The sequence below is a fragment of the Callospermophilus lateralis genome, unplaced genomic scaffold, assembly GCF_048772815.1.
Source record: "Callospermophilus lateralis isolate mCalLat2 unplaced genomic scaffold, mCalLat2.hap1 Scaffold_89, whole genome shotgun sequence".
In the NCBI taxonomy this organism is placed as follows: Eukaryota; Metazoa; Chordata; class Mammalia; order Rodentia; family Sciuridae; genus Callospermophilus; species Callospermophilus lateralis.
The window spans coordinates 1,530,971-1,603,059 of record NW_027517018.1 but is presented as its reverse complement, the minus strand read 5'-3'; the positions used below and the strand labels follow the sequence as shown (position 1 = coordinate 1,603,059).

Below are 72,089 nucleotides of genomic sequence, written 5' to 3'. Positions count from 1 at the left end.
TAATCTCCTTGCCAGCTTACTCCCAAGTTGTCTAGTGGAAGGACTTCTGAAAGGTGACCTTGCTCAATGACCAGGGCGGTTTAGCATAATAGGAGATTAGGGTGTTCCCCCTTTAGAATAGGGCAGTTTAGCATAATAGGAGATTAGGGTGTTCCCCCTTTAGAATAGGGCGTATCCTGCTGCTGAGTTCCTCTTGAGTTCTTAGGGTCAGACAGTATATTTTGGGAGACAGAAGCCCATGTGGAGTGAATTTGGGCAGAGTAGTGGATTTGGGCAGAAGTGGATTTGGGCAGAGAACGTGGATTCCCCCAGAACGTGTTTGTAGACAGCCGGTGTGAGTTCGGGAATAAAGAATTGCTGTTTGAATCTACAAGCTGTGTGGAGACTCCTGATTTGTGCCCAGCCAGAGACTGCGGCAAGTTAGGTTTGTTCATGTGTCTGCAGCCAGGAGGAAATTGGCTGGGCACAGATTATATTGGGTGAGCTTACTTGCCCATGTCACAATTGGTTGGCTGCTAACTGGGATAGCAGGGCTGATGGTTATGAGGGTCTTTAAAAGCACTATTCGGAAATTTCATTATTTTCACAATTTTAAAGGTGAAGAAAATTGACATTCAGGTATGTTAATAATAACTAATATTTATTTGACACATAAATTTGAGCATCATGACGATTAGGTAAATTAGGCCTTATTAAGTAAATGATTAGCATGTCATCTATGAGACTAGCCTGGTCATTTCCATGTGGAGAATTTGCAGGGTTTCAAGAAGAGAGCAAAAGCACACTAGAGTTCACTGTCTTCTCTTGGTCACAACACTTAACTGGCACCCCCAGAGCTTTAGATGCAAGATGCAGGGGTGAAGATGGAGACTCTGCCTTTATTTTATTTTCTCCCCCAGACAGGGTCTTACTGTGTGTACAGGCTGGCTTGCTGGCTTTCAACTCCTAGGCCCCAGTGATTCTCTTACTTTAGCTTCCTGAGTAACTGGGTCTGCAGATGAGCATGTGCTCATCTTAGGACTATTGATGCTATTGATGGCAACAGTTGCAAAACTGTATTGCAAGGGCCTGGATACAGAGAGGGGAAAAATTTGTTACCACTTTGAAACTAGACCACCTGTGGCTATTTTCAGTTACCAATGAATGAATGAGTCCAGTTAACCAAGGGGGATTTTCTGTTGTTTGGTTGATTTTTGCTTTAATTAAACAAGATTTTGCCTTTCTTTTCTGACGAACAATTATAACAACAACAACAAAAATCTTACAGTTCTAAATTTTTCCTAATAATACCACACATCATGGACCAAATTTTCACAGATTCTGCTGGGTCCTCACAGCCACAGTGTGAGAATGTTATTGTTTTCACAGTTTTAAAGGTAAAGACTTATGAATAATAACTAGTAAATGGCATTAATTCAACTTATAATTTTTAGCATCAAGAGAATGAGGCAAAGTGGGCCTTAAAAAGTAAATGAATAAAACAGTAAATGAATAAAACTAAATCATACTTAGTTTTGCCAGTTCCAGAAGTGGCTTGCTGGAAAGACTTCATTGTTTTTTTTTTTCATTAATATTCAGATGGCTGTTGCTTATTTTTGATTTTTTTTCATACCTCACGTAACTTGTTTGCCTACTTAATTCCTTACTCTCTGTTCTCCCTCTTCTACGTAGGATGGCACCAAAACAGTAATTAAAATACTCCATATTTTTAGTTATTTCACTTTAAATAGTGTGCACACTTCCATTAAATACTTTTTAAACTTTTTTTAAAAAAAAATTTGTTGCGGATGGACCTTTATTTCATTTATTTGGTTTTATATATAGTGCTGAGAATCAAACCCAGTACCTCAAACATCCTAGGCAAGCGCTCTACCACTGAGCCACAACCCCAGTCCACCTTTCTTAACTTTTTGTTCCTATCTTTCTCTCTCTTGTGTTTATCTTTGTTGTTGTTGTTGCTCTATTTTCTTTTCGCTATCTTTCCCCTACGATTTCTTTTTCAGTGTGATGTCTGAGTTAATTGTTTGGATCTAGAAACCATCTCATTATTTTTTGACCAGCTAGCTAGTAATAGAACTTGAACTTTTAAAAGATGAGATTAAATGAAGTGTTAATATTTTAAAATACATTGGTAGGAGATGAGTTAAGTAGGTGCTTAAGTATTGAAACAAAACCATTCGTTTGGAACAAATTCCCAGTATAAGAAAACTCTTGCTCCACAACGTAATAAGCAACCTGTTACAAAAACCTAGAATGCCTTTGTCTTTATCTTCTGCTAGAAGCTGGAAGCAGCTATTATAATTATTGCTGAATGTCTTTCTTTTTGATAGAAGTTCAGTAAAAGATTGTCTTTGGTGTATTTTGAATGAATGATTCAAGGCAACAGAGTGGATGTTTTCCTGGGAATTAGCAGATTTTGGTTTTATTTCTTTTTTAAAAAAAATAATATCATTTTAGTCATCATCTTTGTATGTTCTAATAATATTTTCAATGGTCTGATTATACTTCTATACTTTGAACAGTATATTTGCAAAGACCAGTATCAAAGAATAAGAACTCATTTGTTCAGGTTTTATTTTTTTAATTTTTAAAATTCTAATTTGTTATATATGACAGCAGAACACATTATAATTCATATTACATATATACAGTACAATTTTTTATATATCTACTTGTATACAAAGAATATTCACACTATTCGTGTCTTCTTCATACATGTAGTTAGGATAGTAATGTCCATCTCATTCCACCATCTTTTATTTATACCCCCTTGCCCCTCCCTCCCCTTTGCCCTATTTACAGTTTGTCTATTCCTCCCATGCTTACCCCCCAACCCCTCTATGAATTAGCCTCCTCATATCAGAGAAAACATTTGGCATTTGTTTTTTTGGGATTGGCTAACTTCAATTAGGATTATATTCTCCAAAACCATCCATTTACCTGCAAATGCCATGATTTTATTCTCTTTTTCTTTGTTTATGATATTGTTTCTTCCCCATACAAGAATAAAACTGAGCACCTACTCAGTATCAGGCACTGCTCTATTCTGGAGAAAGGGGAATCACAATGATAAGTCTACCCAATTTCACTTTAAGCATTTAAATTATTTTAATCTCATTTATTTTTATTGCAGACCTAAGAAGTAAGAATGAAGCCAATTTTACATATAGGGACCCATGTCCCAAGAACATGTGCTTTAAAGTGGGTAGTGATATAGAGATTATGTGCATCTAAAACCCATGAGCATAACCCACAGGATACACCACTTCCTCTGGCCTTGGTGTAGTGATGATCCTCTGGAGGACATATATATGCAAATGGACTTTCTGAATGCTATGTGGTCAGCCAGGGATGCCCCAGGTGTGTGGTGACAAAAGAAGTTCAAGGTGTTTCATAGAGGGGAAGTTTCACATAGGGAGACAAAATGTTCTAGTATTTCAATGAGTTTCAATAGTTCAGGGAGTTGAATTTTGAAGAAAGACTTAATGTTTGCTAGATGGAGAGGAGAGGACAGGGTGGAGAGGACAGGGCAGCCTGTTGCCAGAGGAAACCTAGTGAGAAAATATGGGCTGTAAAGTGCATTTAATAAGTATATTTGATGTTGAAGAATGTTGGGCAGCACTTTGTGACTCAGAGGACAGATCTGTGCACCCCCTGTTTTGGCAGCTTTCAGATCCATTGTTGAAGTAGGACAAAAGAAGTTGGACACCTGAGGAATTTTCAGGAAGCAGCTTTATTGACTGCAGTGTTCAGAGGTAGCTCTTGCCTAAGAATTCTTACTCTGAAGGAAGATTTTGGAAATTCTTTGAACTTTTTACCCAGCTGGAAGAGGGGCCTAGAGATTTACATAATTTTTTTTTCTTTCATTGAGTTCTCATGGCCAGTATCCAAACTTGGACTTCTTTATACCTCAAGTATATTGGTACAATGTTTGATTCCCGTGGGGCATTCAGGGTTAAACATTTGATTTAATGAATGAATATAGCTTTCACAGGGCAGATAGAGTTATCAACTTTTTTGCATATTGGCAAGGCTAGTGAACATTAATTGAAATCAGTTCCAATTCAGTAATAAGGTTGAGTGAAATTTCAATTTGGCTTAACTACATGTGGGGAGTAGAATAAACATCTATATATTCTTTTTAACATTAAAAAAGCTTGAGAATTTCTTCTCAAACACAATTTAGTGATAATTATTTCTACTCATGGCCAAGTTATTAAACCTGGGGATCTCTACTAAAGCTCACAATGGAACCAGAGTGCTCCTTCTCAAGACTCAGGCTTCCTACTCTTGATATCATAAATTATCTTTCAAATTATATTTTATTAAGTTATTTTCAAGTTATAAGAGACAACATTTCTGCAAAGCTTCTGAAATAGTTTTAAAATCTCACTCAGAATTTCTGCTCTAGTATATGACAACTGAAAAGTAAGAATGTAAAAAGAAGAGCTAGGGAAATTTTTACTTCTGTGGTTTCTTAGATCTCAGTACTCTAGCTACACATTTGAACTAATAAGCTATATGAATTTCCTTCCTAAGTCCAACCAAATCCAGAGATTTTAGGAACACAAAGGATTAATTAATACATTTCCATTTTATTTATTTATTATCTCCTTTAGTTTGTAATTTCCATTTACTCATTTTGTAAGCATTTATTGAATACCTACTCTTTGTTAGAAATTGTACCCAAAGAAATAGGCATTTGTTTTTTTTTTAGATAATTGAGAATTCGAAAATACTAATTCCTAGTTTAGACATTTTTGCATTTTTACCTGAAAAACACTCTTTCCCACTTTTTCCTTGGTAGCAAGGAACACATGGTTTAGAACCACTTAAGGGAAATGTCTAACATATGTTGGTTGCATTAGGAAGGTGAATCATATGGAACTGCCGTATTCAACCATTTTGATCCCCAATGCAACAAGTTCATATAGCTCAAGCTACTAAAGGAATATTTTTAATGGTTAATGTATTTCTAATAAAAATTTCTGGAATGTTACTCTAAAATATCTAGGTATTACTAATGATGAGACTGAATAAAATTCACAGCAGATACATTATGTGTACACATACTTTTCATGGTTATTAAAAGCAGATGTTCAGTGTTCTTGGTAAGCATCTTAAAATTATGTCTCTTTGTCAATAATTCAAGAACTTAACACTGAGTAAGGCACTATTTATCTCAGTTATACACAAATATTGACAATGCTTCTTTGTTCAAGAAGGTGCTATAAGCCCTTGAAATATTCAATATACTTTTGGGAGATTATTTTTCCCTGTGTTTTTTTTTTTTCTACTATGTGTGATTTTTCAACATGCAAAATGTTTGGCTTGATGTTTATACAGGTTGTATATATGTGTTTACCCATAGACACAAATTCTGGATACGTTTCTTTTCATTTGAAAGAAAACTAGCTCAAGAATGGCAATTTATAGAGCAGACATACCATCAAATGGGTCACCCAACAATGTAGTCAAATGCAGGAAAAGACTTCTATATCTAAGATATAAGTGTATATATGTGTGTGTATCTTGGAGTAAAAATCAGTTCATGGTAAAACTGTAAATCTGTCACTTTTGTCAAACAAATGTAAGAATTTGTCTCCTATATATCTGACCATATTTGTAACTGATGTAACTCCTATCTATTTGACCATATTTGTAACTAACTGGATTCAGGAGATACAGATTTTCTTATTAATATGAATAATTGAACAGCAAATAATCTTTGCTCATCTCCATTATGCATTAATATTAGGATAGATTTAGTAGATAATTTTAAACAATATTAATAACATCATATTTCACTTGTCAGCATAAACTAAAAAATTAGTCATTGAGTCTTCAATTGAGGCAAATTGTGTCCCACAGGTAAAGAAAATATAGATAAATGAGCCCTATTTTTTCTTATATTTTATAAAACAATTTAATGATTTCAGGATAAAGTCACAATATAAATTGTATAAAGCAATTTTAATATTCCTAACTTTTTTGGTGTTTAAAATTTTCCAAAAATTATATTTGGTAAAATGTGTGTGCTCATTAATAGAGTCCAAATTCAGTTTTCCCGTGGCATGAGTTTGATGGAAAGATGTAATACCAGTAGACAGGTGTGATCGTGCTTGCCTGTAAATCCCAGCTACTCAAGAATCTGAGGCAGGAGATTGGCAAGTTCAAGGCCAGCCTGAGGAACTTAATGAGAACTTAATGAGACCCTGTCTCAAAATAAAAACAATACAAAAGGATGGGGATGTAGCTCAGTGGTAGAGTGCTTCTGAGTTCAATCCCCAGTACAGGGCAAAAAAGATGAAATACCCGTCAATGCAAAGTAGATGCTTAATATATTCATTTTCTCCATCTATGACATTTTTTTCAAAGCTGTTGTTGTGTTCTTTTAATTCACAGTCAGTCAGACACAGCTCCAGAGAGACATTTTTTTCTGCCAAAGTCTAGTGACCACTTTCTGCCAAAGTCGAGTGCTCAGGGCAGCCTTAAACCAGATGTTTGAAAATAGCAAGGAAAATGAGATGAAAACATGGGAAGCCAGCAGAAGGTGGCTGGACCAGATAGCAAATGCTGGTGTTCTCTTTCACTTTCAGTCACTTCTTTCACCAGACTTGGTAAGGAATCACACGACTCTGGTTGTCTATATTAACTGTAAGCTACATTACTGCATGTTCCCAAATATGAAGTGGTTAGTCATTTCCCACTCATTCTCTCCTTTGTAAGTACCTCAGCTGCCATTAGCTATTTTATATAAAGTCACATTTTTCCATGGTCATTCAAATTTTAATAAGTATGTAAAAATATATTCCTTTTTTCCTGATTTTTAAATCTCTTTTCTGAGGCTGCTGAAAGCTGAGAAAGCCTCCATGTGCTACAGCTTCTTCTGTCCCTAAGCACTGACTAAAAATGGTCATCAGGAAAAAAAGAGGTTCTTTCTACTATAATTCCCTTATCCAGCCCACTGTGAAATCTGAATTTCCATTAAGATTGATAATCAGGAGAGTATTTCATAGAGGAGCTCAGACAACTTACATGCATGTGTGCTGTCTGACGATATGTTTAGAATTTGCATGTGTTAAAAGAAATTGTGGTTTTTCTTTATCACATTTGTCCTGTTGAATCTAGGAGCACTGTGCTAACTGCAATAGAATTAGCCATGTTTGTTCATCCACACTGGATATGAAGAGAGCATTTTGAAATATTTGAAAAATAAAACCGTGCTAAATTTGGAGGGTTTTTTTTTCCACATGTACTTTCTGTGATTGTGATAGTGGTCATGATATTTAGAGGCATAGATGTTCACTTTTACATATGAATCTCAGGTGTGTGTTAAAAGGGATTGTGATTTTTAGTAGGAAATCCTATTTCATTCATTCAAGCATACATAGAAAATGTAGCTACTAAGTGATAAGGTTGAGTTTTTAAATAAATATGTATGAAGTTATACATAAAAAATAATGCTTTGAGTGATGCTGAGGGTAACAAGGTGATTGCTGACTGCACAGCTATAGGAAATTCTGGAAAAATGGGGAAAGAAGTCCATTTCAGGGTACTTCAAAGTAACTACACAGATTCTCTGAAAAGAATCTGTGCACTCCATGTGGGTAATTTATTTTTACTTATTTGTAGTACTGGAGGACTGAACCTAGGACCTTTTGCCTGCTAGGTATCTATTCTTTACTGAGATAGATTCCCAGCCATTTTATTTTATTTTGAGATAATTTCACTAAGTTGCTCAGGCTGGCCTCAAACTTGCAATCCTTATGTCTAAGCCTCCCAACTAGGTAGATTACAGGTGATTGATATTTTTATTTGGTTAATTTGAAATAAAATACTTTTGGAAAAGTGTTTAAAAACAAAATAAAAATTAGTCATTGTTTGTCAAATGAAAATTAGTTTCTGATAGGAAGCTCACTTCCTATCACATTAAATATTTGCTAATGAATGAGTAAATGAATGAGATTTATCATTCTCTTTACTTTAAAACTGTCATAATCTAATTAGATGTTGCTACTTTTAAAGCAAAAAATTTTACTTGCATTTTCGAGGATTAGGAGAAAATTTTACAATCATATAACTAAGCAATGACCTAGTCTACAATACATGAAGAACCCTTATAACTCAACAGTAAAAAGACAAATGACCCAGTTTAAAATTGGGCAAAGGATTTGAAATGGCAATAAGAACATGAAAAGATGATCTTCATCATTAGCCATTGGGGAAATGCAACTAAATCTATGAAGAAAGATTACATCACCTGTGCTATGGATACAGTTGTAATCCATAAGACAGATAACAACAAGTGTTGGTGAGGATATGGACAGACTGTGATCCTCATAAATTGGCCATGAGAATATGAAATAGCACAAATATTGGGAACACAGTTTGCCAGTTCCTCAAAATGGTAAACATAGACTTTCTGAATTATTCAGAAATTCTACCCCTAGGTAATAATCAAGATTGCAAAGATGACAATTTTCTCAACTATTTGCATCTGTATTGTACTTTTTTGAAATCTGGGGTTGCCTTACTGATTGTTTTTCATACAATGAAAATTTCTTATCACCTCCTTTACCCTCTACAAATATTGTACCAAAATATGGTAAGAGCTTATACTAACATATTAAACTGTTGCTTAAAACATGTTGTGCTGGTTGTTTAAAAGGTACATATACATCATTAGGGAACTTTTAAAAGTTGTGTGTAGTAAGGTTAATTATATTTTCATTATGAGACTATTAAAAGACCCTATAGAGAATGCATTAAACTGCTAATAGGAAGGCGAAAATCTGATAGCATGGTGATATTGCTAAGAGTCACACTGATATAATAAGTATATCTGGCCGTACATGCCAAAGCTTGAAAATTATAAGTTGTAAGAATGAGACAAATAGCTAAAAGGAATTGGATCAGATATTCACAAGATTCTAGACTAAATTTCCATGAAGACAGTTAAGTGAAATTATTCTTGCCCCCAAACTCTCTGCAAGAAAAATATATATACATATGTGGAAATTGCTTTTATCACAGTCCTAGTAAATAGCAAATTGAACAGTGAATAAATTATCCCATTATAAAATAGGGTAGCTGTTATATAATGTGGTTTTAAAATAAAATTTTACTTTTGCTTGTCAGCTGTTATTTTTATGAGACTTTACAAACTAAGAGTCAAATGTCATTCTCTATGAAATTATTTGTAAATGAAATCAACATGATTACAGTCTAGCTACAAAATAGGCTGAAAAAATGTGTGTATAACCATTAAATAACAGAGAAAATGAAAAATACAAAATCATAAAAGGAATGTGTAACTTTCTGGAACTTGTCAATTTCATTTTGGTCAGGAAGGTCTTAAGGATGGATTGATATATTTTGCATATAAATGAAGCACAAATTAAGCTATGTTTCATCCAGATTTACATTATGTCATGGCATCTTACATTACATTGCATTCAATTTTGTCATATTGTTTTTCTTTCTTTGTATACCGATGAACAAGCCATGCTAGAAGATACACTGGTTGCACTATTTGATTTGGAAAAGGATTAATTTTACTTTAAACCATCAGAAAAGGAACCACTGGTTGCAAGTAAGTAACTATGTGTTTGTAGAATTTCTTCAGCTCCAGACAATAGCATATGCTATAATTTTGATATTAATATCATGTATAGTTACTTTATGAATTGAAGGATTGAAAATCCCCCTTTTGGTTTATCAATTTTCTATCACTAAACCTGACAAAAGCAGTAATTTAGAAGTTATACATTCAGAAAAGTAGCAATACCTACAGTTTAATGTTCACATTTTCTAGTTTTTGCAAGTCATGATCATTCATATATTATTTCTACATTGTCATGAATTGGTTTAAAATGGATTTATCAGTTCAAGGAATCTTCCATAGTTTGCTGATTTTTTATGTGTGTCTCCTTATTTTTTTCATTAAGTGTGAGGATCCCCCATCCCAATGTTATGATAAAGATGTAAGCTTCTTCAGGCTGGAAGAGGTCATTTTTCACCTTTTTTAAAGATCTAGTACAATAAATAGAGACTCAGTAGAGGCTCACTGAATCCATGATCTTATTTAGAAATGATAATTATTATTTCATTTGTTCCTCACAAGTTTCTTGAATGCCTACTTCTTGCCAAGAATTTTCTAGGTATTAGACTCAAGAGAGAACTAAGTTATTGTAGCTCATTGGATTTATGTTCAAGTGGAGAAAGACAATAAGTCAAATGAACAAGTTGATTTTATAATGAAGTAGAAGACAATAATAAAAGAAAATAAAGGAAAAAGATGAATGGATAGATGAGAAGTCACAAAGAATAGGGCAGTGAGTGAAGTCTCATTAAGGAGAACAGAGCCCTGAAAGGGTGGAGGGTACAAGTCATGCAGATGTTGGGAGCGGGGTATCCCCACAGATTAGACTCTGAGGTGGGAATGTATGTGGCACGCTCTCAGATGAGCAAGCAGGCCTGTGTGGGTATAGGAGAGCAAATGAGAGGAACAGAGAGGGAGAGAACAGTCCATGCAGCACTCATCAGCCCCCTGGGAAGAGGTTTTCCTTTCCATCCAAGCCATTGAGAACAACAGGATTTGGCTTTACTTAGTAAAAGGCTGCCTCTGGCTGCTGTGTTGAATAGACCATTCCCTGGACTAGGACAGAAGCCCAGGGAAGAGTTAGCTACCCACTGAATGACTAGGGTGAGAGATCATGGTGACTTAGCCTCAAAGATACTGTAGAGATGGTAAAAAAAACATGTCAGTGCTGTTTATATTATTTTTAAAAAGTAGAGAGAAAACAAAAGTAAAGTTTTATTTCCAATAGTGGACAAGAGAACCAGAACATGATGTATAAAGTTGGAAATGCAGGTTATATACAATAGACAATATGGCAAGGGGCATTATTTGATGAGGGTAATATTTGAAGCAATTGTGTGATCTGTGAATACATATATAGAGAGAACAGGCGGTATTTTTGTTTACTTTAGTAGCATAGGCACAATTTTGCTGAAGGCAGAGATGACTATGATTTTTGATCTTATGTTTTTAAAGTTTTGCCTGAATAACTATAAGCTCACAGAAGTACTGTTTTCTGTGATTCTAATATGACTTTATTGGCAAGGGGTCTGTGGAGCCATGGAAGAATGAATATCATATGCTTGATAAAACACTTACTTGTTATAAACCCATGGTAAGAGCTTTAAAACTGGCACATTGGAACACATGCTAAATATTAAAGGTAACCAGGACCATAGAAGTAATGGTAGTACATGAATGTAGCTGTACCTGTAACAAGCTTTGCGATACATATTCAGCAGTATATTTTTGTGAATTTCCTCAAAGCACAATCTTGACTTCTGAAAATGGTTCTCTAAGGAAGAGCTAGTTTCAATACTACATGAGTAAATTTACCAAACAAATATTAAAAAAGTGATGATAAGAACGTAGTTCTCATTTTATGTTGGCTCAGGAAAGTAGAGAATTATTCAAAACCCAGGGGTCATCAAGTCTTATGTAAGTGTATAAAGAAACTAGAGTTTTATCATTCATCACACAGTTTCACATTTATATACATGTAGAAACAAAGGAGTTAGATGGACTAATAAATTCTGCATCATGCAAATGGGTAGTAATGGACTGCTTGTCTGTGAAGGGAGTAGTGGGTGTAGAAAAGAGGAAGCATAAAGGTATAAAGAAACAATTGACTTTGAACTTGGGTAACCTGAGTTGAAATCCTGGCTCCATTTTTATCTTCAAACATGAGAACATTAGCTTCCCCTAACTCACAGTGTTGAGAGGCTTAAATAAGATAGTATTTCAAATCCTCTAGCATTATATGTAGCTCAATATAGTACTCAGTTAGGTGTTTATACTTTATTTCCCTGACTTTTTTTCCCCAAAAGCTATATTTATAGCTTCACCAATAGTTTTATTTATGTATTAGAGAATTGTAAAATTTAGAAGAATTATGGCTTGCCAAGCATTATGCCAAGAATTACGGCATCTCCAAGAAGTCTAGATTGAAGTCATCTTATTTTTATTGAGGAGATAATTTTTATACACATACACACACACACACACACACACACACACACACAACCACCACCACTACCACCACCATCATCACCACTACCACCAAGTGCTGCACTAAGTTCTAGGAATATAATGATAATAAAACAAGTCCTTATTGGCCTGGAGCTTAGAGACTAGTGAAAGACACGAAGGAATAAATGGGCACTTTGCCACTTCAGTGATAAGGAAAGTACAAGGTACTGCCCATGAAACATAGTGAAGGGGGAATATACTAGCCAAATGATTAGATTGTATAGAATTAAATTTATTTTGTGGAAAGTCTGAATTTTTTAAAAGAAATACTGATAGCAGTTCTCCTTTTCAATGGTGAAGCAGATAATTTTATAATAATTAATTTCTAGGTGTTTTAGTCAACTTTCCATCTCTGTGATGAATATACCCTAGGAGAACAACTTGGAGGAGGAAGTTTACTTTGGCTCAAAGTTTCAGAGGTCTCAATCCATGGTCTATCAACTCCATAGTTCTGGGCTCAAGATGAGGCAGAACATCATGGTGGAAGGGTGTGGTGGAGGAAGGAAGCTCAGGGCATGACAGCAAGAAAGCAGTGAAGAAGAGACCTCTGCTCACCAGGGACAAAATGTATACCCTAAAGCCACATTTCTAGTGACCTATTTCTTCCAGCCATACCCTATCTACCTACAGTTATTGCTCAACTTATCCATATTAGTGGTAATCCACTGATGATGTTATAGCTCTAATATCTAACAATTTAGCCTCTAAACATGCTTACATTGTCTTACTATGAGCTTTTGGAGCACATCTCCTATCCAAACCATTACACTAGGAGAAATAATATTTTTGAGCCCTTACTATGCCTGTATGGGCCAACCACCATGCCTGGAGGTGTAGATATGATGAATTTTTAGACATGGTCCCCTTCTTCATAATATGACTACTTTATGTTATCCGTTAGGTGACAGCCTAGTTGGGAGACATGAATAATATATCAACTACAAAGATAGGACTTTGATAAATCCTATGAAGGAAATAGCATATATATAAAGAAAAAAAAATGAGATAGGGTGAGGTGGCCCTTTAAATGGTGACCAGAGAAGGCTATCTACAGAAGTAGTTATAAAACTGAGATCTGTAGGTTGAAAAAGATCCAAAGCTGCAAAGGGTTAGGAAAGGGAATCCAGTCAGAGGGAGCTAATAACTTCAAAGTCAAAGAATTATCAAACTGACTGGCACACTCAGTGGTTGGGTACCAGGTTTATGGAGATGGGATGGTACTGTTTGTTGAAACTCATCTAAGAGTCATTTCCTCCATAGATCTGACCACAGAATTTTTCCTTATAAAAACATGTTTTGAATCTTTTAACATTAATCCTAATGACAGAGTTTGTTTTTCACCATAGATAAATTGCCACAAGTAAAACTCAATAATTTTCAAAAAGTGCTTTTGAAATGTTTTTGTTTTGAGTTTTGTAAATTCTTTGTATATTTTGGATGACAGTCCTTTATCAAATGTGTCTTTTGAAATATTTTCTCCTAGTCTGTTGCTTCTCATTCTTTGACATTATTTTTAGATATTATTTTTACAAAACAGAAGTTTTAAAGTTTAATGAAGGTCCCTTTTCAGTTCTTTTATTGATTATTCTATTGGTTTTGTTTAAAATGAAATTTCCATACACAGGATCATCTAGATGTTCTCCTATACCAACTTCTAGGATTTATGTAGTTCTGCATTTTTACTTTTAGATTTGTGATCCATTTTGAGTTAATTTTGTGAAGGCATTAAGCTCAATGTATAGATTCTTCAAATAGATGTTTAGTTGTTCCAGAACCATTTTTTTTTTAAAAAAGACTATGTTCATTTCATCATTTTACTTTTGGTCTTGTCTTCAAAGATAATTGACTGTGTTTACATGACTCTGTTTTAGGGCTTTCTGTTTCTGGGTTTCATTGATCTGTTTTTCTATTCTTTGTCAATATCACACTATCTTGATTTCTGTAGCTTTATAGAAATCCTGATTCCAGGTAGTGTCTGTCTTCCAATTCTATTCTTAAATAATGTGTTGGCTACTCTGGGTCTTTTGCTCCTCCTTTTAACCTTTAAAATCATTTTGTCAGTTTCCATGAAAGAACATAGAATTTGTATCATGTATTGCATTAAAGCAATAAATCAATTTGGAAAGAAATGATATCTTGACATTATTAAGTCTTCTAACCATGGACATGGGGTAGTTCATATATATATAATTTTAGCTTTCTGATTTGTTATACATGATGGCAGAATGCAGTTCATTTCATATTACACATATAGAGCACATGTTTTCAAGACACTGATTGTACACAAAGTATTTTCACACCATTCATGTCTTATACATGCACTTAGAGTATTAATATCAAACTCATTCCACCATCATTCATACCCCCCTACTCCCTCTCTTTCCATCCCTCCCTTTTGCCCTAACTAAAGTTCCTCCATTCCTTCCATGCTCCTCCTAACCCCCATTGCCATTATGGGTCAGTGTTAATGTTGATATCAGTGGGTATATATATGAAATTTAACCTATATATGACACTGTATGAAAGGAGAGCTGGAAGATACAAATATTTAATATGTATATAAACAAGTGTTTTCTTCAGTGTCCATACATCATTTATTCTTTATTTTAGAAACCTGGAAAAAAAAGAAAAGATTTCCCCAATCATTAAAATGCTATTCATTTGAAACCCCTTCACCAAGAAACTTTCTGTCTTTCCAAAATTTATGCCTTTCTATCTTTCTTTTTTTAAAAAAGTAACAAAAATACAATGTTCATTATTATGTGGCATAATAAATATAAAGATTCATGTAATATTTTCTTTATTGATAAGAAGAAACAAATAGATAAATTTAATAAGTAGTTTGGAATCTGTGATCATAGAGGCCATTTGATCTTGAACTCTAGTTTCATTTCATTCATATTTCAAGAAGCAGGTTAGAAGTAACAAATTTTGAATTAACAACATGTATTAGATGCCTATTACGTTTTGCCCTTAATTTCTAATAAGATAGTTTGACTATTCTAGCTTTTTCAGAAGATTTTTACATTGTTTTATAATGAGGTGTAAATATTTGTCATGGATAAGATCATAAAATGAAGAGGAATTATGATAGCATTGTTAAAACTTATAGCATTTCAACTTTTCAAATAGTTGAATCTTTAAATAATTAAATTTAGGATCTTTGAAAGTAGCTACTATTTGGTCAGATAATTTCTAATGACTGTAGGGCATCAATAGAGGATGATTTATTTTTGATCTGGTAATCAGGGAATGGAGCTGAAAAAACCCATGCTACTTTTGTTAATGCTTGCTATGTACTCAATTCCTTGCATACTACTTAAGAAATATACCCCAAGGACTCATTTTGTCTCAAATATGAATGAGGCAGCTGCCCTGGGAGATTTTGAATCCAAACCATGTGTAGCTAAACTCCTCATTTAGTTAAGTGAGACATCTGGTATGTTGAAGTATAATGAAGTTTCCTATTACAAATTTTTATATGTGGTACAGTCATAAGTTGGTTGTTTTAGCTAATGAGAATCTGATTCAATACATTTTTACTGAACAGTATTTTATGTCTAACCTGAACTTGATACACGTGAACACTTTTAAATGTATTGCTTACTAGTAATTATCAGGATTCTTTGTAAAGGTTAAAAATACCTGCCTTAAATAATCCAAATATCCTATATAACATATTTTGAGTTTAGGAAGTAATATAACATTCATTGTCCTTTCAGATGTTCTTCTTACATATCAAATGGAAGGAAGCTGGCAAGCCCTGAAGGTTTACTTCTACATTGATAGTTACCATTTTGAACAACTGCCCCAAAGGTTGAAAAATGGCGGAGGGTTTAAAATTCATTCTGTTCTTTTTGCACAAGGTAAACTTTTCCCTTATATGCTTCACAGACTAAATTATTTTCTGTTTATCAATTTTTAAAATTAATTTTAACAATCAAGATTTTATTCATTAATTTGACAATTCTTACAGTATTTAGGAAATATATTTTCTTCAGGGAATTCTTACTGTGGGAAGGAATCATCTGTGATTTAAATATTTATCAAATACGATTATAGCATTACTTACAAGGGAGAAATAAGACAAGCTATTCAAACAAATAATGGTAAGTCTAATAAGGTTAAATAAATGTTCTTAAATAAGTGGAACTATGGTAAAGTCATTAAAATTGTATCTTTAGAATATATTATGAGAGAAGATGTTTGATAATATAATGCATGCAGATTATTTTTATATACATATTTTAATCTCAAATCTTTGATTTATGTATGTTTAAAGGCAACATGTATGCTAAGTGTTTTCTCATCTTTGGGTAATCTAATTCATACTTTTTTGAAAGTCATTATGTCACTTCTTTTATAAAAAAAAAGTATTCCTGACTTTTTAAAAAATATTTTTTTAGTTGTTGATACACTTTTATTTATTTATATGCGGTGCTGAGAATCGAACCCAGTTCCTCACACATGCCAAGCAAATGTGCTACCGCTGAGCCACAGTCCCAGCCACAGTATTCCTGACTTTTCTTTTTAAATAAACATTGATATCAACGGTGGTAGAAGAAGTCAAGAGTAGCATGAGTAAGATTCTTGCCACAGACTAGGTCCCTGGAGAAGATCCTGAATCTGTCTTTTATGATGCCCCAAAACAATCAGAAATCCAAATTATTATCTTTTAGTTTAGGATCCACACCACCCTCTAAAATATGCATATAGTTGTCACAAGATTATATCAACCTCTCTGATTGATATCATAGGAAATTTTACTCATTTTAAATTTTTAAGTGCTGCATTGGTTTTGCTGTGGAATTTTAATATTCTTATAAAAAATTAGAAGAGGAGAAAAATAGAATCAATCTATATGATTAAAGAATAGACATGTGTGTTAAATCTAAATTCACTACCAAGTGAAAGTTTTGTTTTGTGCTACATACATGTTATTTTAAACTTCAAATACTAAATTATAGATTACCCTTCCTTTAGTTGTTATAGTTTGCAACTGCAACTGACTTAGATCCTTGGAAAGAATACATTTATGTAGAAGACATTCTCAATGAAGTTGTTAGGAAGTATTTTCATTTCTGTTCAGAGGACCATGATTTATTGGCAGACTCTGTGAGTGTAATAAAGATTCTGGAATGAAAAAGAATATAAAAAAAAGAAACAATGGACAAAAAGACCCTTGGAGATATGTTAGAATAATTTAACCTTAAATATTAAAAAAAAAAACCCTTACAAGGATAGATAATTTAAGAAGACAGTGTTCTGAAATATTAATTTTTTAAAGGTTTAATTAGGGCTTGCAGTTGTTAATGATTCTTCATGTATTTTTCTCTTTTTAAAAATTTTGTCTTTAAAATAATTATTGATATGACAGATGGCACTAAGCATATTTTTTTCAAAAATCTTGCATTTGTGACACATCCTCCTTAAATAACTGAATAATCATACCCAACATCAAATGTACAAAGGAAAATGATTATTTTGCAAGCAGCCACTGTTTTACAATTTTGGCAAGAGCCAATTTAAAAATAATCCCTAAATATTTAGTATTTGATGAATTTAATATCACTTTAAAAATGTAACTTAAGTAAAAACTATAATTTGAAAAAAGGTTTGAATAAGCAATACAGGAAACAATTCATGTAGGTGAGATTATGGATAGGTAAAGATGACTGAAAAACAATTTGTGTCATTGAAAATCTGCTAGTGATAAGGCAGGTGTGGTGGCACATACTTGTAATCATAGCTACTAGGGAGGATGAGGCTGGAACATCACAAGTTTAAGGCCATCTTCTGCAGCTGAGACCCTGCCTCATAATAAAATAAAAAGGCTGGAGATTTGGCTCAGTAATGGAGCAATTCTCTATCATGTACAAGGCCCTGGGTTCCATCCTCAGCATCTAAAAAAGAAATCTGCCAGTGATGAAGTTTTTTTTTAAATTTTTTTTATTGTTGGTTGTTCAAAACATTACATAGTTCTTGATATATCATATTTCACACTTTGATTCAAGTGGGTTATGAACTCCCATTTTTACCCCGTATACAGATTGCAGAATCACATCCGTTACACTTCCATTGATTTATATATTGCCATACTAGTGTCTGTTGTATTCTGCTGCCTTTCCTATCCTTTACTATCCCCCCTCCCCTCCCCTCTTCTCTCTCTACCCCCTCTACTGTAATTCATTTCTCCCCCTTGTATTATTTTTCCCTTTCCCCTCACTTCCTCTTGTATGTAATTTTGTATAACCCTGAGGGTCTCCTTCCATTTCCATGCAATTTCCCTTCTCTCTCCCTTTCCCTCCCACCTCTCATCCCTGTTTAATGTTAATCTTCTTTTCATGCTCTTCGTCCCTACTCTGTTCTTAGTTACTCTCCTTATATCAAAGAAGAGATTTGGCATTTTTATTTTAGGGATTGGCTGGCTTCACTTAGAATAATCTACTCTAATGCCATCCATTTCCCTCCAAATTCTATGATTTTGTCATTTTTTAATGCAGAGTAATACTCCATTGTGTATAAATGCCACATTTTTTTTTATCCATTCGTCTATTGAAGGGCATCTAGGTTGGTTCCACGGTCTTGCTATTGTGAATTGTGCTGCTATGAACATCAATGTAGCAGTGTCCCTGTAGCATGCTCTTTTTAGGTCTTTAGGGAATAGACGGAGAAGGGGAATAGCTGGGTCAAATGGTGGTTCCATTCCCAGCTTTCCAAGAAATCTCCATACTGCTTTCCAGATTGGCAGCACCAATTTGCAGTCCCACCAACAATGAACAAGTGTACCATTTTCCCCACATCCTCGCCAGCACTTGTTGTTGTTTGACTTCATAATGGCTGCCAATCTTACTGGAGTGAGATGGTATCTTAGTGATGAAGTTTTTATTTAAAAGGAAAGCAAAATTTATTCCTCCATCATAAAACTCACATAATAAATCTTCAGTAGCTCTCAGTATTTGCATTCAGGAGCTGCATAGGAAATCCAGACCTAATTTGAGTAAGTGAAGTCTGGTAATTGAAAGTAGTGATAAGTGGAAGAAATTCTAAATGGAGCCTATTCCTGGATTGAAAGTTTATTTGAAGTGGTTCAGTTGTGTTTTTGTTGTTGTTTCAGTTAGATATACATGACAGCAGATTGCATTTTGACTCGTTGTACACAAATGGAGCACAGCTTTTCATTTCTTTTCATTTCATTTCATTTCTTTTCATTTTTCTTTTCATTTCTCTTATACTTTATGCAGAGTCACACCATTTATACAATCATACATGTACATAGAATTATAATGTGCGGCTCATTCCACCATCTTTCTCACCCAGGGGTTTAGTTTTGTATATGTATATACACATGATTCTTCCCTAATGAAAAAAAGACAGTCAGATGAATGTGAAAATTTCCTTGGAAATTTATTAAAGAAAGCTTGCCTAAAGTTGTCTCTTGCCACCCACATCCTGTGTGGAAGTGAAGGCTCCTCTTTGGTGGAGTAGGGTAACTGCAAAATAACGCTAAGAAAGAGAAAACAGTGAAGAAACCACAGGACACAGGAAGTAATTTTAGAAAGCAAGGCCAAGACAGCTCTTTGACCTTAGGGGTCAAGCTTCCACATTGGAAAGAGAGAGAGTGAGAGCCAGCATTTGTTTTATTTATATAGGGGAAACATCAAAGGTTTTCTTTAGAATGTTCTTCACTAATTAAGGTAGGAGGTGGGCTGTCCAGGTTCCAATGGGTTACACTCAACAAAAGTGGTCTTACTAGCCTAGTGAAGACATAGGTGCATTGCATAACCCATTGAGTGGGAGGGGCCACAAAATAGTTTGCAATGCCAAATCTAAATTTTTCTGGCTCAAGACCAATTGAAGATGCTCAAATAAAATCAAATAATTTATGGGGGGAATCCCATAGTCTTTGGTACCACAAACTTGGTGCAGAAGCAGCAAATGTATCATCTTCCTCCATTTTTCTTGCCTCCATAGAGGATTGGAAGGAGGTGGACACTGTAGTTCATGGTGGATCTTGAGATGGAATTAACTGTAAGATAAGAAATTTCAGGGTTAGAAGTGAGCAGGGTTGAAGGTGAATGTATACTGCTGAGGAAAACAGGAATCCAAGACAGATGAAAGTAATACATATTTTGAATGAAAGGCACATAGAGACAAGCAGACTGGAAAATGAGCTCAATGCATATCCAAAATGCTAAAATATGAAGGTCATATTAAAATCTCCCACCTAATATTTATACAGGCCTCCTACAGTTTAGGGAATTAATGCTGTTGGCATCCATGAGCCTTTACTGGAATAAAGCACATCATTACAACTGAATGAATGAAATTAAACCTGTCTCTCTCCCTATGCACAAAACTCAACTCAAAATGAATCAAGAAACTAGGAATTAAACCAGAGACCTTGTGCCTAATGGAAGAAAAAGTAGGCATTGATCTCCATCGTGTCAGATTAGGCCCCAATTTACTTAATCAGACTCCTATAGAGTAAGAATTAAAACCAAGAATCAATAAATGGGATGGATTCAAACTAAAAAGCTTCTCAGCAAAAGAAACAATCAGTGAGGTGAATAGAGAGAGTACAGAATGGAAGCAAATGTTTACCACATGCACATCAGATACAGCACTAATCTCTAGGATATATAAAGCACTGAAAAATCTTTGTAAAAAATAAAATAACCCAATCAATAAATGGGCCAAGAAACTGAACAGATACCTCTCAGAAGAGGATATACAATCAATCGACAAACATATGACAAAATATTCAACATCTCTAGGAATTAGAGAAATGCAAATCAAAACTATTCTAAAATTTCACCTCACTCCAGTCAGAATAGCAGCTATCAAGAATACAAACAACAATAAGTTTTGGTAAGGATGTGGGGTAAAAGGCACACTCATACATTGCTGTTGGGACTGCAAATTTGTGCAGCCAATATGGAAAGCTATATTGTGATTCCTTAGTAAACTTGGAATGGAACCACCATTTGACCCAGTTATCCCACTCCTCGGTGTATACCCAAAGGATATACTACAGGGACTCAGCCACATTAATGTTTGTAGTAGCACAGTTCACAGTAGCTAAACTGTGAAACCAACACAGACGCCCTTCAGTAGATGAATGGATAGGGAAACTTTGGTATATATACACAATGGAACATTATTCAGCAATAAAAGAGAATAAAACTATGGCATTTTCAGGTAAATAGATGGAGTTGGAAAATATAATATTAAGTGAAGTAAGCCAATCCCAAAAAACTAAGTGCTAAATGTCTTCTCTGATATAAGGATGTTGATTCATAATGGAGATGTGGGAGCATGGGAGGAATAGATGAACTTTAGATAGGGAAAGGGAAGGAAGAGGAATGGAGGGATCAAGGGGGTAGGAATGATGGTGGAATGAGTTCTACATCATTACCCTAAGTACATGTATGAAGACATGAATGGTGTGTAAATACTTTGTGTATAATTAGTGACTTGAAAAAACGTGCTCTATATGTGTAATATGAAATGAATTGCATTCTTCCACATGTATAACAAATTAGAATAAATAAATAACTTAATAAAGAAAAAAAGAAATAGGAGCACAAAAAGGGGGCGTATTTGGGTCCCTTCTTTCACCCACTTCCCACTAACTTATTTGCATTGTCAGTTTTTCTTGACACTAGCTGCACCTTAATCATCTTGGAAAGGTTTTAGAAAATACCCATATTCAGCCTCACCTCAAATGAATTAAGACAGAATAGCTAGGAGGTGAGATGCAAATATCAGGCTATTTTAGCAGCTTTTCAGGTAATTCTGAAGTTCACCAGGATGAGAAACCAAGGATCTGTGTGGATTAGGAAAAACTGTGCAATTATGCAGTTAATCTTTGTTTATTTAGACTAATTCATTTCACAAATGTTCAATTTATCTAGATTCTGGGGAGCTGAGGCAAGGAGGGTTGGGGCATTGTAAAAGAATCTTATATTCTAAGTTCACGAGGATGCAGGATGGCCCTAGGAGGAGTGACCTTGAATGGAACAATTTTCTTTAGCAAAGGCTAAGAGGCTCTGCAGAATGAGCAGCTGATGGATGTCTTTTCCCCGACCACAGCAGCTGGGCACTAGCTGGGCCTGTTTTTCTGAATGGGGATCTGAGGTGGCAGTTCTTGATCTGACTCCATGCCTTGCACCTGTCAGATTCTTGTCTTTGTGTAAGGTCCAGTAGAGGCTCCTTCAGGATTCAAATGGGCCTCCTTTTCTGGGATAGGGATAATTTAGGAGATAATTTAGGGATAATAAGGATAATTTACTAGGACAAGCCATTGCCCGTGTTGCTGTGTCTGATGTTTTGACCTCAATAGATTCTCCCCTCTTCTCACAGGGCCACATCATCATTTTTTTTCTGATAGAGACACCCAATCATTGGATCAGAGCCTTCTCTAATTGTAGTTTAGCCCTACTTTTAGCCTGAACCTCTACTGGTCTTGTTCGTTAACCTGTGGCATGACCAAGACATTCATCCCTAAGGGACTTGATCTCCTGGTTGCTGTGCCCTTCTCAGGCTAAGGTAGTTGTTCATTTACCATGATATTCAGGTAAAAGAATTGCAGGAGAAGGTCCTCAGTAGATTATCTGGATTCTTCCCCATCATATAACAATAGCCCTATCTCCCTGTGATGATCAGGGTCCTCTAGCCTTGCCACAGTGGGGATTGCCCTTCTTGATTGCTGGTGCCCTGGCAGAAGAATTTAAGGTGGCCAGGTGGCAATTATAGCCTACATTTAAATGGGACCCCTGCTTTGTCTCCCCAGAGTATCTCCTTTGGGGATCAGGACCTTTAAACCTACAGAACCACAGAATACAACAGTTACTATTATGGTATTATGTAAAAATGTGGATGTGTAACCGATGTGATTCTGCAATCTTTGTAATGTTTTGAATAACCAATAAAAAAATTAAAAAAAAAACCTACAGAACCAAATTTTCAGGTTTAGAAAGCACAAATGTCACTGGGATCTCTATTGTATTAGTTTTTCAGGGCCACCCTAACAAACTACTTCAAACTGGGTGGCTTAAAGCAATATTTATTCTATCCAAAATCTGAAATGCTTTAAGTCTGAAATCAAGGTGACTTCAGATTATGTTCCCTCCAAAGTTCCGAGGGAAGAAGACTTCTCTGCCTCTTCTAGCTTCTGGTGGCTGCCAGCAGTCCTTGGTTTGTGACAGTATAACTACAATCTCCACCTCCATCTTCACATGACCTCTCTGTGTACCTGTTTCTGTGTCTTTGTAGAAATTTTTTTCTCTTTTTTATAAGAGCACCAGTAATTGGTTTGGGACCTTCCCTAATCTATTATGATCTCAGTTTAATTTGAGGACATCTTCAAAGGCCATATTTCAAAATAAATTCAAATGTACAGGTACCAGAGGCTTCAAATTTTTCATATTTTTTTAGGGATGCAATTCAACCCTCTACAGATATTTTCATCCTTGGTTTCTGGAATTGGTAATTCTACCTCTTGGATACATGGTATCATAAAGATGTCTTTGATTTAAAATATACAGTGTCCTTAAAGTATGCTATGTCTTTCCTGAAAAGTGCTGTTAAATAACTGGTTCTTGGGTTTCTGGATGGTGGTTTTCCTTAAACTAAATGGGGCATGGAATCCTGACTTTTTCTCTACCAGCATTTTTGATTTCTTACCTTCTATGAGGGGAGAAAAAAAGCAGGCACCAGAAATTCTTCTTGAACACTTACCTTTTAAAAGTTGTCTTTCTTGTTCAAAGAATAATTAAAATTTTCCAGGCTATTGAGTGCTTTCTCTTGTAAACAGAAGGGAGCATTTTTGTTATAAACTTCATCATTTTGTGAGTTATCTTCATTCCTTTTTTTGCTCCCCAAACCTCTTCTGAAAGTTTATTAGAAAATTAAGCTTTAAGTTTTCCTTTTGATTTTATGCTACATTAATAATTGAAGCAATAAATAGCCTTTTTAAAATGAAGTAACTATTCTCAGGACTGAGATTTCTAAATGTTGAGTTTGCATTTTAATGTATAAACCTAATTCTCTGTCAGAATGCAATCAACAAAATTTGCTATCCTAAATAATTGTGACCAATTTGGAGGAATTTTGACCAGAAGTGACCATATGTGGGGAATTGAAACAGTGAAGGTACAGTGTCTTACTATCACTGGAGAAGAGATGTCTCCCAAGAAAGGTCCAAGAAGTTCCTGGGGAGAAGGAGGGACTCAAACCAGGATCAATGAGGCTCTTGACAGAAAAGAATTTCAGCACGTGCCAGTCAGAGGCATAGCCAATTTTATTTGGGAAAGTAGGCACATATTCAAGGAAGAATAGAGATAGACTCAAGAGAGACAACTTTGCAAGAAAAGCAAGATACGCTTTCAAGCCATCTCAATTGAGAGACACAACTTTTGAGTTTTCCTGGCTCTTCTTTTAAAGGAAACTTGTTGAGAGTTGCATATGGGAAAGTATGTAGGAATGACCTTAGTTTATTATCTCAAGGAGGGTTCCGGTGGTCCTGTCAGTCTCAGGATCCTCAGGCAGATGTAGCCTCCATTGTTTGTTCAATAGATAATGCTGGGTAGACTTCTAAATTAAAGGATCCTCAGGATATCATATCTTTCCTCATTTAATTGATTTGTTAGGAGATTAATTAACAATGCACAGATAGACTTACAGATCACCCAGGAATTTGGGAGTAACAGCTTAGGGGATGACAGGCTTAGAAAACTATCAAAACTTCTGAATCAAAATCTTATTTTCTTATTCTTCCTTTATGCCTCCTTTCTAACTAATTTTTATTCCTTCTATTCTAATTTTTTTTTACCTCAGTTCTAGAGATTGAACCTAGGGGCGCTTAACCAGTGAGCACATCCCAGCCCTTTTATTTCTTTCTTTCAGATAGGGTCTCTCTAAATTGCTTAGGGCTGGTTATGAACTTGCTACCCTCCTGCCTTAGCCTCCCAAGCCTCTGAGATTATAGATGTGTGCACTATGCCCAGCTGTACCTCATTTTTTTTAACCAATAAGGTGTCACTGAGCTATCACAAGAAAGTGTTAGATGATTGAAACTATTTTTCATTGTTTTATTTGTTCTTTACAGTTATATATGTTAGTATAATTCATTTTTATATAATAATACAAGCAAGGAATATATCTTATTGTGCTTAGGACCCCATTTGTATGAATGCTCATGATGGTGGGATACACTATGGTGTATTCATATAAGTACATAGAAAAATTATTTCAAATTCATTCCACTGTCTTTCTTCTTTCTATCACCTCTTGCTTCCCTTCATTCCCCTTTGATTAATATACTTCTTCCTCTCTCCCTCCTTATTGTGGGTTAGCTTCCACATATCAGCAAAAACATTTAATCTTTCAGTTTTTGGGACTGGCTTATTTCACTTGGCAAAATAGTCTTCAGGTCTATCCATTACTTGCAAATGTCATAAGTCTTTCTTCTTTATAGTTGAATAATACTCCATTTTTACATAAATCAATTTCTTTATCCATTCATCTGTTGAATGGCACCTAGGTTGGTTCCATAGTTTAACTATTGTGAAGTGAGCTATAAACATTGATGTGGAAAGTGTTATTGTAGTATGCTGATTTTAAGTCCTTTGGAAATAAACTAAGGAATGGGATAGTTTGGTCAAATGGTGGTTCCATTCCTCATTTTGTGAGGAGTCTCAATATTGCTTTCCAGAGTTGTTGCACCCATTTGTAGTCCCACCAGCCAGTATGAGTGAACCTTTTCCCCCACATCCTTGCCAATATTTATTATTACATCTACTCTTGATAATTGACATTCTGACTGGAGTGAGATGAAATCTCATTGTGGTTTTAATTTACATTTCTCTAATTGCTAGAGATGTTGAACATTTTTAATATATTTGATGACCATTTGGATTTCTTCAGAGACACTGTTTTACTTGATTAATTGTTTTGTTTGTTTGTTTTGGTTTTTGGTGGAAAGAGGAAAAAAAAAACTTTGAGTTGTTTTTTGAGTGGAAACTTAGCTCACTTTCTATTCTAGAAAAATTTCACTTCTAATATTCTCTTAACATTTATTAGATTTTTCTTTTTTGATAACACCTAAGTTTAATAGAATGTGTTCCCTCCTCTAATTCAAAAGTGATATATGTAAACAAAACACTTGTTATATTTCAAATACTAATTTAACTTCATACTGCTAAGTAAATATTTAGTCTGCATTACTTTTGTGAAATATGTATTATGAATGAAAAGTAAGGAAACAAGAAAAGCATGCTAAGGAGACACCAAGGTTTAAAGTTTCATGACAATTATTTTATATTTAACCTATAGTTAGAGAATATTGAGAATAGAAATTAATTTGGCAGAATGTCATTCTGTTGTCTTTCTTCAAAATACATAACAATAAATAAGCATCCTATTTACACAAGCTAAACAACAACAACAAAAAAAACATATTCACAAGGGAAAACAAAAATTTTACATATCATTAAGTAGAATTTAAAGAGAAAAGAAAAACTTAATTTAAAAAAATGCTAGCAAAGAAAGGAAATCTGTGTTAACCAAATGACATTCTTGGTGATATAAATTTTAATTTTTAAATACAGAACTCATCTTTTCTTGTTCCTTCCCCACAACCCTATTATGTACCATAAAATTCTTGCTAAACCTCTTGGCAAAATTGGTAAGATGCTTTTTCTACTTTTTTATAAATTTTGAGAAATTGTGAATTTTAATTGCCTTGTTAATTTGACAGTATTATCAAAAGATGTGATGAAAAGAGGAATTTATGGGAATGCAAAAGCATTCATTAATATTATATTCAATTATGTTCATATAATTTCTCTTATACTGTTATAAACTTTTGGAGCAGAGCTGGCCATCCTGGACAAAGTTGAACCATCAAGATCTTTGTGAAAATTAGCTCAGATGGATACACAGTTCTACTACTGCTCCTCCCTGTGTTCTTCTTCCAATTTCTCTGATCTTAAGTCACAAATTTAAGTGTCCTTGCATGCACCTTTGGTTCCCAAGACATTCTGTTTAGCTAAGCACAATCATGCATAATCTATATCGCATTGAAATTGAATTAAATAATTAACAATGCACAGAGGAGTATTTGGCATGTTGCCTAGTACATAAAATAATGCCTGAGGAGTATTTGGCATGTTGCCTAGTACATAAAACGCATCCAATAAATTAGAATAGTCATTGGCTTTCTTTATAATATTATTTAATCATGTTCTTTCCAATTAACCATAAATAGTAGTTACTATTTAGTTTCCACATGAAAATTGAGAAACCCAAATATCTCAGATATTGATTAACTTGCCAAAGTTGAACAGCTACTGAGGAACAGAAATTGGGGTTTTACTTTTGTGCTGGAGGTCTCATCATTAGCTTCCCAACTAGTAAGACTAACTCACATTGAAGTATGACTATCAATAGACTGAATCCTCCTGAGATAACAGCTTGTTACCTGTGTTTTTTGAGTGAGTGGAAACTTAGCTCACTTGCTGTATGTATTTGAGGCTGTTTCATCTGGAACACTTCTTTTTACTTCCTATCAGTATTCAGGACCTGGAAGTTGGCTAAGCTAGTTGCAGCTATTCTAATTACTGCCTAAGTCTAAGGAATAAGTAAACACAGGGCTCTTCCTAACAAGCCTATACATTTTATTTCCTGTACTGAAATAATATGCTTCCTCTTTAACCTTCCACAGATGCTTTAATCAGTTATAAACCAATTATAACATCTTAAAATTTCAAACATAGTAATACTCTTGAATAACTTCCTTGTTTGTTCAGTGCTCTGGAACTAGTTTAGAAAATATAGCATAGCTAAAATAGCAGTATCTTTCCTGTTTTTGTGGGAAAAATAATTGTGATAACAACTTCTGTCAATTTGTAGAAACCTCAATATTTAGGTAAGGAAATATTGCATTTAGTAGTTTTGAAAGATTAATTTTTTAGTCAATTTTGAAGTAGTCTGTTGAAAATTGAGGCTCAAAAAAATAGCAGTGTAGTTCAAGGAAGAACAGTTTTCATTGCCAAGTCGAACCCATTATTGTTCCTGATGCTGGAAAACTTTCCATAGGAAATCTTGCATTTCCAAGTCCTATCATGTAATGCATGTTCTCTCCAGAAATTTTAAATACCACTAAGTAGAGTTTAAAGGAAAAAGAAAAACTTAATTATAAAAAAATGTTATCAAAGAAAGGAAATCTGTTTAACCAAATGGCATTTACCATGTGGGGAGTTTTGTGAAAATGAAAGGCAGATCCATAGAGGAAAGAGACCAAGGAGTAGGAGGAAAGGAGAGAAAGGGCGAATACTGGGAAATGATACTTGCCAAAGTATATTTTGTGCAGATATGAATATGGCAATTAGGATATGTCAGCAATAAATCCCACAATTATACAGGACAATAATGCAATAGTAAAAATATGGAGAAAATCAATGGAGTGTTACTTGTGTGTTTAACTAAATTAAGTGTTTGAGTAGAATTAGTTTCCTAAGGTTCCACTTTATCTAGACTTTTTAATTATTTCACTAACATTGATTGATTTGATTGAGGCTATAAGATTGTAAATATACATGGATAGTAATGACTTCCTCTTTTAAAATTCTGGTATATGTTCACGTACAGTTCTTCCTCTTCATCTGTTCTGAATGTGTATGCATAATATATGTGCATATGTGTGTATTATATGCATAAGTTATATATTTGGAGCTTGAGTTTAGTTTCACAAAGATTATGATAGGGGAAGAAAATAATTTCCTCTCTATTCTTCATAGTTCTTTGTTGGGATGAGCACCTATGACAAAAAAACATATTCACAAGAGAAAAACAGAAGTTTAATAACTTGGACATGTCCTGCATATGTAGGAGACACCCATGGAGAAGTGAGTGAATTTCCAGGAGGTGGCTTTTAACTTATGCAGGTTATCCAGGTTTGCATTCTGTGGTTCCCTTTAGCTGTACTCTCAAGTCTCATGATTTTAGCTACCCACTGTCTACCATGGTCTGAAGATATTAAATTGGAAAATTCGGGCAATGAACAATCTGTGTTTTAGAATGCCTGCCATCCTGGGCAGTGTGGTGTGTTGTATCCCACTCAGGACATGAGCTGTCCTCTTTTCCAGTGTCCAGGTTTCTTTCCCCCACCTACCCATTAGTCAGTGGTCCCAGTTATCACATCATTGACTGTTGCAGTACTACAGTGTTTATCTCCAAGTGAGTTTGATTTTACTAAATAACAGCCCCAAGTCTCAAGAACATTGATGCTGGCAATTAGGATATCTCAAGAAGCCCAAAAGTTCCTCCTTTATTTGAAAATGTGAAAACTTTTGATAGTCTTGATTAGTGTCTTCAGGGAGAGTAGATCCTCTCCCCATGAAATAGTGAAGAAGAAAAAGGAAAATAAGATAGTTTTACTGTCACAGCACAAACTGCAAAAGTTAGAGTCATAACCAGTGATGAGTACTTAGTTAAGATGGAAAAGGCATTACAGTTGTGTGATAATGTAGAGGAAGAAATACAAGATATACAGGATCTTGGCAGTCTGTGGTTTCAGCAGTCCACAGGGTGGCTGGTGTCTTGGAAGGTACATAGTGAGGATGAGGGAGCCCACTGTAGTATCATCCACTGAAACAAAGAAAGAAGGGTGGGGAAGGATTCCCTCACTTGGAGGTAACTAGAAACAGCAAGTGATCAAAGTCCTTTAAATCAGTCACCCCTCTTCCTGGTGGGAAAGAGACACTTACAAATGCAGATTTTCTTTACAGATGCAAATTTCCCATACAAAAGATAACTTCTTTTGTTTTCAGAGTTTTCTCCAGTGTTTGCAGTTTCTCAAAATAACCAGCTCAAAATAATCCTTATGCCAAAGAGGCATATTTTGGGGTGGCATATTCTAGTCTTCTACAGTGCATACAAAATGTTTTAAAAATAGATGACAGTTCAAACTAGAAATTTCCTTTGCCCACTTAACATAAAAATCACCAAATGTTTGGTGTTTATTTTGAGAGTAGAAAAACAGTTTGGATTCTCTTTCAAGCTTTGCATGTATGTATTCAGTGTCTTGAATGTATGTTCCTATTTGGCGCTATCTCGCACATTTACTAATAGTAAAAGTTGACTAAATGTGGACAAATTGAGTTATAAATTTGCATATAAAGTACACTAACTTGTCTACACAGCACTGGAGAGCCTGGAAGGATATAATTATAGAGATTAATGGAAGAATTTCAAGCCCAGATAAATGCAGCCTCCTTGGAAAAGGTCAAGCAGTACAACCAGAAACTCAGGTATGTAACTGCCCAGGTTGGCATCATTTTTGTTTTTAAATGTCTATTTTGAACACAACAATAAGGTTTGGGACATTTCCATTATATTAGATTATTTATTATTTTTACTTTGATATGAAGTCCTCTTATAATGTTTATGATTTTGTTTATTCTAATGGATAATCTTATTTATAATAAAAATGATAAAGGAAAGTGTTCTTAAAATTTTCATATTAATGTTTCAACTTTTAAAAAGATAAAGAGAATAAATACATTGTAGGCCATTTCCAGGGGAGAGGGGACTTTGACATGTTATAGTGGTGTCCCCAAGGAGACTTAGTGGATTAAGGGTAGCATAGGTTCCTTCATGTATACGGAACAGCTGGTGCCTTCTCATGGGGAGAATATCTTCCACATGGAAGATATGACAGGACACAGGGTATTAGAATAGTATCTTCTTACAAATAGATATGTTAATGCTTGTATGTTAAACTTTTCCCTAAATATTGATATGGTACAGTGATAAATGGCTGCAAAAATTAACCACCAACAGTGGAGAGAAGTTTATTGTAATTTAGTAGCTTTAATTTTCAATAATATTGGCATATGTATCTTTTTTAAATTGCTTGAAAAATTTAAGCTTTTTATTGTTTATTTTTGTGCCACTAGGGATCAAACCCAGGACTTTATGCATATTAAACAAGAACTCTACCACTGAGGTACATCCCTAGCCCTAGGCTTTTTATTTATAAAGGGAAAAAATACTCTACTCAAAAATACTATTGTGGCATTTTTTGGGTTTTGTCTATGATGGGGCCCCACTGTGAATATAATTCCTAAAACATTCAGCTGGAGGTGGTATAGGTTCAGGTGGTTAAGACAATGGGTTGGCATTTTCCTCTAGGAATGCTTTGCCTACTTACCTGGTCTCACAAACCTGGCCCTTCTCCTCCATTCTCTGGTTCTTCAATAAAATATCATTTTATGAAGTTCTCAGTCTTAAATCCATTAATCATTTTTACCTCCTCTTAAAATGTAGTTCAAGATCCTGATGAATCTGAAATGTCTCTTAGACTGCCCCTGCATGATCACCTTGTCTAGATCACTATTTCTTAAAGGTATACAACTTACTGACTCTTTTCACAGCAAGAAGCAAATCTGAAGTTTCAATGTCCCACTCTGGGAGAAAGTCGACTCTCCTTTATAAACTATCTTTTATTTTGGAGCTCCAGTGCAGCCTGGGCACTAGAATATTTTAGAAGCTCCCCAAAATGGTGCCTAGATCTAGATTCTGAAAGGATGTTTCCAAGACCAGCTGCAGACTTGCTAGAAACTCTGGGATGGGTCCAGCAGCCTAGGTAATAACAAAGCCTTCCCTGTGATTCTTTTGTAAACTCAAATTTGAGAACCACAATCTCAGGCCAAAATGAATATCACATCATTTTTCCACCCTGTCTTTTTACTTTATGATTACTGCATAATCCAGTACTTCTCCTCCTAAATAATAGAATTATGTGTACAGAATTCTCATCCTCTCTATCTAGTGAAAGCTCTTTGAGATGAGAAATGAATTGATCTCCATATCCCCCTTTGTATTTATCAAAGGGTTTTCCATAAGATGCTCTCCACAAATGTGCTTCATTGCATTAAAATATTTAAGCATAACTAACAGAAAAGAGTGGAGGTGTGGTTTACCATTCTCAGCCTTGTGGAGTCTTATAGAAATATTATATATGCTCACCTAAACCGGATTCCTGATGTTTATTAGAAAATAGCACATGAATGAGTTACATGCTATCATATTCTCCTAAGAAAACATTTTAGTATATCTTTCCTCAAGAAAGAATTTTGAAAAGTATGAACTCAGTGCAAATTAGATGCCCTTGTCAGTAATTGCCTGCTCTGCATCCTGCTTGCTGCATGTTGGATTTATTTTGAAGAGAAAGGTAATGATCTTCCTCCTTCCAATAGTACTTTCTCTTCCTGCTTGTTTCTTGAATAAGGTGCTAATTTCTTCCTTAATTTTTCTTGTTACTTTGTAAGCACAAATAGTCTTAAATTGCTCATGGGCAATTTGTTCTTGATTTACAGAGCCTCAAGCCAACATTAACCATTTTAAGGGGGCATTTACTGGGCTCTTTGAAAAGTAGTTCTGAGATTTCTGTTTCCTCATAATCCTAGTGCCTTTTTTATATGTACACTAGAAATCATTTCATATTGGACATTAATTTACTTGCAAATTGGAAGCCAGAAAAAAACCTTTTTCTCCTTAGCCTTACAACAAACTAGTGCTTGATTGGAAGGCATTTTTTAGATTGTGAATTTCAGAAACCAAACTCAAATAGGCCCAAGCAAATTAATATATGGGCTAACATACCAGAGATGCCCAGGGCCTGTGGCTGTTACAGGGACAGTGCGATCTGGGACTATGAGTTCCTCAAGAGACTGTTTAGCTTTCTATCTGCTAGTATTTCTTTACTATCTGTGGACTTCATATTTGGGCCTCCTTTTATTCTCTTGGGTAAAGATGGTTACTCCAAACTAGTATAACATTCGCAGAAGATTGAGAAAATGTTCCCAAGTCCGCCAGCTCTAGCCAAGGACCAGAGTAGCATTAGCTCAGAATAGGTCACAGGCCCATTTCTGAATGGGTTCAACGCCACAAAGGAGCGGCAAACTGTCACCAAGAGAGAGGAGAAGGGAAAAGGATGAGCAGAGACAAAGGACTCCACTCTAGTTATAGAGATTGCCCTAGAATGGCCAAGAGTTCATGGAAGTAATTCTCTACTGAAAAGAAGATGATAGCCATAATACAGAATACCAATTTTGAGAATATATCAAGTGCCAGTAACAATACTAGGCAAGTTATGTGAATTGTTTTAAAACCTAATGAGATCTATATGTCATTTCCATTGTATAAAGGGAACTTAGGTTACCCAGACAAATATGTGAGGAAACCAAGATTTAAGGCACAGATTCTTTTTCTCTTTAATGTCTTTTTAAAAAAAATATTTAATGAGGCCATCTCAATGAATTGAGTGAACATTTTACACTGAAAGTGAATTCTGTTACTCAGTTTTGGTGTCAGAGATTACCCATGGCCCATAGTCCTTCTTTGCCCTTGTAATTCATTCGTCCAGTTTACTTGAGGTTTCCATTCTTATGGGAATGGAGAAAACAGAAAATGAACAAGAAAATAAATCTATAAACAAAGTTTTTCAGACAGTGAAAGTACATTGAAGAAAATAGAAAGCAAGTTGATGCATTAGGAGTTTGATAGTCCAGAGAGGGTAGTGAGTAATGACTTAAACATTAGCCTGACTTACAAGGAGGCAGCCTTGTCAAAATATGGGGGACAATCTTGACAAAATCAGTGAATGGATGTCATATAAACAAGCTGTCCTGTTGGTGGAGACAATGAAAGTCAGTGTGATTCTAGTACACACTGAGAGAGATATTCAGACCCAGATTCTATAAGGTGGTAGACCATTGTAAGATATTTGGGGATTATTGTAAGAACAACAGAAAAGCTATTGGAAAAATTTTATTGAGTTAATGCTATCTACATCTACTACATGCGTTAGTTACAAATAATCTTAAAAATGGCTGAAGTTTTCACAAGGAGGTAGTAAAGCAAGCCACAGCCAACTGACTGGTTTAACCAGTATCCTCCCATCTCCTGTGGAAATCCACCAAAACATGGTCTGGATACCTTTATCACTTGCATGATGGACCTGATTCTGGGTGCCTGAACATACCTGGATGTTTCCCCTATGAGTGAGACTGAACTGCATAAATGTCTCACAGATATTCTAAAACATAACCTCCTTCCTGGCCCAAGTCAGATAATTTTTAAATTTTATTTATTATTATTATTACTATTATTGTTATTATTAGGTACTGAACTTGAACCCAGGCCCTCACATGTGCAAGGGAAATGCCCTACCACTGAGCTCTACCTCCAGCCCTTTTTATCTTCCTTTGTGTCAGGGAATTTATATTGTTCAGGTTGGCCTTAGACTTTTGCAGTCCTCCTGCCTCAATCTCCTAAGTGGGTAATGTTCTTGATTGATTTTTTTCACCTGTTTAAGAGAAGCAGCATGCATAATTTTTAGCTATGATATTCAGACAAATTTATAATTATTCCCTCCCTTCACTATCCTCACCCATCTCTATTCTCTTCTCTACCTACGACTTTCCTTTTTATTCCCTGTGGCCATCAGGCATAGTTTCTATCAGCCTCATTTTCCTCTGCCTACTTAAAGGTAATTTATTATTACCAAACCCTTTCATTTTAATGCATCTTCTTTATTGGTAAAAAGCACTACTACGTGGTGACTAATGACATAAAACTATAAATGTGAACAGTTCCTATATTAAAATAGTCCTTGCAGTTTCAGAGGCCTAGATTATTATTTTTAAATGCAATATTTTCAGTATAAAATAAATGGGAAATAATGAAATTCAGAAGGAAAGACATTATATATTGGCTGCTGTGATATTTTATTTTTGTGAAATGATAGCTTCATACTGATTTTTTTTAGAGCCCACAATTCGGGATATTTAAATGAAATTCATCATCTCTGTAGGAAGAAAACAAGACAATTATTCAAAATAAATGTTCTTTTGAGTTGTGCCTTTGTGGATAAAGAATGGCACATTTAAAAAAGAGGTTTGAAAAGCTAAGCACATTTTCTGTAATAAATAGAAATACTACACACAGGTACCAACCTCAGAGCCATATATTCTGGACAATTTTCACAACCAAGAAATGTCTGCCAAAAACATGTGTTTTAACTATTCCCATGATAGCATCTCTTTGAGACCTATCACTTTTCTCTGTGTCTGCAGAAAAAATAAAATATTAGTGAGTATGCACCCCTGACATGGAATGGATATGAAGGATGGCAGGGCCTCACTGCCGTTTCACATCTTCACTTGTAGCTATCAAACAGCAGGAAGGCACAATGGGACTTCAGCTCTTATATCCTGTCCCAGATCCCAAGCTCACATTCTGATCTCCCTGAATGTCCTCAACACAAAAATACTGTTTCCCATTGGATAGAAAACAGTGTATCCAGGTTTGAAATAGAAAATGTCATGTTCTATTGATAAGCATTTATGGAAAAATCATATTAAATCAATGAGAGTATAGGATAAAATTAGAGAGCAAGTGAATGAGTATGTGAGAATATTAATTAGGTTATAAATAATACCATAGTTATTAAATTTTTATATAAAGCTGAAGCTCATAGAGTTATGTGATATAATTTATTTTTTAATTAATCAGAAACTTCTGGTTTCATATTTGTCTCTTCTGTATCAGTTCAATATTTTTTCTAGTTTGTATTTTACCAACTGGTTGTTGTTTTTGTTTTGTTTTGTTATACCTTTTTTTAGCTTAAGATAATTCTTATTTTGGTGAATTAACAACTAGCCAAATGCATAGAATTTATTTCTGTTTTCTGAATTTGAGGACAAAATATTTTTTAAAGAGAGAGATATATAATTTTTAATATTTATTTTTTAGTTTTCAGTGGACACAACATCTTTATTTTATTTTTATATGGTGCTGAGGATCGAACCCATCTCCCCGTGCATGCCAGGCAAGCATGATACTGCTTGAGTCACATCCCAAGTCCTGAACACAGAATTTTTAGTGTTTTGAATTTTTCTTTATATGAGAAATAATTATCCCATGGAAGGAAAAAAAAAAGTAAGTCTAGAAACTAGAATCTGAATCATCCTAAGATGATGGACAGTTCTGGAGACTTCTTTCGTGTATACGAAGTATTGAAATATCTCCTGTTTATAAAAACATAAATTATATTTGAGTGACAAATTCTCACAAAGTAAAACTAAAGAAACTGGTGAACACTTAAATGTAGTTGATAAATACTGCTTGCCTACAAAGTACCAAGGACAGAGCCAAATATTGGTGTCATAACAATAGATAAGATCACAGCCTGGCAAGAACATTTTTGTCTGTGGGTTATGATAAATATAAAATACACTTTTCGCTAATACATGGTAAAAATATGTGAGGCAAATTCTGTGAGGAAGCTGTGAGGCGCTAGGCAGGTGTGCAGGAAGGTAGTCCCTCTTAATCGGGAATGGGATAAAGATTTCAGGAATGAGTGCTTTGAACCATGACCTTTCCACTGAGATATGAAAGAGGAATTGAGGGAAAGAAGGGGATTGGAGGTAAACTTGAAATGGAGGGAGGTTATTTTCTAGCAGAGAGGATAGCATGTGTGAAAAGCCTAAAAGGGAAAGGAGAAATTGGAAGTTTGAGTTCAACAGAAACAGGGCCATGAAACCAATCTGCAAGCAGAATCTGTATGCTCCTTTTTTAAAATTTTCCCTCAATGTCTTTTAACTCAGCTTTCATCCAGAACATACATCAGCTCCCTTGCTATTTGCTGAAAGAGTCTGATTATTTAGGACCCATCTCAAATTTATCTTCCTGCAGGATGCCTTTAGTTACAGCTTCAGCTGGAATTAATGATCTTCTTCTTTAGAAGTGAACAGCCCCTTGGATTTCATTTTTGTATTATATTGTGGATTATTTTCCTGCTCCCTCATGAAGCTAACCAGGTCCTAGTTCCCACTATGCTCAGTACATAAAATCATAAAGATAGTTGAATTGGAAATCCTATTAACTGTAACACATGGTGAGATTTTTTGAGCATTATTATTTTACTGAATTTATTCCAGTATCTAGTCTACTGTGTGATATATCCAAAAAATTTCCAGGCTATTTGAAGGGTACAGATGCTGACTCTGTTGGAGCCTTCTCCAGAATATTTATCAGTGTAGCCAAGGTTCATAAATTTCACGTGACAGGATCAGATGAAGTTGTAGTGGCACTTTGAGAGCAGCATCTCTTTTTTTTATTTGAAAAGTACTATAATTCTATTAAACCTTTCCACAATTACTTTAACAAGAGTGAAATACAGTTGTATATACACTTATGCATGTAGTCATATTTAATACACCTCAACTGTACTTAATTGAATTCAGACTAATTCTTTTGCCCTTGAAGGATTTTAACTATAATTATTTTACTTTTACCTTAAAGCAATTTTAATGTAATTTTTAGATAAGAGAAGCACATGAGATAAGAATTCCTCAACTATGAATTTTCAAGTTTTTGTGAAGAGTCCTGCACTGTGATAATATTCATAAGGATGAATAGATATACTGGCTGACAAGTAGAAGCAGATAAAATGGTCTTCATTTTTCAAGGATCCTTTGAAAGATATCATCTCTATATGGATACTAAGAAAACCTATTGTTTTCTATCCCTAAGATAGGAAATGCTACTGTTTTCACCAAAGTACAGGAAAGATGAAAGTACTTTGTGCTCAGAATTTCCTTTGGAATAAATGAGAACTGGAAGCATCAAAGAAAACCTAAGGATACCCCCAAAGAATCAGTTAGGGAAATATACTCTTTGAGAAAAAAATTTTCAGTGCTTATAGAAGCCAGATTGATTTTTATTTTTAACTCTGCTGACTTCTCTATTTGATCACAAGGACAATCAGCCTTAAAATATATTCAAAGCAACTTAGTCAAGCTTCCTGGGTGAATTTGTTTTTCCTACTGCTTTTGTCCGGTTCCTTTTGTGGACATTTCAGACTTCTTTTATTGTGTGGATGTGCCATGGAAGGTGAATGAATGGTTATAAATAATCTTTTCAAAGCTGTAACCTTATATCATTAAGGAAATTTAGCATGGATCCAGCGCTTCTCATACAGAACACATCATTTTAACTTGGAAGAAATTAATATGGATACATTCTTTATTTCTTGTGCATTTAGAGTTTGGCTAAGGAAGTCAAGACCTAATCTGACATGATGAAGTTTTGGGCCTACTTTTTCTTCTATTAGGTACAGGGTCTCTGGTCTAATTCCTAGGTCCTTGATAGACTTTGAGTTGAGTTGTGTGCATGGTGAGAGATAGTGGTTTAATTTCATTTTGCTGCATATAAATTTCCAGTTTTCCCAGTACCATTTGTTGGGGCTGGAGATATAGCTCAGTTGGTAGAGTGCTTGTCTTGCATGGATAGGCCCTGGGTTCAATCCACAGCACCACAAAAAAAAATGAACCCTAGCACCATTTGTTTGCTATGTATGTTTTCAACATCTTTGTCTAGTACAAGATAACTGTATTTATGTGGATTTGTCTCTGTGTCTTCTATTCTTTTGAAAATTGTGATTTGTGAGAAGAAAATAGAACTTCATTTGTTAAATCAGTTGCCTATTGAAATAAGCTGCCCAATTTTACCTGAGGGCAAGGTTCTATTATTATACAGACTCAAGTTTGTGAAATTTTGTTGTTTAGGAAGAAAATCAAACAGATGTTTGCTTGGTTTTTGGTAAATTTGGCCAGAATAACTCATTTCAGTTGCCTTGGCCAACTGTTTTTTTTTTTTTTTTTTTTTTTTAAGAGAGAGAAAGAGAGAGAGAGAGAGAAAGAGAGAGAGAGAGAGAATTTTTTAATATTTATTTTTTAGCTCTCGTTGGACACATCTTTTTGTTTGTATGTGGTGCTGAGGATCAAACCCGGGCCGCATGCATGCCAGGCGAGGGCGCTACTGCTTGAGCCACATGCCCAGCCCCCCTTGGCCAACTCTTAATCATTTTTATGGAACCTCAGAATTCACTTTCATGAGGTCTTTCCCCCCATCCATATGAGTCTTTTTCTTTCTATTCCCTTATGTGTCTGTCTCTATGACACCATTTATCACATTATGTCGTATGTTCATTTTATGTGTTTCTTTTTTTCACCTAGCCTTCTCTCTCTCTCTCTCTCTCTCTCTCTCTCTCTCTCTCTCTCTCTCTCTCTCTCTCTCTTTTGTTTTTTCCCCCATTTCTAGCAAAGTATCTACTAATAGATATATGAATACAAATGCCCAGAATTTAGGGTAACCAGATCAGGAGGCAATATGCAAACAGTGGTAGATCCCTGACTAACATCATGATAGCTCCAGTAGACTACCTGGGTGAATTTGTTTTTGGAGAATAGTCTGGACTCTTATTAATGTCCCATGGATCTTCCTAGCCAGTCCCATCCTGCTGTGGGAACTCTTCCTTATGACTCATCAGTATTTATTTTGCTCTTAAATGCAAGTACAGGCATACACATAGCATTGAGGATACAGAGGTGATTCAGAATCTAGAAGGAAAAGAAGAGTAAATGAAAAGAACAGGCTATTTTGAAATACTCGAGTGAACACTGGCAGAGATAGCAGGATGACTAGAGAGCCTAGAAAAAGAGTACTATAAAAAGACTGGGAAGTTTAGGGGTTGGGGGTAGTTCCAAAAGATGATGCTAGTGGAGCAGCTAAGCCTGTTTTAATAGGAGATAAGCACTGTTTCAGTGGGTGGAACAGTATGCTCAGGCTCTGTAGTACAGTGAAGCAGTAGGGGTGTGCAGGAACAGACCCTGAAGACTTCAGATACCAGCTAAGGAGCTAAGGCTTAAACCTGTGAGTGAAGCAATTTGCTTTTGAGTTCTAAGCAGTGGGGGGTAAGAGGGATAATGCTACCATGGAGTACAAATAATGGGTGAAGAAGATAGTGGATGAACAAATCCCTTGCTAATCTCAAGGAATTGTGTTTTCAGTAGATCAATAGCACATTCATGGCATTTCTCTGGAGCCAAGTGAGAGAGACGAGGTGGGGAAATACCCTAGAAATATACTTAGTAGACCAAATGTCATTTAGGTCATGTTGGCAGGGATAGCAGAAATATGAAAATCTGCAATTATATAAACAAGAAGAAACAGTATAATGATATGAAATTGACCACTGCTTTATTCTACTAGAGGATGTTTATCAAAATTGTATTCCAGTCCACATTTCTCTGTTGCCTAGCTCTGTGCCTGGGGCAAGTTCTTAGTATCTCCAACCCTGATTCCTCCTTTGTCTTTGGGAGTTAATTGTTCTTTATAGACTTTACAGAATGTTAGCTGAGAAGATGTTAAGTCCTCAATATTTACCTAACAAATATAACAGCTGATCATAGAGATTTGTATCTGAAGATGGGTTTCCGAGGATTCCTGCAGAGCCACTTAATTGGAAAGCAAAATTAGTATCAAGAGTTTTTCCAAAATGCTTGGTATGGGGGCAACTAGCCTCACTGGGAAGAACGTAGAAGATATTTGTATAAATGCTACACAAAATGTAGCAGGAGGAGCTTGTTGTGCATGGAGATACTTCTGAGAATAATGTAGATAGCTGCATTTGAAATCACGCCCGACAGCTACACAAGGATAGGTGATGTGGGAAACTATTTATCAGAATGTACAGCTCCAGCTGTGCTTCCAGTCCCAGATTTAGCTCAGATAGGAAGTAGGTTTGCCCAAATCTACCATAAACAACATTGTTCTCCCTCTAGAGAACATGCCCATCTGGTGCATGCCAGAATGCAAGATCCCTGAGGAAAGGAACTTTATACTCTTGCTCACTGCTGTATTCTAAATATAGAATATTGCTTTGTGTCTAGATTGATACATAAAAATACTTATTGAAGTTAATAAAAAAATATTAAGAACATGTCCTTATGAATAGAAATTCTATCTTTTATAACTCTCAGGTTCCTATTGAATACTATGAGAATTTCAGGAAAGTAAGGCAGATTTAGCAGTAGTTTATCAGCAGTAAGGGCAAGGCATATTTTTTAAAGCATCACGTCATTTACCTCTTCACTTCTATCTAATACAACACGGCAGAGTCTATGATAAATAAAGGATAAGGCTGTCTCTCTCCTTCCCCCATCAGCCTTTCTGTCTTATCCTCTCCTCCTCCATTTTCTGATTTTACCTGCCATTTTTCTCTTTCATTCAACTAAGTTCATATCTACTCAGTGAATCTCCCATTTTTTTCAATGCTTTCCCCTCTCTCCATGGAATTCAGTAGCCTTACACAGACTTAAAGTTTGCTATCTGAATGGCAGACTCTTTTTCCCACCTAAGACTCTCTTCTTGCCTTAAAGACCCTTCTTTCCCTTGGCTTAGTAATACCTCCTTGTCCTAATGTCCTAGTAATGTGCTTTTCTTTTTTTAATTGGTTGTTCAAAGCATTACAAAGCTCATGATATATCATCTTTCATACATTTGACTCAATTGGGTTATGAACTCCCATTTTTACCCCAAATACAAATTGCAGAATCACATTGGTTACACATTCACGTTTTTACATAATGGCATATTAGTGACTGTTGTATTCTGCTACCTTTCCTATCCCCTACTATCCCCCCTCCCCTCTCCACCCCTCCCCTCCCATCTTCCCTCTCTACCTCATCTGCTGTTGTTCAATTCTTTCCCTTGTTTTCCCCTTTTCCCCTCACAACCTCTTATATGTAATTTTGTGTAACGTTGAGGGTCTCCTACCATTTCCATATGCTTTCCCTCCTCTCTCCCTTTCTCTCCCCCCAGTGGTCTTTGTTTAATGTTAATCTTTTCCTCATGCTCTTCCTCCCTGTTCTGTTCTTAGTTGCTCTCTTTGTATCAAAGAAGACATTTAGCATTTGTTTTTTAAGGATTAGCTAGCTTTGCTGAGCATAATCTGCTCTAATGCCATCCATTTCCCTGCAAATTCTATGATTTTGTCATTTTTTAGTGCTGTGTAATACTCCATTGTGTATAGATGCCACATTTTTTTATCCATTCATCTATTGAAGGGCATCTAGCTTGGTTCCACAATCTAGCTATTGTGAATTGTGCCACTGTGATCATTGGTGTGGCAGTATCCCTATAGTACGCTCTTTTAAGATCCTCAAGGAATAGTCCGAGAAGGGCGATAGCTGGGTTAAATGGTGGATCCATTCCCAGTTTTCCGAGGAATCTCCATACTGCTTTCCAAATTGGCCTCACCAATTTGTAGTCCCACCAGCAGTGTACAAGTGTACCCTTTTCCCCACATCCTCGACAACACTTATTGTTGTTTGACTTCATAATGGCTGCCAATCTTACTGGAGTGAGATGGTATCTTAGAGTGGTTTTGATTTGCATTTCTCTCACTGCTAGAGATGGTGAGCATTTTTTCATGTACTTGTTGATTGATTGTATGTCCTCCTCTGTGAAGTGTCTGTTCAGGTCCTTGGCCCATTTGTTGATTGGGTTATTTGTTATCTCATTGTTTATATTTTTGAGTTCTTTGTATATTCTGGATATTAGGGCTCTATCTGAAGTGTGAGGGGTAAAAATTTATTCCCAGGATGTAGGCTCTCTATTTACCTCTCTTATTGTTTCTCTTGCTGAGAAAAAACTTTTTAGTTTAAGTAAGTCCCATTTGTTTATTCTTGTTATTAACTCTTGGGCTATGGTTGTCCAATTAAGGAAGTTGGAGGCGGACCCCACAGTATGTAGTGCGTAGCCAACGTTTTCTTCTATCAGATGCAGTGTCTCTGATTTGATATCTAGCTCCTTGATCCATTTTGAGTTAACTTTGGCAGGCGGGTAATGTGCTTTTCTAGCACTCTGATAAACCTTTCTAGTTGCCCCCACTGGATTGCAATTACCCTTTTATTTTTCTTTCTCAATCAATAACTGTTGGGTCCTTTGTAGATAAATATTGTCTTATTTTCACATTGTTATCCCCAGCACCTGGCATTGTGCCTGAGGTGTGAATCATTTGTTTATGAAAAAATATATGAATACAGAAATCTGGAATTTAGAGACATTTGAGTTCCTACAAAACATAAGTAACTAACAAAATAAATGAAGAAGGGTGACCTGAGAGAATGTTTAGAGAGACAACTGAGTGGCAAGGCAGAACCTAGGAAAACAGATGCTTATAGGGTGGTAGGCAGTGAAGAGTAGTTTAGGAGGGAAGGCAGAAAAGGGAAAGCAAGAAAATATGTAAAAATCAGAAACGTGCCTGGTCAGTTCGTAAAGGCTAAGAGAATAAAGAATTTGAAGAAAGAGTGGGCACCATTTCTAAGAAGAGATTTAGAAAGTAATGTTTGGAAAATGTCCACTGGATTTTGGTTAATGCACAGTCATGGGCATCATTGGAGAGGATGGCTCTAGTGGTGTGGCAGGAGCACCATGGTTATAGTCAACAGAGCATGGGTTGAAGGTTTGGAAGTAGCATTGGCCAGTTTGGCTTCCTTGGGAGGAATTTTTGTTGGAAGAGGAGGAGAGTTATTGGACAAGATCAAGATGGGGCATGGAGTCAATGAACTTGGTCGAATTACCAGTTCTTTGCAGGAAGGACTCTCAGTATTGCAGGAGGTTGTCCTTTGTTAATAATTGTTGATTTTTCATTCTGTCCTTAAATTTTTTACTCTTGTTGAAATTCAGAATTTCTTATTGAGAAACTCCTCTTTTGGACAGTTTTCTAGGTGTTGAGTATATGGTGTTAAATATGAGAGAATCCCAGTCCTCATTCAGATTATCTTTAATTCCAATTTCTTGAATTTGTACCTTTGATGTCTTTGCTTATCTGAGGAGTGAAGTTACCAAAAGAGTCCTGAGGAGGGGGCTTCATTTAATTAATAGACTTATTTTGAAATACTTTCTATGTCTCTAAATTCTTCTTGAAAGGCCAAGGTTCATTGTTGGAGATTAAAATGCACACACAGAGATAGCAGTGACAAAGATGAAGCACTTTACTGCAAGCTGGTTCTAGCTTATATAGAAACTGAGAGTCAGTTATCTTACACCAGGAAGCTCCCAGGGCCAATCATAGTAAAGGTCAGGTCATCACCTACTGTGCACGCATGTCCGCCCTGCATAAGATTCATGGGGGGCACGAACTGTCCATGTGTACAGAATATGGGAGGGCCAATTAGAAGGTTTTCAAAACAACTTGTTATTCACCCACTGGCAACTTGCCCGTCGCCATGTTGCATTAGAGGCTCCTTATCTGAAAGGCCCAGGGAGTTCTAGCTGCCCAATGGCAATTTGCCCACCGCCATGTTTGAAAGGCCCGTGGAGTTCTCAGGGAGACTCCCAACACTTCTAGTAACATCTTTCTCTTGTCTAAATATCTATAATTCTAGTCCAATTATATTTTCCCTGTTGTTCCCTCAGAAGATAATAACTGATAAATAACTGCTCTGTTATTTTTCAGATGAAGACCCATTCTAGAATTGTTGACCTTAATATCTTCAAAGATGGTGACAATTTCATGCTGCTTCAGCTTATTTTAATTAAGCTCCTTGAAAGTTTAAGATAGGGCAAAGACCTGGATTATCTTTTCTAGCCAATTATCTTTTTTTCTATTGTAAATTCATTTCATAAGAGAAATAGTGAATGTATCTATATGTTTTGTGATGGAGAAAATTTATGTTACTTGATGGTTTTTTTCTTGACCAAATAGCTAGCTATTGGTCATTTATGAGGGACAATTTTTAGTACTTTTTGAAACAGACTCTTATTTGAAAGAAGATGCATTCTAGGAATTGGTTGAAAGCTAACTTTCATGAATGCATTTTAGAAATTAATTATTCACTTATTTATTCAAACAAAATATGTTGAACACTCATTGTGTGCCTGGCACTCTGTGAAGTGATAGTAACAGAAATCAATGATCCATTGTATCTTCAAGGTGCTGATGGTATAATGAGGAGAGAAACATGAACAAGTCCCACAGATATAAAACTGGAGATATTGAAGTTAAGAGAGCAAGACGGTGCTGGGGTATATGGAAAAGCCGATGACTCTAAAGATTAACTGGAAAGCTTGAGAAAAGAAATAATGTTGAAGATGGGTCTTGGATAATGAATAATAATAACAACTAGAATTGAAGCCAGGTGCATTGGCACACACCAAGAATCCTAGCAGCTCAGGAAGCTGAGGCAAGAGGATTTTGAGTTCAAAGACAGCCTCAGCAAAAGCAGGGTGCTAAGCAACTCAGTGAGACCCTGTCTGTAAATGAAATTCAAAATAGGACTGGAGATGTGGCTCGGAGTTGGAGTGCCCCTGAATTCAATCCCTGGTACTACTACTACTACTACTACTAATAATAATAATAATAATAATAATAATAATAAACAACTAGCATTGAATAACTTACTATGTTTAAGGGTTCTCTATTTAAGAATCTTGAATTTGGCCAAATAAATGAAAACTCATCTTTGTATAGATTCTGGTGCAGAGTATACAAGCTAAGAATTTAAGATATGCAAAATTCTTGGTGTTATATTTATTTTCATCTCTTCATCTTTAAAACTGAAAAAGAATTTTGTTGTATCATTTGTTAGAGTCATTTATAGATAGAACAGTGCTGACATAGGTTTCTAGGGATTCTGACAATTTTTCCTCCTGATTATAGTTGTCACTCTCTGAAGTAGGGGTTGTCAGACATCCTTGCTCACTAATGTTAAGTTCTGATGATTGTTTAAGTATTAGGTTTCAATGCTAATTGAGTTGTAGCCTAATGCTTGTAAGACTAAGAATTTCTCTTGCATACAAAAAAACCTTTTAAAAATATTTTAATGAATATTTAGCTATCTTTATAATTAAAAATTTTAATGTATTTATTTTCCTCTTTCAGGTAGGTATATTTAGTTGCTTTATAGTATGGTAATTCCAACTTTATTACCTAGCTCCCATTAAATAAAAGTCCAATTCAGTTCATTACTGCATCAAATATTACATAAATGGCATGTGTCAGAAGAGTTTTGTGCCCATGAAAAGTATATAATTTAGCTGTTGGGTGTGGTGGCACATGCTTGTAATCTCAGGGTCTTGGGAGGATCACAAGTTTAAAGCCAGCACACTAACTTTGTGAGCCCCTGTCTCAAAAAAATTTTTTAATTAGGTCTGGGATGTGGCTTAGTGGTCAAAATCACCCCTGATTTCAGTCCATGGTCCAAAAAAACCATAAAAGTACATAATTTAGCATAAGCAACAAATGAATCAACCTAGAATAATAGGATGAGATAATTTATTTTGGTAGAGTTCTCAAGACATCACATTTGAGCTGGACTTTGTAGGATCAGTAGAATTTTGCCAAGCAGAAGAAGGTGATTGGGAATTCCAAGCAAGAGAGAACAATATGCAAAAGGGTGTGGAAGCTTATAATTCATGGATGATGTATTGTGGGGGCAGGGCATGAACAAGGCAGAGCACAGTGCTGAGACATGGGAAGGAAAATCCATTGGTAGATCATTAGGAAAACCTTCTAAGGCCGGGCTTTATTTCAGATTTGGGGTACTGGGGATTGAACCCAGGGTTGCCAACACCTGAACCATATCTATAGCCCTTCTTATTTTTTTCTTTTAAGTTTTGAGACAGGGTATAACTAAGTTGTTTATGGTCTTGCTAAGTTGCTGATGCTGGTATTGAATTTGCATTCCTCATGCCTTAACCTCCTGAATTTCTGGGGTTACAAGCATGTTCCACCATGTTCTTCTAAATGATTTTAAAGTAAAACAATAAATTGGTTATGTATGTACTTTATGTAGGTAATCCTAAAGATAGACGGTATTTTAGTTACTGAAGGTATACAGAGAAAGAAATGGTAGAAAATGAACAGACCCATCACTACTACTACTAATATATTATTATTATTATTATTATTATTATTATTATTATTATTATTATGTTATTGTAAAATAATATTATAACAATATAATAATATTACCAATAGTGTCTTTGTAAGACTTTTATGATTTTAAACCTAAATAATTAGGTTGTAATTTTTATATCAAAGATTACCTTGAAACATAATTATTAAATTAAATAGTTATATAAAAAATAAAATGCTACTGACTTTAATATTCTTCCTGGGTATGACGAGATGTGTCTCATACAGTATAGGTAAACATTATTTAGAAAGGCTTCCTTACTTTAAAGGATGTGCTTCTTTTTTTCTCCATTTCCATAGAGATTGTGTTCCATAATGGCAGAGCATTATTTTGTCATTGGAAAATAAGTATATATGAGTATTTTAGCATAGTTGATATATCTGGTAATGGGTACATATAATGGGTACAGGAAAAAGGAGCATCACCTTAGCAGATTCATGAAAGGAAGAGCAAAGATCAATGCGAAATAAGAAGATGTTTGTAAAGCAGAGAATGGGATTTTAATCCAGTCAGGTCACTCACCATAGGAGCTCAAGAGAGAGAGTGAAATGAGATTATTGATTATAGTATGGAGTAATGCATATCTCCATTGTGTCTGACATAATAATTACATTTTAAGAACACAAAAGAAGTTGGAGAATGCTATCTACCAATCATCTATATGAAAGGTTTTCTCTCTGGTCACACCTGTGGTGTTTCTTGTTAACTTTATAGCATTTTTTCCCAACATGGAACACTCAAGATTTGTAAATGAAGCTGAGAATGGATATTGGCAGTTCTGTGACAACTGCAAGCTTAAGTTTTCCATTTACAACAGATGTGCAGGCAAATCGAAGATTGTCTTAAGTTCAGAATTTCTGTTCATGTAACTTTAAGCAAAATGCCCAGACTAATGCATAGGGGCACGAGAAATGGATGGAATTGAGACGCAAATTAACATTTTCCCACTTTTCCACTCAGCATGTATTTTTTTTTAACTGTGTGGCCATAAGTTGAACCTGTCTAATGATTTTCATTTATACAAGAGAACAGTGGTGTTTCATGAGATGTCCTATAGTTTATTTATTTTTCTAATTTAAGTTTCATGGTAGTCAAAAGCAGTTCTACAGTAATACCCATGAGATACTCAGTCACACCTGTGCTCAACTGCATTGTAAGGACTTACCTGATCCTGTGAATAGGATGCAGGATTGACCATTACAGTTCTTTTTGAAATGCAGAGTAATCACTAAAATCCAAAATACTTGTAAAATAAACAGAAAAAAACCTGGTAACAGTTTAGAATATATTTTACAGGATACAGTATTAGGAAATATATATTCATATGACCAAGTGAAAATTTTCTGTAAATCATCATAAGTATAGAAACAATCTTATAAGCAATGATCTGGAGAAGAAGCAAGAATATATCAAAGATCTAGGCTGAAAACTGTACTTCCTTTTTATTTATAAGATACCAGAGACTCTTTTGCCTTAATCTTCTCTCTTAGATATTATATAGCCTCTAATCTGCCCACAGAAAGGGTAGGGGGAAAGTTTGCCAAATGAGAAGGTTGGTCATTGATGTGACTTTTGGTTCTCTCCCATGACAAAATAAATTGCTTTAAATATTTTAGATGAATCAGCTTCATTGTCTCTCGTTATGTGAAAAAAACTGATTAAAATTGATCATCCCATTCCTGGAGCATGAGCCTGACCCTGTTGAACTAGATGCTATTTACCTTTTTAAGGAAGCCGTTTCCTGTTAAATTAGTACATGAATGTGCATAACTTTGTGTAAATTAATCTCAATGTGCCATGAACTTTGTTTGTTTTGTTTTTCTCTCATGGCAAGCATCAATTCCCTCTTCATTATATTACAAGGGTCTTGATATTAAATGATTCTTTTCCTCTCTAGGATCTCAGGCAGCTCAAATTTCCTAAATTTTCCATTTTATGAGTTAGTATTTCTTCCTGTCCAATTCTTTGTAGCTCTTAGCTAAGCATACATTTTTGTAGCCCTTCTTCACTGCTTAACAAATGAACTATAGTTTTTTAGTTTGCTATTTTATTTTCTCAGAACATGTATCCAGTTATCTTCTCCAGTGTTTTCTCTGCTTCCCTTCCCTGAACCCACTCTTTATTCCAGTTGGCTTCATCCATTCTATGTATGCTGAGCGGTTCATTGAGTTGCCTTTACTTAAAATGTCCCTTTCCCATTTGACTGTCAGAATCCTAATCCAGCCATCCAAGTCCAACTCTTACACCTTGTTCATGTGCCCTCCTTCTGTATGCCCAGCAAGTCTTGGCACCTTTTAATTTACCTGCTATTATCTGCTTTCCATTAAAAATGCATGCATACTTGTCTTTGCTATTAGATGGTAAGAAGAACAAGACAAGGTTAGTTTAATTGTCATTATTTAACATGAGTATGTTTATAACGCTACTTACTAAAACACATGATATTATCACCTCCTTTATTGGCATTTTATTCTATGAGAACTAAATAAAAAGTAGTATCATAATATATTTGTTTAAAGTGGCAGAGTTAACTTACAAACTTGTCACAGGGAAGCCTGATGTACATCAGCCTGAAAGGAAACCTACCATTCAGCCTGGGTAAAATAGTTGCACACATTCAAAATGGTCTTAATAAGGTTTTCTGTATTCAGACAAAGGAAATGACTTCATTCTTACTAACCTAAGAAGCATAATAAACTACTGTCAGTTCTGGCTTTAATCCAATTTTCCATTATCTTTTCCCATAAAATTTGATTAAGGGCATTGCAAGACTTTTGTAATTAAGGATAGTGCATTATGAATTTATTTCTTGTCCACAGTTTGCCATAGTCTAAATAATAATTGAAATTCTGTGAATACCTGTAAACCTTCTGGCTGGTAAAATATTTGGCTGAACAACCTTTGTTCTCATGAAAATACCCCAAATTAATTTCATCCTTGAGTCCAAATTCTTACTTTAATAAATGATATAATTTTAAAAATGTGTTGGTTACTATTGCATGGGAGTGTTGAAGTGGCTATTACTCCTTATTATCTTCTCTGGACTTAATCAGTACTTTGGTATACTTTATAATATTTTATTAATATTTGTTAATTAATAATTATGAATGTGTAAACTTTATAGAGATCCAAGAAGGAGGATGACATAGGAATTTTCAGAGCACTACAGGCAATTCCCAATAGTGCCATCCTTGCTCCCCTGACTGATTTCTTTGGAGAGAGCATGAAATGCTCAGGGGTAGTCTCACATAACCAAACTTAAATCAAGAACCCTTTGCATTCTGATGGCAACAGCACATTATGAAAGACACCCTCGGAGGCTTTTCTGTCTTTACAGTTGTTAAACCTTCTGGAATTATGGAAAGCTAGGACTGGACAAGGCCTTTGAGATGACCCCAAAGTATCATCTGATGTCTGTAGCTTGCAGGCCACAATATCTTGTGATATGGGGGAGAGAAATGCTTTCGAGAAGGACCTAAAATATGTTCCCTGTCTCATTATGGTTTTGCTTGAAATAAGAGGAGGCACACGGATGGTGAAGAGCAGATTGGCATGAACATGATATTTGCTTTTGTTGCTTTCTTCACAATTTTTGAAAGTAGCTACCCTAACCCTAGGTTCCCTATAGATGCAGTAGTTAAGAAATAGCATTGAAGCAGAAACACAATTTGAACACAGTGAAATTTGGTCATTCTCGTGCACAGGTGGCTTCTCCTATTTCCTATAAACAGGGAATGGAAATGAAAGTTCTATGTTAGACAACAGGCATAGGGAGGATTGTGTTGACAAATGGGTAGATTGTCAAGGAGCTATTTGACTCCAAGTGCTGCTTTTATACTTGTTTAATGATTAAATGAAGGACAAGTTCATTTGCTTTCTACATACATATGAGAAACAATTTTATTTGAAATCATAATATCACTTTTAACAATATGTAGTAACCTGTTACCACACTGCTATTTATGTTCTTAACTTAAAATTTGATCAGTCCTGTAACTACTTCTTGAATTTTAATGATTCAGAGATTTTTATAATTTTTTTATGATTAAAATCATGGGATAGTGACCCGGTGGGTCAAAAAACTTGAGTTTAAATCCCACTAACTATCCTGTGACCTTAGTCAACTTGTTTCATTCTCTGAGCTTCGGTGCCCCCATCTGAAAGATTTGGGTTAATAATACATTATAGAAATGTTGAAAGTATTACATGACATAAATAAATGTATAAAAAAACTAATGTAGTATCTGATATATTACTGATCTGGATCTTATCAAACATTTCTGTCTCCCTCTCTCCCTCTCCCTCTCCCTCGCTTCTGACTTTCTTACATAGCTATATTAAAAACTCTAGGAAAAGACTCAATGTTTCTTTCCAAACTTTTTATTTTGAGGTTGCCCGTGAAGATTGCTAATATTTTTCATATTTTCTGCAGAATTTTAGGTTCTGGCTAATATAATAAATCATTGCTTCCAAATCTTAACCACTCCTCTCATTTATCCTTAGGGAAAGTGGAGATATGGGTGTCAGTTCTCGTAACTGATTCCTTGATTTAAGAGATGTCACCCCATAATTTTGATTCTCTCATCATCCCTCTTACAGATGTTCTTTCTTTCTACTGGATGCAGCAACTGTCAAATCCATTCATCAGCCCTTAGCCATTCTTATCAGCTGTGATTTAGCTGTGATTTTATCAGGCCATCTGGAGAAACTGGTTGTTGGAGGGGTTCTTCTTCTTGTTATTTTTTTTTTTAAATAAAACCATTTTGAAGTTCTGCTGCAAATGACTGAGAAAATTCAAAGTTCATTTTGGTGAATGCTAACATTTGCTGGATATATCTAAGGAGTAGACTAGTAAGAAGTTGCTTTGTTAAGGCCCTGGAGTTGTGTCTGGAGGTACATGTTTGCTTTGCATTCTCTCACCCATGTGTAGAGACACATGGAGCCAGACCACTGTGGAATTTTCTGTGTAGGACTCAGCATCTTATGACTGCTCTAGAGTCTGGATTTCCCCCTGGTCTGGAGAATGCCATGTGTGCCTTAAATCCACCAGCAATATGGCCATGTGGTCTGCACACTCCTCCTCAAAATAATCTTTTTTTTTTAAAAATAAAATACAGTATCTAAGATGTCAAAGGAAATCCATTATATTGAAACTGTCATCAAAGTGTTTTATTTTGATGATACTTCTTGTTATGCTCAAAATAACAAGATCTTGTAGCAGGCCTAATAATTATTATAACTTCAAAGTAGTGTTGAGTATAATCATCAGAAATGTCTGAAACAGCAGTGAAGTGACATCAAAATACCCATGACTTATACTGCTGACAAAGTCAAAAGAATTACTAGCATGATGTGGTTTGTTTCCTACACTTTCAGTTAAGGGAATGCTAAATTTCAGACATGAGCAAAATTAAAGAGGTAATTTTTTCCCATTTGAGTTTATAGAGCTCCTTGAATTCTACCTTACCAATCCTTGAATGTTCATGGCCTGCAGCTTAAGAATCCTCACACCTCAATTCCCAGTGTGTGAAACACTCTCTTTGGTTAGAGATTCCCACCCTCTGTCCATTCTCATTGCCAAAGTTGCAAGGATTGAAGAGTCAATTTCTTGCCAATGACAAGAGGCAAAAGCTGAACATTCAGAGCCAAAGCTGTACTTAAGAGAAGGGGCTTTGTCTTTGATGACAATAAAAGAGATTCACTGTGAAAAGATCATTATGTATCTGTAATGTTTGGTTAATATGCCTTTGAAGGTTCTGGAACACACCACTGGGAGAATTCATCCCCCAACTGCATAACAAAGATTGAAATGGAAAAGGCAGATCAATGTGTTTCACCCACAGAACATAAACACTTTCCCAGTTTATATTTCTGCAGCAGTGAAGTCCTCATGCTAGGTCATGCTGGAGGCCAGCCTTGAGAGAGGACTTGGGATTTTCATCCAGGACTCTGGCTGGGTGTTCCCAGCATTACCTTCTGCCTGTTTGTTCTCTGGTGTTTGTTTTTCTATCCCCATCCCTCCTCCTTCACAGCCTGGCTCTGATTCAGCTCTGAGCTGGAGCCCCAAAGGGCTGAGGCTGACTTCCTCTGTGAACCCTCCTGAAGCCACCTAAGCTCTGCCAGGGGAAAAGAGAGAAGTCACAGTGACAGTCACTACCACCTGCCTCCCTCCTCTCTGCTCCTACTCCAAGGGGCCCCACCTCCTCCTGCCAAACCCTGACAGCTCTGCAAGCAGAGAAGCGGCCTTTGACTCCCTCACAGGTCTCCACACTGTGCACTGCTGCCAAGCCACGGGGCCGCTCTAGGAATGTGTTTTTAATATTCATTGTTTACTCTGTCTGTTACCGATGTGTGCACTGCAATTATTGTAATTCTTTGCACATGTGTTGTTATGAAATGAGTGTCTTTTAAGCCATGCCAGGTTATTTTTTTTCTTTCTTTCTGAAAACCAAATATATTATTTATATCTATGTTTTAGTTAGTCTGCCACGCTTCTTTATTTTATTTCAAAGATCAGTCTGGGCGGCAAAGAAAGAGTGGAGTGTCCACAGAGCAAGGCCTGCCTGCTTTCCTCATGGTGGAACAGTTGCGTTTGATTTAGGCTTGTGCGATCTCTACCTCACTCACTTGTTTTCCTCTTTCCATGTGCACAAGCTAGCCGACTTTCAGACATACGCAGCCCACATGTGCTGCCCCTGGAGTAGCCATCTGCACCCAGGGGGAGGGCACACCGGCAGTGTGCAAAACACAGACTTGCACACATGTGCACGCAGACGGCATTTGGTTAGATTTCTTCAGTGCTGATTTCTTTTCCTTCTTAGTAGTGAGGAGGGAAAGGAAGGTTAAAAGTCCCATTTTCTTTCTTCCTTTCCCTTCATTCTTTCTTTCATTTTCTTTTTAACTTCAATTGGTCCTTTTCCAACACAATATAGAAGCTTCAGCCTCTAGTGCTCCGAAAAGGATTCTATTCTTTCAATTAATTCAAATGGTTTTATGTTTGTTTTTAAATTTTTATCAAAAGAAAATAGCTAATGGAAAAGCCAGATTTTAAAACCTGCCATTACTTTTTAAGTTTCCTAGGGCAAGGACAAAGCCTTAGTAAATTAAGAATGACCATTGTTTACCTCTGAGAACTTAGCCTAAGATCCCCAGAAGCTAAATTAAGAATAAAAGAGTGGCGGTGTCCACCTGTCAAACATTGCCAGCTACCCACATGCATATTCCTTTCTTTAGAGATTCTCAGGCTGCTCTCTGTTTTTTGCTAGGCAGAGAAATCTGACACGGTCGCACCCCTGCCTGCTAAGCATTTTACTTTCATTGTTAACTATATCCATTTGTCACCATGAAACATTATTATTTTAAGGTAGCAGGCAAGCAGGGCTGCTTGCTGCATAATGGTGCTGTAGCTCTCATGGCCAAGAAGGAATCAAAGAAGTGGATGGTGGCTAATGTGGGAAATCACACCAGAGAGAAAGAAACATGCAGAGAGAGACAGAGACAGGGTGGGGGGGCACAGTCAGAGAAATAGAGAGACACAGGCAGGTGGGGGGGAAGATACTGAGAGACAGAGACCTGCACAGAAAAGCTGGAATTTCCATGAAGAGATTTATAAAAGGATGATATAGCTGTTGCTAGGGAGCTGGGAGGAGAGCAGACAGACACACCATCCACCAAGGACTTTTAATATAAACCTGCATGCCTTTGTTTGCATCATCTCTCGGCTGAGTAAAGATGAAAAGAAATGTGGGGAAATGGTCTTCTTAAGCACACTATTTTAAGAGCACACTCTGTGCCAAGTGAATTGAGGCTGCTGTGTTGGGGCATGTCTGGGGTCAAAGGCCAGAGTCTCACTCCCCGAGATGCCAAGGCCATGGCCATGCTTATGCAGCTATGGGGAGAAACTCATTTCAGCAGATGACCACTCGAGGATGGGTGACCCAAAGGAAGCAGGTCCCGCCTTCCCCTCACTTGATGACCTGTGTGGGCAACCTGGAAACTCAGTTTTATTGTCACTCAAGTATGAATTTGGGGACAAGCATCTGGTGCTGCCAAAACACAGTATTAAATCCACACAGTCCCACTCTAAATGTGGTTGGGTAGGGAGGAGTGGAACGGGAGTCAGCGCTACTCCAGGATCATCTGAATGGCAGCCTGTATTAATCAGGGGTCTCTAGAGAATGAGGAGGAAGAGAGAGAGCCGACAGAATTGGCTAATGAAGTTGTAAGGGCTGGCAAGTCCAAAATCTTCAGGATAGGTTAGCAGCCTGAACAATTCTGGCAGAGGTTGGTGTTGCAGTCTCGAGTCCAAATACAATCTAAAGGCAGAATTTCTTCTTTTCTGGTAACCTCAATCTTTTCTCTTAAGGACTTCAGCTACCTGGGTTAGGCACACTCACAGTATGAAGAGTGGTCTGCTTTAACCAAAGTCTATTGATTTAAATGTTATTCACATGTAAGAAAATACCTTTTCCAGCAATCTCTTAAACAGTACCTGACAAAACAACAGTGTACTCTGTTGAACATAAGATGAACCACCACACAGTCTTATGAGATAACTGGAGTGGGTAATTGCCATCCATTTAATGCATCAACATAGCAAAAATTCAGAAGTATGAGATAGGCAGATCTTTGAAGTGGAGTCAGGGTAGTAGAAACTGGGACTTTTATCTAGCATGGTTGTTAGATGGTTGATCTGTCCTAAGAAAATTCCTTCTCAAATTAGGTCTTTGAAAGGAGGTTCCTCTAAGGAATCTATTTCCATTCTGAACTCACAACTTCTCTCTACTTCAGACCCTCTTTGCTCTGTTCAAGTCCATCAGCTAACTGATGAATATACCACCAGTGGGACCTTCACCTCATCTTCTGGGTCTCTCTTCTATCTGCACTCAGAAGCAATGCCTAATACTTAGGCCTAATACTCACTGAACCATTCTCCACTGAGTTGTGGGCTCTATGTCTATGTGGGAAAGCAAATGCAGGTGTGTAAATTCTTGTTCAAATTTCCCCAGAGTGAAAGTTATTGTTGCTTACCCTATAAATAGGATTTTCAGAGTTAGCAAAAATATAAACAAACAAAAAAACTCAATTAAATTTGAATTTTAGATAAATAATAGATAAAATTTTAGTATAAACAGCTCATACTTGGGATATGCTCTTAAAATTATTCATTTTTGATCTGAAATGGTTTCTAGTTAAATTTGAATAATAAATAATTTTAGTATAAATACATCCCATGCAATATTGGTGACATGTTTATACAAAAACAATTATCCCTAGCTGATCTGAAATTCAAATTTAACTGGGCATTGTGTATTCTATCTGGTAATCCTCCAAGTGACTTAAATTATAAGGACACCCCTGCAACTTGTGCAGTATTTTTGTCTCAGAGACAATGTATCCTGATTTTCTATCGAGTAACTGATATTTTTCCATAAGCAAAGGTTTGGATCTTGCTCCCTCCATAGTGAAGCTTCTTGCCACCTCTCATTCCAATACTAACTGCCCTGCAGGGATGAGGCTGCTCCAGTTTTACCCCTCCTTCTAATTGGGGTGGAGTGGGAGGAAGAGCCAATAAATCCTGTTCAGGCAGATGTGTTTCCAGAGAAGGGTTTGTTGACAGCCTCAGTCATAAGACTCAGAACCTCAGAGCTGTCCTGATTCTCCCTTTTTGTTCCACACTTCCAGTGCTTTATTCACACCTGTGAATACATCCTGTTTCTTTCATCACAGCTATGTTCCTAATCCAGATTCATTATTTTTTACTTAGGTGACAACATGAACTTCTGATTTTTTTTTCTGCCTATAACATCTCTCTCTACAGTCCATCTGCCATACTCACTGTCCTGAAGTTCAATGCCATCACATCACTCAAGCAGTCCCAAGAGTCAGAAGGGCTTTATCTCCAGAATGCCTAGTATCTTAGTCCATTTCTGTTGCAATAACAGAACATAACAGAATGAGAAATTATAAATACTTGAAGATTATGCAGCTCCCATATCTGGAGGCTGAGAAGTCCAAGATCAAGGATTTGCATTTGCTAAGGGCCTCCTTGCTGCATCACAACAGAGAGAGCAGCCATGTGACCTCAGGTTTCTCTCCCTCTTATACAGCTACTAATGCCATCGTGGGAGCACAAACCTCATGACCTCATCTTAGCTTAATTACCTCCCAAAGGCTCCCCTTCCAAATAGTATCAACATGTGAATTTGGGGATCAAGTGTCCATCCATGGACTTTTGGTGTACACATTCAAACCATAGCATCTTCCAACTGAAGTCGTGGATTTTGACATCAAAGCCATTTGTGGAGTCCCTCAAGCAAATAGCTTTAACATCTGAGAGCTATACAATCTCCATCACAATTACCCACTCTCCTCTTTTTGTATGAACACAGTCATAAACAATGGACAACCCCTACATGAATGGGCATGACTGTGTTCCAATGCAATTTTATTTATCAAAACTGATGGAATGGATTTAGCCCACAAGTTATAGGTTGTCAATCAAACTTGTTCCCCAGGTCCCAGGTCAAGTATTACTTTCTCTGTTAAGCTTTCCTTCATCCCCCAGTTTGAAGTGACTCCTTCCTAATTCATAATTTCACACTCCTTGCCTCTTTTAGACCTCTCTTATGGCAATGTCCACAATCTGCTACATACAGAGTCTTTGCCTTATCTCTGTTGACATGTTTGACATTCCTTGAAGAGGCTGCTGGAATCCTTTTACACAGGTATATATTTAATTACACAAGGTACATATTTAATAAGAATGTTTTGGTAGTAATAATGATGGGAAGCCATTAGAGAATGGATCTACAGAAAGGGCAGAGGATTGGTCAACTACCACTTCCCATTTCTCCAGGAAAAGTGTCAGTTCCCTTGAAAACCAAAGACCCACACCAGTGCATTATGGAGAAGCCCAACTTCCATACCTGTCAACCATCATTTAAAACACTCAAAAGTCCACCCATCAAAAGTAAATTAGCTGAATACTCAATTCCCCAACCAGGAAGGTTGGTATTGCAAATGTATTTAGGCTGAAACCATTTTCCTTTTTTGAAACACACCTAAGTTTTAAAATAAATAGTTTCATCTGATGTGAGCTGCCAACACAATCTTCCAAAATCCTTCCCTTGGGAGAAACTCGTTACCTGCTTCAACTCATAAGCTGCATGACACCAAAACATCTGAGCTTCTCATAACAAGGTTAGAAACAGCTAAGTCCTGTGTGCTTCAGAGGAAAGATTTCAGAGCTGGCAAGAATGAACTAAGGCAAAGAGCAAAATGCAAACGTTTCTACAACAAAATAGTGAAATTTTAAAATTATTTTAAGTTAGCTATTACTGAAAATTGCAAGCAAATTTATTTCTCTAGTTCTTTAGCATTTTTTTTTGGTGTGTGTGTGTGTTGTTGCTTTTGTTTTTAGTTTTTGTTTTATTGGGTGTTGTTTCTTTTATATTTGTTTTGTCTTCTGGTTTTCTTATTCTTGTTACACTATTATATACTTGATTTTGCTTGTTAATCATTTAAAGTGCATGTCACATGTTCTTAATTAATCTATAAGTTTTTCAAGAGAAGGACACACATTTCCTGTTTCTATATATCTCCTAAAATATTATAACACCAGGGCCATGGTAAATCCTCAACAAGTATGCAGTAAATAAAGGCATATATAGACCACGTGAACATGTTAGAGTCCTTGGAGGGGAAATTAAGTTATTCAAGTCACTTTTTCAAAAAAGAATTCTTCTTTTCTTATAAACTGGTATTCCTCCTCCTTTCACCACCAATTAGTCCTCTATTTTAAGTCTTGCAGTTTTCATAACAATGAGAGGAAACACAAGTTTTGTCTGAAGCTATGCTTTGTAAGATTTAAAGTTTCTTTTGACTGTGGGACACAACATATCAACACTTAGGTAGATGAAATATAGAATTTTCTTGCTTGCATCTCCAAAGGAGGAAAAGGGGTCTACCTTGGGCCACAGAAGAATTACACCTGGAGAAAGGGTAGCTCTAAACTAGAGTTGTGGCAGGAAGCTTGCTGCCTGGGGGAGAGCTAGGTTTCCTAAACTCCCTGTGAGTGTGCTAATTTGAATAATTTTCCTGGCCCCAGGCGGCATAGGGCTGTTCTTAGTTGTCTAGTATCTGGCCCTGGGGTGATTAGAGTTGGTGCACTCCTGCCCAGAATGTGAGTGCCAGATAAGAAAAGTCCTTGAGGGTATGTTGTGCTTCTTTAGGGATTCAAAAAGGAGAACTGACTAGTGTCTAACTGGGGCCACAGAACAATACAGCACTTAATATAGCATTAAAAAAAAAACTGTAACAGAAGTCACTGACAAAACCCTCCCCTAGTAGAATGCATGTTTCATGAAAGCAGGGACCTGTTCACATTGTGCTTCTCATTGCATCATAATGCCAAGTATGTTTAAGGCATCCACTGCTTTTTCTTGAACAAAAATCCAGATTTTCAGCCCTATGATGAACAGAAAGGTGGCCCTCTGAGACTGCTGGGTTCTGGGTTCTACACATTCAGTAAGTACTGAGCCCTGCACAGCAGGAAGAAAATTAATGAAGTGTAGCAAATCTATTCAGAAAATAAAATGTGAATCAGGCCAATATTAGTCTGTTGAGAGATTATGTCCATAATTTGGATGGCTCTCATTTTGTTAGAGTGACAGATACAGAGGAAACAAATGAGTATTTACTGTACTGATCAAATCTGAGAGTAAATAAACATTTTGGTTAAGAGAAATGGGAACAGGAAATATAAAAAATAACAACAACAAAAAAGACCTATTGAGCCAGGTAGGTTGTAAGGGTTCTGCTTGGGACCAGAAGACAACAAAGCTACACAAATCAAGAATAAAAGAAACAGGAGACTCCTTAACAGAAGCTCATCTCCAGGAAGTGTGAGTCACTGGTTTTATAAGATCATGTGGCACGAAGAGCATCTGAAGAGGTTATATAGCCTGTTGGCAGAAAATGACTGAAAGAAAATACAACCTAGATTAGCATAGAGAAAAGAAAAAGGAAATAATGTCTTGGACTATATAAGTTGTCATCCCAATTAATGAAAAAAAAAGACTTAAATGATATTGCAACCTGTGACCACTATAGTGTTCCAATAGAAAGTACCATAGAATGGAGGTTTCATAGGTGTGGAAAACTACAGCTTAAATAAATTTAGATGGTTTCTTGATCACAGTCTGATTCTTTACTAGGCTAACATACATTGGGAATCTCCAAGAAGAAAGTGTGATGTGAAGTGTTGCAAATAGAACCTTCTGTCACAGAGCAGCTCCTGTAATTCATGGTCTATGGAACACACTTTGATAAAGCCTGTGGAAATGTGAATTCCGCCCCCTCATACCGGCTACTGTCCTAGCAACACAAACTATTTTATCCTGTCAGAGAACTAAATTCCAGAACATATAAGGACATCCTACCTCTTTAAGGACTATCTAGAAAATTCTCATGTCTGATACAAGTATCTATGTCCTTTGAGAGAATGCAACTATCTAGCCCCTCTATGACATTCTTGGGAAAGATGACATCAGCGCTCCTCAGTGCCAAAAAAAAAAAAAATAGAAAATTTTGAAGCAAGCTATACTGAGCAACAAGAGAACAATCTTCCGATCCCACTGTTAACCCCTGTTCCATCATACTCCCATCATCCACTTGATTAAAAGCCTAGGGGATAAAAATCAAATTAAATTCTGGAACCAAAGCAGCAAGTTAAGAATGATATTAGCAACTAGAATTTCAATTTCTGCAAGTCTTTGCAAAATTCAGCAGTGACTTCTATTGAATGAGCATCTAATTAGGACATCAAATAATATCAGTATCAGCATTTAGTTGCTTAGCTTCACATGTCAAGCAGAGGCAAAATCTGTAGTCAGCATTCCAGGAACAGAAGAATGTGATAAACAGGTCTTCACCCAGTGATTCACTCAGCAATTCTGAGAGAGGTGATCTCTCTTTTTTTGCTATAAACTTTCCTGCAAGATCTTGTGATTTCTGGTGCCTTAATGAGAAATTGTCCATTGACATTTTGAATGATTACAGGTCATTTTATGATGACCTTCAAGAAGCTGCTACAATTACTTTTTGATTATTTAGACTTCTTTTAAGTATCTCTTCAGTCATAAACACATAGCCATGAAAGTTAATCTGAGATCATTGATGTTACAAAGAAAAGAGCCCAGAGAGGCTGACGGCTTTCAGTAGCATCTCAAACACTGGCTTCTTTTATTGAATTATATATTGATTACATATCAGTGCCAGATCCTTAGTGCCCTGGCCTTCTTAGTTTTATCCTATAACTAAAGGACTAAGACAGCCTAATCAAAAGGCAGTTTTTAAATTATTTTCAATGCAAAAGGAATAGACTGATGGTTATACAGGTATCCTGGACTCATGTATGATCTTGGCTAAAATAAACTCAAACTTTGGAGGGTTTGGACTAAGAGTGTAGCTTAGTGATAGAGTATTTGCCTGCATGAATGAGGCCCTGGGTTCAATCTCCAATACAGAAAGAAGGAAAAACAGACTAGGAAATTTCACCTTTAGAAAACTTAGATATACTCATATATCAGGTAGCAAAATTATGAACATTATTCCCAAAGGAGCAAAGAGAGTGAAACTTGTTTATTTTTCTATACCTGTGATAGACATTTCCACATTACACCTTCTATCCTGGCTTCTCAACTTGTCTAACATTTTTCCCCAATTTTTAAAATTTTTAGTGAAGAATAATTTTTAATAGGTGCATTGATAGGTCTCAACTTTTTATATTCAGCTCCTCCTGTGTCTTGCTTAGTAACATGGAGATGTACATGCAATAAACTTTTTTTCACATTAATTTGTAATTACATCTAAAAGATGTCCAGTAATACCTCTCTCTCATTTCTCTATCTTATCCAGAATCAGAATAACAAGTACCTGCTTTCAAATGTAGCATCATGGCTCTTGGTGATAAACACAGCAGGCTCAGACAAGAGAGAGCTCTGAACCTAATTTCTTGAAGTTTGAGTGGTGGTAGGAGAAAGACTCAATACCATTTCCCCTGCTAACCATTGTTCTGTCTTCCAATTGTGCTGTGGCCTGTACAACACCCTTCAAAATGCATGAGACCACTGAGCCATAGTTTACATGGCCAATAGAAATGTGGGACATCATTAGTTTGTTGGGGAATATGACAGAAAGCTAGAGATTAAGCCATCTTGTCATCAATATCATAGAGAACAGCCTGAATACTCTCATTATGTGGTTTTGTTATCTCTTGTGTGTTTGATACAGATGTTCCTCCACTTATGATGGGGTTATGTCCCAATAAACCCATTCTAAGTTAAAAATGACTGAAGTAAAAAATGCATTTAATACATTAACCTGGAACATCATATCTCAGCAACACAGCACATTGTAAAGTATTGGTTGTTTCCCCTCCTGATTGTGACTGATTAGGAGCTTCAGCCACTGTTGCTGCCTAGCTTTGGCAGAGAGTATCACACCCCTTATTGATAGACTAGGAAAAAATCAAATTTTGAAATTCAAAGTATGGTTCCTACTTCATGTGTATTTCCTTCACATTTTTGTGAAGTGGAAAAATCACAAGTGGAACCATCATTAGTCAGGAACCATGTACAAATGTATATCTGCAGTATTATTATTTTTGCAATAAACTTAGCAGCCAAGAGCTCAAAAAAGTCAAAAGCATATATTTAGTGAAAAACTAAGTTCTAGGTTTTGAATTCACAATAAACTTGATGGTGAGCATGGAACTTGCAAGGAATCATTATCAACAGTGTGCCAGTCCCCATGAGAGTTGAGTGATTCCACTGACCACATTAAACTAGAGGAACAACTCAAAAGACAAACCCACCTATCCCCAAAGTTAGAAGTTCTTTTAAGACTGTGTCCAAAAATGGTTGTTGAACATTTGCTTCTGCAGAAGATGCCTTCACATATTACTTGGTGGAGGGTGACTTTCCATTTGACTCAAATGGTTGTTCTACATTTACATCCTCCACTTTAAATTCCAAGCTTCCTTACAGACATATAAAAAGTGCATTGATAACTTCATGTACTGGCTCTGTTAGCAGAAATATACACTTAAAGAAGGCCAGTTTTTTTTTGTTGTTGTTGTTGTTTTTTTAACCAGTGCCCTAGATACTTCAAAGATAAAATCAATTCCAATAAAAATTTGCTTTTCCTTATTCAATTCACAAAATCCAAATATATTCATTCTGTCAAAATGAAATTTCTATCATTATTACAAATGCTATTATGAGCTCATAAAAAGTTCAACATTAAAGATAAAATTATTTATTTTGTGGTATGTAAGCAAATTGTAGAAAAGTGTGTGTGTGTGTGTATATATATGTATATATACAATATCCTTAAAATGATGCTCTATTTCACCATTCAAAATAAAAACTTTCTTTGGGCTGGGGATGTGGCTCAAGCGGTAGCGCACTCGCCTGGCATGCTTGTGGCCCGGGTTCGATACTCAACACTACATACAAAGATGTTGTGTCCGCCGAAAACTAAAAAGTAAATATTAAAAAAAAATTCTCTCTCTCTCTCTCTCTCTCTCTAAAAAAATCAAATAAAAACTGTCTTTGTCAAAATGTATAAATATTACACACATATAAACACATATGCACATCTGCACAAAGTTAGAATAATTGAAATACAAAACTTTTTATGAGGAAGTTGGCGTTCAACTTCTTATGGAAATACACACATTTTTTTGCTGCCCACCATCCAGGTCTGCCTCTAAAGTTTATAGAACCCACAGCAAGAATATGAGTGGAAGCCCACATACTGTTACTTTAAAATTGTTGTAATTCAAGCTAGCAAACTGTTAAATAAAATGTTTGATCCTCCATTAGTTAATATACTTTTACAATAACCTGCAAAGCCAGGTTATAATTTCAAATTCTTAGTGTCCTTGGCATCTTTTTGTAAAATGTGGCAGTATGGGGAAAACAGCCCGGCCAGCACATCCCTAGATTTTCCTCTTTCTGTCTCCCACCAGTACAACAAGCAGCCTCAAAAAAACAGTCAAGAACATCCCAGGCCAGTTCACAGCTCTGTCAATAGGACCCTCTCCAAAGTAGCTCTCCCTGGGTCTACTTTCAGTCCATGGAGCACCCATTATGGTAATGAGGTTCACCCTTGGGAAGAAAGTATCCTAAGGAAGGTGCCTGTCCATCTCTGAAGCAAAGGAGGACTATTTAGGCAAAGGATTGTGGGGTCTAAGTCACCTGAGCATTTGCCTGGGTAGACACATCTCTTTGTCTTAACAGATTTCAAGTTGAGCTTAAAAGGAGCCAGAGCAGAACCTGCTAAAGTGTAGAGCCCTGAGCAGCAGTCTCTCTTGCTAAAATTTTGATCTAAGAGTAGTACTAACATGATCAATGAAATTTTAGAAATGTTTGCTTAAAAAACCTTTTAAAAATCAACTTAATGCCTGAAAATAGTGTGTAAGAGCATGCAAGCACCTGGACACACACACACACACACACACACACACACACACACACACACTGCTACCTCGCTGATGTTTTGACAATGGAAGAAGCAGCAGAAAGTCAGAAAATGAGAATAGAGTTAACTTCCAAAGAAACCTAATCAGGGCCAGCTTTATGGGCATATGACCTGTGCGGCCACACAGGGTCCCCAGACTCAGAAGAGTTCCACATTTGGTTTCCTGCTCCCCTGTCTTCTTGATATTTTAATAATTGGAACAAAGGACACCACATTTTTATTTTGCACTGACCCTGAAAATGGAATAATCAATCTTGTTCTTAAAGGACTTTTGTTTGGCAAGAGGATTTTCCATGAAACTTGTAGCCATCTTTTCTTTGAGAAAAAGTCAATAGAGGGCTGGGGATGTGGCTCAAGCAGTAGCGCACTCACCTGGCATGTGCGCGGGGCTGGGTTCGAACCTCAGCACCACATACAAATAAAGATGTTGTGTCCGCCAAAAACTAAAAAAAAAAATAAAATATTAAAAAAAATTCTCTCTCTCTCTCTTTTAAAAAAAAAGTCAATAGAACCAGAATCTCATGCTTGATTATTTGATTTTCACCTCTAAGCCTGGACAAAAACATAGGGTCAGAGGAGGAAAATGGCCCTGGAGTATTTGAAAGACCTTAACAAAAGTTCCATTAGACAGTTCAGGTTGGCCCTTATCATTCTGGAACTGCCCCGCCCACTTAATCCCCAATTCAATGCTACCATTTTTCAGCCTGGTATCTTCTTGTCATTTTTTCTTCCCCAATGCTATCTCTTTCAATTATGGAGGTTTGCTTTTTCTCTGTGAATTATTTTTCAGTCTCTTATACTCTTTAGATTAAAGTTTGTGGCTAATATTATTATTGAAGCATTATTCCAGTCAGAGATAACACTCACCCATTCTCCCCAAGACACCACCTCTAGTCATTGGGGAACTCACACAATCCAGGTTAGTCCATACATCTCATCTTTGAGTGGCTTTCTTGGTTAAGCCACATTATTAAAGGATGTGCAATCAGTGTAGATGCTCAATATGCTTTGTTTTCTTGTGCATTTTTGTACTTTGCATAGGTGTTCCCTAAAGGGATATATCTTCATGCATGGACTAGAGGCAGCATATTGTAGGTTTAAATTAGAAGCATAGGCATTCTAAGGGCAGCTTGATTCTCTTTGTCAAGCTGCTCATTTACCCTGACTTGTGAGATATATCTTTTGGCTTGTGCTTTAGTTCCTTTTGCCAGAAAATCAAGATGTCATCATCGACAAGCCATTCCTAAGAAAGCAAGTTAACATGTGCAAGGCATGCCAGATTAGCCAGTTAGCAATTGAATTAATGCATTAATTTTCCAAGCTTTTTTAAAAAATATAACTTTTTTATCTTGAACAAACATAGTTAAATAAAGAGAGGGAAGTAGCTGGGCATGGTGGTACACACCTGTAATCCCAGCTACTTAGGAAACTGAGGCAGGAGGATCACAAGTTTGAAGCCAGCCTGGGCAACTTGGCAAGACCCTATCTCAGAATTTTTTTAAAAAATATGAGAATATAGCTCACTTGTAGCATGCCTGCCTCACATATGTGAGGCCTTGAGATTAATCCCCAATACTTGGGGAAAAAAGAATAAAAATTGTCTATAACCCATTATCCTGGAAATAATGATTGTTTTATGTTTCTGAGCATATCCTTCTAAAATACAGATAGAATAAAAAACATATAGAGGGCTGGAGTTGTGGTTCAGAGGTAGAGTACTTGCCTAGCATGCGTGAGACACTGGATTTGATCCACAGCACCATATAAAAATAAAATAAAGGTATTCTGTCCACCTACAACTAAAAACTAAATAAATTTTTATAAAAGCATATAGATAGTGATTGTAGTATAGACACACCTTACATATAAACATCTTTTTAAAGATTAATCATTTAATATTATTTGGACACATCTGTCTGCCTCAAAGACATTTCACGTCAAGCAGTGAAAAAGAAATGATGGCAATTATTAGTGTCTTGGTTTCTTTTTTGAAGTTCCAGATTAACTAATTCTAGCTCTAGATATAACAGTCTGCCCTTTTTATATGGTTTAAACAAATAGCAAAATCTAACAGTTAAAGTACTTTCATGAAGAAGTAGAACATTGATAAGGCAGTTGGCTTATTTAGTAATAATATTTATTATGCTGTAATTGTTTTCATTTCTGTTGGATTATCAGGTGGAAAATAGTTGGTTTCTGATAACTTCCTAAATATCACCAATGTAGCCTTTGATGACCGTGGGCTCTACACATGCTTTGTCTCCTCTCCGGTTCGTGCCTCCTACTCTGTCACCCTCCGCGTTATCTTCACCTCGGGAGACATGAGTATCTACTACATGATTGTGTGCCTGATTGCCTTTACAATCACTCTCATCTTGAATGTCACATGGCTGTGCATGATGAGCAGTCATCTCTGCAAGACTGAGAAGGCCATCAATGAGTTCTTCAGAACTAAAGGGGCTGAGAAACTTCAGAATGCTTTTGAGATTGCAAAACGCATCCCCATCATCACCTCAGCCAAGACTCTGGAACTCGCCAAAGTCACTCAGTTTAAGACCATGGAGTTTGCTCGGTACATTGAGGAACTGGCAAGAAGTGTTCCTCTTCCACCCCTTATTCTAAACTGCCGGGCCTTTGTCGAGGAGATGTTTGAGGCTGTACGAGTGGATGACCCTGGTGACATGGGAGAAAGAATTAAAGAGAGACCTGCCTTGGATGCTCAAGGTGGCATCTATGTCATTAACTCAGAGATGGGGCGGAGCAATTCACCAGGAGAAGATTCAGATGATGGCTCTCTGAATGAACAAGGTCAAGAGATAGCAGTTCAGGTTTCTGTCCACCTTCAGTCAGAGACCAAAAGTATTGATACAGATTCTCAAGACAGCAATTATTTCATCCCACCCTTATGATACAGGATCTGCAGAATCCAGCTCTAACTACAAAGATGGGACCTATGAAAACTGTCAGCTGTGAGCTTTCCCAGTACCTACAAAAATAGCTCTCAGGAAAGGAGCTGTTTCTTGGAGGAAATAATATTTTTACCAAAAGATGACTGGGGTTTTCTCTTTATATTAAGCACATAAGAACATGAATTGCCAAAATCTTGGCAAAAAATGCAGCACTTTCCTATCTGATATTTCTCAGTTATTTTTCCTTGAGCTTGATTAACTGATGCATGTAAGATTGAAAGGCACCTGAGAGATAAGTATAATGGGAAAAGGACTGAACTAAATGTCCTATGGCTTCACTTCCATTGTCAGATATGACACTTGAGTTCTCAGTTTTCCCATCAGTAAGATGAGGGATTTGCAGTAGATAAAAGTACCTTTAAATCATAAAAATCTTCACTACATCACTAGATAAAACGATAAAACTTTCCCTAGACTTTTAGGTGCCCACCTTTTTTTTTTTTTTCTAGAAAGGACCAAGCTGAGACCTTATGCTCTGGATTTCTATACCTGATGCCATCATGTGGACATTTTCCAAATGTTCTGCCTTGTGGAGTATACGAGTGTATGTGCCACATTGAATCTTTTTACTGTTTTGCATGGTGGTTGTTATGCAGATATGAGGGAGCTTACTGCTTACTAGCAAATTACTCTCCATGAGTAAATTGATCCTTCTTGTGGCCATAGCATGTCTTTTTAACTTACTGAGACATCATTTAGTACTGAGACATCAGTTAGTTCCTGGAGGCTGGCACTGATTTCCCAACTGGTCTCCCAAAGTGAGCAGTCTTTTCCTTAGAAATAATGTTTCCAATGCTTTTAGAATAAGAATAATATCAAATTGTCTATCTCTGATAAATCATGGATATTTCTGTTGAGAATTTCTCAGGCTTTCCCTTTTTAAAAGTTTTGGACTCAAAAAGTAGGTTCTATGTTTGGGATCCCATTCAAGAACTTATATGCCTCTTTAGACCTCTGTCAACACTCTTGCCCTCTGTGGTCTTAAACATGGTGCTAAAGGTTGCATGCCTCCATATTTAGCTTATTTTGTTTGTATTTAATTGTTGATGTTTTTATTTTTGTGTATTTCAGATGTGTACTTTTGAGTTAAGTCTGTTTTTCTGGCCTTTCTAAGAAGTATTTACCTGACATAAGATTAGAAAATTGTGTCTTGTGTGTTAACTATATTAAAACAGACAATCTAGGGCTCTCCGGCGTCCAGCGCAGCCCGACTTTCAGCTGCAGGGTCCCCGAGGCAGCTCCCGGCAGCGCTGGCAACATGGCCGACTCCTCCAGGGATGCCGCCCTCAAGCAGGCCTCGGCCATGCGGAACGAGAAGGCCCCCATGGAGTTCGGCTATGTGGGCATCGACTCGATCCTGGAGCAGATGCAGAGGAAGGCCATGAAGCAGGGCTTCGAGTTCAACATCATGGTGGTGGGGCAGAGCGGCTTGGGGAAGTCCACCTTAATCAACACCCTCTTCAAATCCAAGATCAGCCGGAAGTCGGTGCAGCCCCCCTCCGAGGAGCGCATCCCCAAGACCATCGAGATCAAATCCATCACACACGATATTGAGGAGAAGGGCGTCCGGATGAAGCTGACGGTAATTGACACTCCGGGCTTTGGGGACCACATCAATAATGAGAACTGCTGGCAGCCGATCATGAAGTTCATCAACGAACAGTACGAGAAGTACTTGCAGGAGCAGGTCAACATCAACCGAAAGAAGCGCATCCCGGACACGCGCGTCCACTGCTGCCTCTACTTCATCCCTGCCACAGGCCACTCCCTCAGGCCCCTGGACATGGAGTTCATGAAGCGCCTAAGCAAGGTGGTCAACATCGTCCCCGTCATTGCCAAGGCTGACACTCTGACCCTGGAGGAGAGGGTCTACTTCAAACAGCGGATCACTGCAGACCTGCTGTCCAATGGCATTGACGTGTACCCCCAGAAGGAGTTTGACGAGGACTCGGAGGACAGGCTGGTGAACGAGAAGTTCCGGGAGATGATCCCGTTTGCCGTTGTGGGCAGTGACCAAGAGTACCAAGTCAATGGCAAGCGGATCCTCGGGAGGAAGACCAAGTGGGGCACCATCGAAGTTGAGAACACCACGCACTGTGAGTTTGCCTACCTGCGGGACCTGCTCATCAGGACGCACATGCAGAACATCAAGGACATCACCAGCAGCATCCACTTCGAAGCCTACCGCGTGAAGTGCCTCAGCGAGGGCAGCAGCACCCTGGCCAACGGGCTCGAGAAGGAGCCAGACGCTGAGGAGATGTAGACGCCCCCGGGACCCACCGAGTCCCCCACGCCCCAGGCCCGCCCACTCACCCGTCTTATTTCGTATCATTCTCTCCGTTTGTCACCCATCTCCGCCCCTTTTACACACTGCTGGGTCACCAGAGAAGGCGCATCCCCGTTGCTCTTCACCAGCCCGCGGTCTCCGGACACGTGGCTGGACCTCGGTCTGGTCGTGGTCCCGGGCCAGCCTCTGGCCTTCCTGAGGGCTGGGAGGGCTGGGTGGTGGGCAGAAGGGAAGGCCCGCTGGATCCAACCCCCCGCCCAGGTCCAACTCCCGGGGGCCAGAGAGCCACTGTCTGCTCCCTGCAGAGCTGGGGGGTCTGTGCTTGGGCCAGGTCCAGGGTACAGGGTTGACCACTGGGCCATACTCTGTCCCAGTGGCCACGTCCCCTGGCCCCTGTCGGAGGCTGTACCCAGGGGAGGACAGAGCCAGCAGGTGGACCTGGAGCCCCTCCTGCCCCTACATGTCATGGGACATGACTCAGCACCCCGCCTGCCCCACTGCTTAGAGGTGGCAAGTCCCCGGCTGCCCCTGCCCGCCCATGAGCCCGGAGCAGAAAGTGCCTTATCTCAGCGTCCCTGTGTGTCCCCTCAGGCCAGACGGGCTGCAGGCAGGAGGCCTGTGGTGCCCCTCTCCTCCCTTTGCCCGTGGGTGCTGCAGTGCCATCTGGTGAGGATTGAAGTACGGAGGTACCTCCACCCTGAATTTTGGGCATGTCCCGCACTCTGGTGGAGGGGTGAGGGGCGAAGCAGTGGGGGCCACCCTGCGGGCGCAGGAGGTGCGTTTGCACCTGTGGAGTCTGGCTTGGCCCAGCTGCTCCGGCTACATTCATGCCCCTCCTCCACCTTCACCAGCTTTGCTCCTGCTCAGCCCTCGCTGCCCCAGAGACCTGGGTACACGGGAGGCCACAGAGCCTGGCTGTTGGTTGCCCTCCATGTTCCTGGTCCTCTGTACCCTAGAGTCCATTTTGAAGTCCCTAGAGAGGGAGAGACAAGGGGTCAGAGATACAGAGAATACACCTAGGCTGCAGAGAAAGGCTTAACCGTGACACAGCCTGGTCCCCAAGAGGGGACTGGTAGGGACCATGTACAGCTGACCTTCTGCCTCCCATTCCAGGAGAATACAAACCCCTCTGCCCCACAGTTTACATGCCAACTACCTACTTGCCAAGTTTTTGCCCAAACCAAGACTTTGAAAGTGTGCAGCCCAGGGTCCAGGACGCATGGCCCTGCCCTCCCCAGCCCCCATGTCGCCTGGGAGGTTAGCAGCATCCCGGGGCTCTGGAAGGCTTTGCTTCCTTTCTCTGTAACCAGATTTTGAACAGTTTTGCTGGGCTGTGTTCCGTAATGGCCTTTAGCTCTGTGCCTCCTGAGAAATTCGTCTCTTTTTGTATAAATAACAAAAGTGTTGAAATGTATTTCCTGAAATAAATGTTTCAAATGCAAAAAAAAAAAAAACAGACAATCTAGACATAGAAGGAGAGAAATGATGAATGATGCCACCTGTTTCAACTGTGTATAATAAACACTTAACATGGCATTTCTTGCCTAGCTGAGATCTGATATAATGGAATTGTAAATACTCTTCAGGATAATTTCTTCAGCTACAGGAAGCTTGGTGCCATATAATTTTAAGAACTTAGCAGTGGAGCTCCATTTGATACTTCATGTTTCTTCACTTGGTTTCTGGTTATTGAAGTATTACTTGAACTAGAAGCTTCTGAGGGAAATGTTCAGACAGGGTTTTATCATGATTTTAATTTAAGGTTTCAAACAGAAAGACAGGAAATTCAAAGTGTGACCAGTAGAACCCATGTCTCCCTTTGTCCAACTTAACCAAAAGTAATATATCTGCTCTGGATGGCATAAATGAATCAATGTGCAGCTTTATCAGATGGCATTATGGATAAAGATGATAATGCTGCCTTTTCTGTCTCTCCGGCTCTTTCCATGTAAACCTCCAGAGCCAAACAAAAGCTATCAATCAATTAGCCAAAGCTTACCTTGGCTCTTAGAGGTGTATTTCTTTAAGTAATACTGTTTTTGTATGTTTAACCATGACAGCAAGGGCTTTTAAACATACCCTAGATTATGAAACACTTTTTCCTTTTCCACAATGTTTCTCTTGAAAATTTAAAGAAAAATTAAAGCCCCTTATATGTGTCAATCTTCTGAATATCACTCAGATCTTCAGATAGTACCTCCAACCCTGCCCTAATACACAAGTTCAGGATTTTTTTCTTAGTATGTAACTTGTTACATCAAAGAGAGGGGTTTTATCCCAGATATTCTCAGAAAGGACTTTAGTGTTTGGAACCCCAACATAAATACTCCTGATGA

At 36.9% G+C, this 72,089-nt stretch overlaps 2 pseudogenes; both read left to right on the top strand.

Annotated features, from left to right (window-relative positions):
* The first annotated feature begins 28,937 nt into the window (after nucleotides 1–28,937).
* LOC143390109 (microfibril-associated glycoprotein 3 pseudogene) lies at nucleotides 28,938–67,406 on the top strand (annotated as a pseudogene).
* A 1,283-nt stretch (nucleotides 67,407–68,689) lies between these two features.
* LOC143390111 (septin-9 pseudogene) lies at nucleotides 68,690–69,828 on the top strand (annotated as a pseudogene).
* The last annotated feature ends 2,261 nt before the right edge of the window (nucleotides 69,829–72,089 follow it).